The 65560-nt window shown below is 38.7% G+C and overlaps 1 protein-coding gene across 1 annotated transcript; it reads right to left on the reverse strand.

Annotated features, from left to right (window-relative positions):
- Positions 1 to 13946: 13946 nt before the first annotated feature.
- Positions 13947 to 60370, reverse strand: RMDN2 (regulator of microtubule dynamics 2). The gene is made up of 11 exons (XM_005141012.3): positions 60168 to 60370; positions 59173 to 59639; positions 52365 to 52557; positions 51392 to 51494; positions 49342 to 49402; positions 37591 to 37666; positions 35845 to 35922; positions 26852 to 26950; positions 25111 to 25164; positions 24936 to 25016; positions 13947 to 14650 (listed from the first exon to the last, which is right to left on the reverse strand). Exons 2-11 carry the CDS (start codon positions 59625 to 59627, stop codon positions 14597 to 14599), a joined length of 1254 nt encoding a protein of 417 aa, XP_005141069.2. The 5' UTR covers positions 59628 to 59639; positions 60168 to 60370; the 3' UTR covers positions 13947 to 14596.
- Positions 60371 to 65560: the final 5190 nt, after the last annotated feature.

Genomic DNA, 65560 nt, shown 5'->3' on the forward strand with positions numbered 1-65560 from the left:
TAAAAAGGGATCTCTGATGTCATCTGGTCCAGCCCCTGATCAAGCAGGGCCTCCTTGAGCCCATCTAGTCATTCTATCTTCAAAATAATAACTATCCACCAAACTATAGGCTTTTTTCTTTAGATATTTCACAGTGAATACATAGCAAATATGCTCACCACTAGTTCACTTTATTTCCTCTTGACATTAAACCTAATATGGGCATCACCCTGGGAAACAGTGTTGTCCTAGGAAGTGCTTTTCCTCAGCAGCACATTCCACCCCCACTGGATGAGAAAAGCCTTCTATTCACCTTCCCTTAGGAAGCTTTCACAGAGGCAGGAACAGGGAAAGGCCATACAAAACAGCCATTACTCTCCATCTCTTGCTGTTCTGACCTGGATTTTTTGTGATTTTTATGTGCATTTGCTCTCTGCTTCAGCACATAATGGAGAGGATCTATCTGCCCAGAACAATCTGTGACAGGCTTTCCTGCTGCTGAACTGAGCCAGTAAGTCATTCACGTCTTCCCAGATGTTTCTGTTTTCTGAACTAACAGGAACTGCATGTGCTGCTGTTTCTCCCCAAAGACCTGGGCCAGCACAAACAGGGAGGGAGGGAATTCTCCACTTCAGGATCCAGGTGCTTGCTTGCCTGCAGGAACTGAGTTGGGCCAGGATGTTTCACAAGGGAAGGCTCTAACAAAGAACCACTCCTGAGCCACTGGGACCAGTATATACAGGTATGACCCACTGGGGAAAACCCCCCATCGCTCTAAAAAGTTTTAAACCTTTTAAAGTTCTAAATAGCACCACAGTGTCTTTGCTACTTGCAGTAATATTTAAGCACTATCTGCAGCAATCTTACCTATAGCAGTAAGTGAAGCAGCCATGCAATTTAAGCGATGTAATTTAAGGTAATAAACTCATTTTGCTCAATGAGTTTCAGCGCAGAAATCGATGTTTATTGTGATGATGATGAATCAAGGAATCTAAGCTTTCCCTGAAGTATTTTAAACCCAAATTCCTTGCAAAGTACTGTCAGCTATTCTCATATGTTTCCAAATATCAAGACAACGATGATATGTGTATGGCATGTCTTCAGTCATACTCTGAACTCAAGATTTAAAAGAGGAAATCCTATAGAGCAACACATTTGCAAACACTTAAGTCCCTAATCTGGCCACTACATTTTATTGCCTATTTTTAAAATTTATCCAATACAGAAAACTAAATTTTAAAGATAGGAAACAAATTATAATTTATGTCAGTGCAAATCTGGATTTCAGGCCACGGAATTAAAAAAGTAACTAGAAATTGGAACTCTACCTTTTTCTTTCCCATGTTTGGTTTGTATTGCTTGTTTTTGTTCTTTCTTTGCTCTCTCATCCTTGCTCAGATATTGATCAAAATAATTTGCAGAAGGCTTGCTTTCCCAGTCTCTAGAAACATTCTGCTGAGTTAGCAAAAGAGGTATCAAAACTGTACTTCAGATTTTTAGGGGCTTTTTTCTTGCCCTATACACAAACCCATTTGTTTACAGATGTTTAATAAAACTGTGCCACAGAAATTGTCCCCAAATTTATGAGGAGGTATAACATGTTTTCAGCTTAAATGCATGTGGTTTATTGCTGTTTTAGTTTTGACTGCTAAATAGCAGTGCTATCTGAAAAGGCTTCAGTGAAATAAGACTTTTGGGGAAAAGGATTTCAGTAGTAGCATAGGCTTACATAGTAAATATTAAAAAAAAAGCAGATGTGTTCTTTTAGAATATTTCTTTTCATTTGTCTAGCTCTGGCCAGGCTAGAGTTTTCATAATGCTCCTTTCAAGGGACTGGCTCTCACCCTGTGCTCAGTAACCAGCTTGCACTCCTGCAGAGGTCCAATGGATTTCTCTACTGAAACTTTAATTCCCAAGTCCATTTGAGCCCATTCTTCATGAAGGCACTCAGACATGATTAAATAACAAATTAGAGAGAATCACCATACCCCTATGCCGGTCTAAAACACTAGACCACCCTCATTGTAATCCTGAGCTTGCAGTTGTCAACTTTTGACATACAACCCCAGGATCCTTTCATACACACTACCAGAAGACTTCTCTGGCAGTAGCCTGCAAAGCACAACAAAGCCACTTATTTTGTCCAGGGGCTAATTAAAACATGGGGTTAAAGTTCATTATTAACAAACTCCAGTGATCTCGATGAATATCAGTACATTTCAAAGACTGTCAGGTTACTTTGCACTCCCAGACAAGCAAACAGGCTTCCAGGAGACAAAAAAGAGCTTGATCTCTGCCTCCGTGCCCCTGAGAATTATTATTATTTTTAATGAAACACATTAAGGGTCCACATTGCTGTCAGCTGTTTGCAACTTGGTTTATTTTTAGCTTGTAATACAGTTAATAAAAAACAGGTACAGTCCTCATCCTGCTTCAGAAGCACATCTTGGAAATTGGACAGCTCTGCTAAAGTCATCATAGAACAAGATTTTAAGATGCATCTAAAGAACCATAAATCAAACTGTTCGCAGTATGCCATAAAGGCATTGTTTATCCATGTGCATGCATTGAAACATCTGATGTTGCACTTTCCCATTTGTAGGGAAAGCCAACCCTGTTCAGTGAGACCACACACTATGTCACATTTAGTACCTGTTAGGAAAGTTTCAGCATGATTTTAATTATTTCCAATCCTGGTAAATCCCCTTCTACCTCCTTGCTGGAAGGGTTTACATCAATTAAAATGGTGTATCATGTAAACTGTTTAAGCCCCTAAAAAGCTTCAGTTCGCATCCTAGTTAGCGAATTCCTCTTCACTCTCCAACTGAAGCCTTGGTCACAACAGAATATAAAATGTAGTTTCATAGGCAGCATGGTACTTAGAATTTAATCCAAAAGTCCCTGTATTGCTGTTAACACCTATTGCTGTTTGTATTGCTGTATCGTATTGCTGTTAACACCTATGAATTTCTTGGGCTATCTGCAGAACTGTCCTGCACTGGCAGAGAAACCACATGAGAACAGATGGGCAACTTGACTGTAGTGATACCAGACTCTAGGATATTTCAGCATTTGTGTCTGAAGAGTAAAAGTCTAGAAAATCTGGGAACATGAACGTGGTAACTATATCTATGGCTGCAAATCTGCTGAAAAACTTGCATATCCAAAACCAAACAGCTTTAGTTATTGATAACAGCATTCCAATGAGTAGTAGAGTTTGTTCATATAAGCTGGCAAGGAGAAAAACCTTAAAGAATATTCTTGCATGTCATACTTCACAGCTGGGAAGGCCACCTTTTCTGACAGAGCTTGTTCTGGTGGTGGCACAAGATATTTCAACTACAGGTAATGTAGGTGAGTTTCATATTTTTGCAGGAGGAAGAAGAATGAATTTGGATATAGCCCTGACAATAATTATTCAATAATAAGGAGTTATCCCAGAAAAAAACATTATATTGCCAAGTATCTTCCCCACAAATACATATTTGGATTGTTCCTCCCTTGCATTTCATGAAATAGTAAATAATGCTATGGCAAATATCCAAACACAAGGTGATTTTAGCAGACCACCTTGTTTCAGACCAACTCACAGTTACCAACAGTTAAATATAATCCCTTAAATTGCAGACTACTAGTAGTAACATCCAACAAAATGCAAACATGGGAAACAGCTCAGGGTAGGGCCTGCACACCTAAGCCAAGGGCAAGAATTGGATTTAAGGGCTGACAAGTCTCTTCATTGCCTCATGGTAGACCCTTTGGTTTCTGCAGTAAATGGGGCCATTGCCAGGGTTGGAGCGTCAACTGAGAAAACAGTCTCACAGGATGCAGACATACATGCTGTTAGGTGTTTTAACAGGGAAGGCTGCAGCCCCCAAGGAAAACCACACCTCACTGCTATGCTGTGAGACACCTCTCCCTGCTCATTGCAGGGCTGGGATCCCAAGCAAGCTCACAGTTTTCACTCCCAGCCTAGAAAAAGAAGAGCTAAATGTAACAGCAGCACATCAATGCAGTCAAGCCCCTTGCCAAATCTCTTGCTGGGGATTTCTGTAACCATGAAACCTATATGCACATTTCAAGCCATAGCCTTACAGAAAGCCCACCCTTTCCCTAGGGAAAGAGACGGGTGTTAAGGAGGAGATCCTAGGAAAGTGCTTTGATAATCCAACTCTCAGCTCCAGGAAAGTGTTCATGTCCCAGGGCAATCTTTTCATCAAAATTAGGTCTGCATGCCAAAAATGAAGGAAATGAAAAATGAGTAAATAGCAAATTAAAATCCCATAGCATTTAATTGCGGAATCAACAAAACATGGTGTTCCTGGAACAAATGCTGTGCCCCAGGCACCTCAGAAACTGCTGCCCAGCACCACAGAGAGTCCTCAGCACCCCTCTATGCCAGTGGAACAGCAGCTGGGAACCGCTGGGAGTCAAAGCAGGAATCCTGGCACATGGCAGGGTTTCTTGTTGCTTTCTTTTTTAATGTTTGTACTGCTTCCTCCAGTATGACTAATGAGAACTCCAATGACTGTTGGAGCCCCCAGTGGATGGGGCTTCCACAAAGCAGCACATTGTCAGAGAGGGAACCACATTGGTGGCAACTCAGCAGTAGCCCAGCATTACTGCTACTCCCACATGTCCTCACAGCATTGCATGCCTATTAGGATAGAACTACGGGCTGCCATGAGGTCTCTCCTTAAGGGAAGTCTAGTGATGATGCATTTATATATTTTTTTAAAAGTTCAGTTGCTGGACATGCCCCTTTGCAAATCAAGATCAGTGAAATGTTAAAGCTATGTTCTTGAGAAAAGGAAAAAAAGAAAAAGGGTTAACTCATCAGAAAAATACAGTTCAAAGTTAACATGTTCAATCTGATTTTAATATGATTTTTGTAACTTTTTTACTCAGCTGTCGATCTGGTAACATTGTGGTAGATGCATACTGTTTTCTTTCCTACACTACAAAACCTGCTGGCTTTTCCCATCCCTTAAGTTTACAGTCAGCTTAGAAACTGTCACTTTCATGATGTGCAAACAGTGTTCTCTGAACATTTTCACTGGCTGGCTTTATTTCACAGGGCATTAGTCTGTTGTCAGTTTGCACCCCTTCAAGCAGTGACAGAAACCCAGAATAATGACAGTTATTTTCATGGCACCCTACTCAGTATGACACGTGAGTATCACACCAAAAGGTTTCTAAACTATTCTGCAAAACGTAGTGGAGAATTTCATCTGTGCTGAAAGATCATGCATCTCCCCAATGCATCAGCTGCTCCGATGTCTACATTATCAAAAACTGGGTCCCCGTGGCCAGAAAAGGCCAGAAGGTCAGACTTGATCTGTCTCTGAATATGAGATATCCTTTTGAAATCTGTCACGAACAATTGGGAAATCTATTATATCAGTGGAGAAAAGCAAATGTGGACTTGGGCAATTGTGCTGCTTCTTACCCAAGTTCCCACATCAGCTGTATTTTATCAGAATTATATTGAGTGAAATACTACCTGACTGCAAAGTTTCACAGGTATCCAGTGTGAGAAATATTTTTTGTAGCCTTTAGGAGACTGGAGAAAAAAAAAAAGAAAAAAAAAGAGATGCTCCATTCAACTGCAAAAGCTTATGTTAGAAATGAGAAGGGATCCTGACTGATAAAATAGGTAAGTAATTAGAAGTAGTTCAGTCAGATGGTGACTGAAGTAACTCAGTTACCTCCCCTCAGTTGTACATACTGTATGCATCAAGTATTAAATATATTGGAGACTGTACATAGTAATGAAGACACCAAGGCAGAAAGCAAATGCTGAACCAAGGTTCCAAATTTGTTCATTTCTGACTGCCATGTGTCAGAAAGCTCAGAATAAAAACCAAAGCAAACTCTAGAGTGAAAGAATCACACAAGATCAACACTGAAAAACAGAGTTTGCCAAAACCCTTGGAAACTGAAGCCCTGGAGATGTACACAGCCCTGCTGAGGACTTAATTTTTATTGACACTTGCTCTTCTGGCCATGGGGCCCCAGTTGTCTCAGGTGAAAGTTACTGCCAGGCCTGTGATTCCTGCTGAATGCCCTGCCTGACTGCTTGGCAGAAAAAGCACTTCACAGCCCTTGTAATACTGCTTCTAAAGCTCACTGGTTTAAGGTTACATTTTAACTTCTCCTTACTTGGAGTAGGACTGAAAACCCCACTTGTTTTGGCAAGAAAACTAGAAGAGATCCAGTGTAATAGAGGTGAGTAGACCAGGAGCTGTTCAGAGATGGGCTTCAGTCTCCTCAGATTTAATAGCTAAGACTGTTTCAATCTTGCCTGAAATTCTCCCTTTCCTACTCCCACAGGAGTTACTTTAACTTTCAGTGAAGGAGTACTGAGTTCAGGAAACCAGAGAAAGTTAAACATAACACAAATGGGTATTAAGCAAACCTCCTTGAGTATTTCTCTGCAAACCATAATGCTTGTTTACAAAAAAGCACTATCAAAACAAAGCCCTACCTCCAGACACATAAAGCTCTCCCCCCCTGCTTCAGCCACAGGCTCCCTAGAAGGGATGGTTTAGGTATACCAGTTACAACCATTTCTCTTTGAGATGAGGATAACGAACTATGAGTTGATTCCTATTGCATCCATAAACCCTTTATACAGTTCAAAAGCTCCCAGTTTGAGAAGACAAGGCAAATATAGCTCATAGATGAATTTACAGCATCTCACCTTTACCTAGCAATACCTTGTATTCAACAGTGTTTTTCCTGTCTATCCTCTCAGAGGGAGGTCAAATTATGTGCTGAACTGTGGCAATTCCTTTCATGAAGCAGTTTTAATGCTGTGCTTGGAAGTTAGGCTATAGAAAGACGTGCAGGAAGAATCTCAAGTATTCACACATTGACAGAAATTTCAAAAGATTCACAAAATAATCAGGTTGCTTATTGTAGCCACAAAACACAGCAAGTCATATCTATTTTAGTTCCTCTCTTAAACTTATGTATGTGTATAGACACACACAAATATTTTCGTATGCATCCAGACACACAAAAACAGAAACTGTAGTCCCCATACAATTTCTGTATATGCAATTACAATTTGACATTTAAAATAAGACAGGATCCCTTGCATTCCTATCAGAGTAAAGCCAGTGGAACACAGAAATCAGGTTGTTGCAGTGCAGGTGAACTTAATCAGCCTGTGTGCTTTTTACCTTATACCATTGTAGATGTAAGTACATTTGTTTCTGTTCTGCTGCTCAATTTGATAAAAACTTCATTCAAGTTCCTTCTCTCACTTAAATTTAAGGATTAAACAAGCCCGTAACAATTTAAGGAAAACACAACACCTCCTCAGCTTGCCTTTAATGCTGCCAATTAATGAAGCAGATCTCAGCTGCGGCAAATCTTTGGTAATTCCCTAGCAAAATGCTGCTGATGGAGCCGTGCTTATTTGCAGCAGCTGCCTCATACCCACCACACAACCTCTATGCAGGTCTGCCAGGGAGGATTTTAATTAAGTTCTGTAAGCAGTTATTGAGAAAACTGAGTGAAATATTGCTAGCTAAAATACATCTCATAAAAATCAAGCTACAGCAATACTTTCACACTCATGTTCTTGAGTTTAGTACTCATTTGCTTAACAGTAACTAGCTCCTGCCACAGGAAAATGGCAGGCCACAGGCACTGCACTTGAAATGTCTTTTATACCTTGTATTTTTCCATTAAAAAATTAAGTTATTGAACATTTTTTTTGAAGGAAAATATTAAAAGCATTTTCATTTCACTACCCAGGTCTTGGTGCAAGCCCTGAGGGGAATCAAAGCTCTGCACAAGGGAACTCTTGCATGTAGGTAGTTGCAGGCCAAAGGCTTAACAGGCCTTCTCCTCAGGAGTTAACAGATCCTGTGTAACTTTGGTCAGCTTTCCCAGGGACAGGTTCCAGTTTTTCTCTTTTAACTGACAGCTAGCAGGTGCCACAAGCAGACACACAGGCCTGTGAAACACCCACCATTACAGTACCCATTGCATGTGTCACACAGACACAGCAGTGTAAAGCTAGATACCCCCCAGAATATGTACTCACGCCTCCTTTGCCCCCAGCAGCAGCCACGAGCTCAATCTGTCTTCCAGCAAACTCCTGCAGTAACACTGCTCCAGAATGACCAGCGCATACACCTAAAGCCACCTTCCACAAGCTCTGAGGCTCTCTTTAGTCCGATCATACACGCCAAAGTCCTGCTTCTCTGCTGTCAGGGCCCACCTGAGTCGCAGCTCCAGGCTCCCTGGGCAACTGTCCCCACTGCCCAGTCCAGTGTGCCTACCTCTCCCCCGCTTTGCCAGGCTACTGGCCCACACCTGTGAGGAGACTGGGCTGCTGCCACCCACAGCCAGGGCAGCTGCTCCCAGCCATGCTGGCAGATAGGCTTCTGAGGTACAGCTGTGTGTCTGTCCACGTGTCTGCAACGGCCTTCTGTGCCTTCCAAACCAGCCTCGAAATGCAGCATAAATGCTTCCCAAGGCTTCGTCTTCCCTGACAGCTCTTCAGATGCTGACAGAAAGAGCAAAAGAGGCCTAAAACGTGAAGCCTATTTTACTGCTTACTGGTCTGTGTTCTCCAGTCAGTTAATGCTTGGCCAAACCTTGAGTGTTCAGTAGGCTAGACTGAACATAAGCATCCCCCTCTAGAGAATAAACTAATGTCCTTTACAGAAATCACATCTGGTGGGCAACTAATTAAAAGTATTGATTTAAGATTTAATATTTGATTTTATTGGGCACTCTGTAATCTGGCCTAGCATCTGCAAACCAGTGGTCCTTAACCCAGAGCCACAGTTAGAAGTTTTATAAATGACCTTTTGAGGGAAGCACAGGGGTGGCCATGAGGGGTGAGGGAAGATCATGAGGGGAGAGCAGGGGCATCCATGAGGGGAGATTGTGAGGGTACAGGAGAATTGGCCATGAGGGAAAATCATGAAGCAGGTGGTGGGGTGGTTGTGAGGGGAAATTGTGAGGTGAGAGCAGGGGTGGCCATGAGGGGAGATGAGGATGGCCATGAGGGGTAGGGGCAGTAGTTATATAGTGTGGGCTACTATGAGGGCAAATGAGGGGTGGCTGTGTCTGGAAACCATGAGGGGCAGCCATGAGGGGAGATCAGTTTGCCCTTAGTGACATGGTTTAGTGGTGGGTTTGACAGCCCTGGGGTAAAGGTTGGGATCGATGATCTTAGAGGTCTTTTCCAACCTAGTTGATTCTATGAGTCTATGATTATCCTAAGATTAGGAAAACACAAGTATACTGCTGAATCCACTTTGCTGACTTGCTACATTTTTCTGAACGACTAACAAGAACACTTTCTCACCTGGAGGATGACATTTCATCAGCCATGTTGATTACCTTTATCCATGAATTAGAAACCTGAACTCAGTTTTGTAGGTTGAAAAGTACATCCACATTCATGCCCCATATTCTTAAGGCATGTTTAGGTTACAATATTCCCAGTCAGTATTGTGTGGCTATTTTTTTAACCCATATAGATAGTGAATTCAAACCAGCTTATAATTAATCTTAATAAAGATGACACAAAGAGCAGATAGACAGTGTTTGCATCGTGTAACTTGGGTACATAGCTAAGTAGCTAACCCCCCAGTCACAGGTCAGCAGCACTACCAAGCACAGAGCTCAGATTGTTCAAGTTCATGCTGGACACTGCTCCCACAGATACTTCTAGAATGACTGCTTGTTTATTTTAATGAAATAAGTAAAATATTTCCTCAGGAAAAAAAAAAATTATTAATGTTTAACATTTTTAGTTTGAGTGCTTCATTTACCAGTGTCACACACGGGTTACACAAACATAGATGGGGCCAGAAAAGCTTATTTCTTTTTGTATTGTCAAGGCACTTTGATTTGTTTCTTCTCCAAGGAACTTGCGAGTCTGTAAGAAGGGAAAGTGGTGGAAAGTAAGAATATAACTTTATGTCAGAAGGAAAAAAAAAGGTAACAATAATGTTTGCCTTTCAGGCAAAGTTACTCCTTGAGTTCACATGCATGATTCCTGCAATACAATTTTAACTGTCACATTACTGCAGGATTTTTTGATTTGGCATAGGGGTAATGTATCCATCAGGACCATTGTGTCCACTGAAAACAAACACCACAGGGCTACCCCCCAGGGTGTGCAGAAAAAATACAGCAAACCCACAGACCTTGCTAGAATCCACAGTACCTGCCTACAGTTGAGGTGGAAGGTGTTCAGGTAGTGAGGGCTGAAGATAAGTAGATTCAGATAAGCGGATATGTTTGGGTAGATCTCTGGTAGCCACTTTATTTTTCTTTATGGTCGGTTGGTTTGTTTTAGTTCAGGCTTTTACTACTATAATTAACAGGGTTTCAGGTGTGGAATTAGGGTTGGGGTTTTTTTTAATTAATTGGACAGAGGAATTTTCACTTTCCTTTCTGATTTGTCAGCTACTCTCCACTGTTGGGCAGCTTCCTAATTTGTTCCACAAGTTAGTATATTGATATTACTACATAAAAATGAGTAAATCACCCTAAAATTCTACAAAAGGAAAGACAATCATTTAAACAAAGTAATGTGAGAGTGTATAATTTTAAACATTTCCACAATATAACTTATGTTTGTGATTACCTGCTGTTGCAGGGGGACAATCCCACAGGGACCAGCATCCAATGACAGAGCCCTTAGCTTCACCACAAGAAATCAAAGGTATCTCAGTTATCCAAGGAAGGCAGAACTAGTAATTTTAAATGTAATGAAACACAAGTACCAGATAAAGGCCCCCTGAACCCACCTTTTACAAATGTGTAGAGACAAATTCCCTAGGAGAATATACAGCATATGTATCGGAGCAAAGACCAAGCAAGAGATGCCACAGGGAGAGAGCTGAAAGAAATACTGTGCAACATAGCCAAGGCACTGTGGCTTCAGGCAGCCTGCAGCCCCATCTGCTCCATACAGCTTCAACGCCCGCAGGGGTTAATACAGCTAACTTCTAGCTCCTCCACGGAGACAAAACTACGGAAGTGAATGTCTGCTTGTGGATATTTTAAACAAAAAAGAACACATATGTCCCTCTGGAACTACGCTTGCTGTTTCTCCAACAGATATGACACAGAGAACAGATAGCCTAGGCCTAGAACTAAACGCAAAAGCTTTAATTCCAATGTGCAATTAGAGAACACACTCCAAATATAAAGGTTCTCAGATTAGCAAAGTAAAACCACAGAAAAGTTGAATGTTTATGTACACTAACTAGTAAAAATTTAAAACCCACAAAATATCTTGATTGTGTAAACCAGCAGTTCCTTACCTATGTGAGGAATATTTCTACAAACTATGAAAGACAATTTAGAATTAAAATTAAATACAGCCTTTTCTTTCCCAGATGTTATTTTGTGATTCTACACATAACTAGTAATGAGCAAAAATTTTTACATGAGAGTGGACTTAATTAAAAAAGCTGAAAAGAAAAATTGGAAATTTCATTTATAAAAATAGAAATTTACTTTCAAAATTTAAACATGTGGATTAAAACCACAAGTGCGATAAATAAATAGTTGAGGCCAGTATGATGCCTATCTTTAAATTCAAGTCTTGAAACATGATGGTAGATGTTTCACAGTACAAATTCATTAGGTAGTTTGGACCCAAATGCAGAGCCAGTGCGTGCAGACACAATCCCACTGACAGCAGAAACTCAGCAGGAGTGCCTATGGCTCGTAGGGGGCTGGAGCTGTGCACTCCCCAGGAACAGAAGGCTAGGGGGGATCTTAAGAAGTCATCTGGTCCAACCTCTGCCAGAGGATGAACTGTGCCTTAAACACTGCCAATGTTTAAAGTTGTCTTTGTTTAAAAAGCTGTATAAATGATTTTATAATGTTCTCAGGAAATGTATTGCAGGGCCTTACAAAGCTACCATCAGGATTATTTCTCCAAATGCCTCATCTAAAGGTAGGCAATTACTTCTTGCCCTATGAGCAGGGGATTTGGGGAACAAGCTTTTGGTTCTGTATTTTTTACTATCTTCACTGTAACAGCTTTTTACAAATGTGAATATTCCTTTAGTCGTTGCTCCTGCAGACTAAACAAATCAAATTCTTCCAGTTTTACATACAAAATGATATTGCCTAGCACTCTCATCTTTCTTGTCTCTCTCCACTGGACCCTTTCCAATTAGCCCCCAAGCTCCTCAAAATGCGGTGCCTGAAACTTGATAAAGTATTCCAGCTCTGACCTCATTAGGCATAATCAGAGTAAAAGGTTATTTCGTGTGAATTTAATGAGGAATGCTTGTTTATTTAGCTTAGTAGGAAATATGCTTTTTCACAAAAACTTTACATTATTGACCCACAATTAGTTTGCCACTCAGTAGAACCTGCCTATCATTTTGCATAGAATAACCACAACTAGGCAGGTCCCTTCCTGAACTGTTACTTACTTCAGTTCAGTACTTTCTATTTGGCATAAATGAAGCAAATCTTACTTGTCACCTAATTTCAACAATTAATTTAAATACCTTCTTATTCTAATCTACTCATCTGATACACTTTTAGCCTTTATTGGCTATACATGATTGTAAATTAAATATCTATTGCAGAATCCAATCTGTTTTATAAAGTATATTGATTAGCATAAAGTTGATCTAAGGCATCCTTCTGACACTGTCCTAGGCGACAATGAATTGTTAACAACCCTAAGTACAAAGCACTCTTGTAGATCCATTTAAACCATGCTTCCTGCTTTGGCAATGAAAATGTCACAAGCAGTCTTTACCAAAAACCCCTTACCAAAATCAAGATGTGTCACCTCTGCAGCTTCTCTGTTCACAGGTCAATTTTCTGTCACAGACAAATTATTTGATATATCTCATATGATATTTTTCCTTTTCTTTGAAAAAGTGCATATATAAAAAAAATTATAAAAAAGGAGAAATCTGGAATTGAAAAATAGGTATAAGAACTATTTTCCCTCAGAATTAATATTAAAAATTACTACAATGCATATTTCAACTTGTGAAGATTGTCCGGATAACCATGAAGATAACATTGAGAATTCAGAACTAGTTCTGAACTTTCAGATTTTGTTCAGAGATATCTGAAAGTAATGCTTGCATGTCTGAAAACATACTTTTAAAGAATATGTTTGAAAGAAATGGACAGCCATGGTTTATGAAATCTCTGTATTTTATGAAGAGTCATGGAGTCAGGTTAAATTCAAATGTTACTCTACATATTTGTCTTCTTCCAGTCTACTGTATCTATTGCCTTCTGTTGTTAGTAGTGAAAATCACTCTTACTATGAGATGCTTCAGTCACAGGTATTCATACTCCTTCACACTGGTCCAATTTTTAGATTTTTGTTGAGGTGACTGTAGTTCCTACTTGCTAATTTCACTGTTCCACATCTGCTCAAAATTAATCCCCTAACTGCTAGTTCAATATATTGGTGCCATATGAGTCCTTCTTGTCTTAGCCATAAACTGGTCCATGCTATCTTACACATCAAATATGTCAAAGCAATGTGCAGTTATCCAATTGTATTTCTTTTACCAGAAATGCTTAGTTCTTCCAGATACACTCCCTGCATCTAGATTAAGATCCTGAAATAAAAGCCTTTATTCTTTATTTAGTAAAGACCTTTATTCTTCTACAGAGTTCTGTGAATTCTTTGTCAGTCTGTTGGTGAACTACATTAGTTCTCTACCTGTTAGATTTTATTGAAAACACTGCTGTCCTACATGTTCAGATGGGAGTAAGTCTTTGATCAGTCTAGTACAAGTTAAACTATATATATAGAGGATATAACGGTTAGTGATGGTCACATGATCAACTAGATTCTTCAGAGACACACTGATGCCACCATGCTAGCCAACTGTTCAAAGAGAAAAAGCCAGGATTCACAAACTGGATGGATGTCCAGTAACAAATCCACTAAACACCACAGCTGCAACAGATTAACCTAAAACACTTCATTTCAATTGGAATGATTTTTAATACTGTACTTCATATTACAAATAAAATAAATTTTAATATTTAATTTGTAAAGTTTTCACATTTCCATTTAAAACCAACATTAGGTTTAAAATAAAAAGAGCTTTGTGGAGGCGACAGCTTTAACTTCAACAAGATTCTAATTTTATAATAGTAGAGAAAAATGTGTAAACATAGGCATTCGTGATTTTCTTCTGTACACATCTACGTAAATTAGTTGATACAAATATAATTTACTATAGAAACATTTGTTTGTTTTTGCTACAGACAGTTCTATGCTGGCATCACATACTAGTCAATTAATCTTACAAAGAGTGAGATCTATGCATTTTGCTTTCTAACCCCCAGTATGTCCATTGCCAGCAGTGGACTTCATGTTCAGAGAATCAGACTGACAGTGTCAGCAATCTAAAATTAACTTCAGTATGAGATTATAAATAATAATAAATGAATCCACCATTTTTGTATCATAATCACCAGATGCTTAAATGCCATGATCCAAGCCAACCAAAATCAATGACAGTTTTCCCATTCACTTAGCTGGAATTTACCCACAGTTCCCAGTCACTACAGATTCTCATTTTAGTTTTGCAATTCTATCACAGCATGAAGAGTTAAAAAGCATGTAGTGTCACAGCCTCAGTGTGAGAAGTAAAGCTTCTAAGTCCTTCTGGGCCTCTTTATCCTGAAAGAAACAGACAATCATATATGAACTTAGATGGGATAAATCTCTTCATTTGTACAATATGCACCTATCCACATTTCTTTACTAACAACAGACATAACACACAACTGCAATTGCCACAGAATGTAAAGACTGCATAGTAAGGTAATTTCTAAGTGAATGCAAAAGTGAAGTTTGAAGTGAAAACAAGAGCCAGATGGCAGCCTTCCCTTTACAGCTCTGTTAAAGCACTTATAATGTTAGCCACAAATAGCCTTCTTAGCAGACCAGTAAGTCTTTTAGCTTAGGCCGTAACTTTTACTGGTGTACTTTGTAGGAAGTACTGCCTTGCCTTATGCTTCACAAAATCTTGCAATCCGACTGTGTGCAGGTTTATTAAAGATATTTCTATGATGTTTGCTAATGATTTATTATGCAATTGACAAGAAAACATTGGGAAATGTAATTAATGACATCAGTCAGATTGTGGTTTTGGTGCATACAGCCATACCTATTTGTAATAACCAGCATGGATTGACTACACTCTCAGTATCTTCCATACTGGTGTTAGTGATCCCTGCCTATGCTACTGGGCTCATAGCAGAGAGGACCCAGTGGTGGAGCAAGAGGCAAGTCTGCTGTGTTCAGAGCCAACACTATATTATACCTCCTAGGACAGAAGGGAAAGGCTCCTTTCAGGTTGATGCTTAAGTGCACATGTCTGCACAGGGCTTTCTGTAAACCAAACCCAGCTCACAGACTCTTGGTCACAGGTAACCAGTGACATATGTTTTAGCTATTCCATGTATAATCCATTCGAAAAGAGGTACATGCGTATGAACATGTAACCACAGTACAAAACTCCATTTTTCTACTGATTTTTTTAAATGCTGCCTGGATATAATCCATTTGCTTTACTTACCACTGCAAAACCTCTATTTGCAAAATGCACCTTGGTTTAAAACCACATTTCTAAAAAGTCAGCACCTCGTACCTGCAGGCTGGTAAGGGTCCAAACACCCAATAACATGCACTCATGTGTACTTAGCAGTGCAAGTGAAAAGCGCTTGCATGTCACAAATTTTGTGCAAGTATTTCTAATGACAGAGATGAGTTATTTATTTCCCAGATAACACCAGAGGCAATTCTGAAAGAAAATACTGTAGACAGACAGTGAAGTAATCACTGAATTTCAGGATCACTTCATCATCCAATCAACCAAAGAGCTGGAACAAAATACAGGACATTTTAAAATACATTTTATGGGTGAAGAAATTCCTGCTTCTCTTTATTTTGGTTAGTTGTCTATAATGTCATGGAGGAATAGAGAAGAATATTGAAATGATAGAAACCATATGCCAGACATGTCAAACTATATTATATTATTGGTCTGGATTAAGGCATTAATACATTAGCTGGACACTTCTCTTGGAGTTGCTGTCTTATTCCCACTGGCAACAACCGGCTAAACTATCTGCCTAATCATTTATCAGAGGCCTTAAAAGGCACATACTGCAAAGCCAGTAACCTCTTGCCAAAATACTCTAACAGAAGGAAATGTCACACTGAATTCGGCACCCCTTAAGCTCCACATCACCACAGGCTGCCTGGAGCATCAGGTTATGGCTTTCAACAAGAACTGGGAAATTCAAAATTTGTATCAATATACTGATTCATTCAGGAAAAATACATTCTCTGATTGTGGTCAACTTGTGAAAACTAACTCTGTTAAGCAAAACAGTAAAAAGACAGCTATTGTCCCTTGCTATTACGAAAATACACTGAACCAAGGTTTCAGTGTATCTGATCCTACTCTTCACACTTTTCTAACCCCAAAATTATTTTCTCATCTCTCAGTGGTGTTTAGCATTTCATGGGTTGATAGGATTCACACTTTGAAAGCTACAGCATTTAAAAAATATATCTCCAAACAATTTTGTATAATTGTCTCTCTTCTTAGAAGCAAAGGATTATACTGGGCAATGAACTTTAACGAGTTGCAAGGGTCCCAAAAATATTGGGCAATCTTCCCTGAATCTTCCACTGGCTTAGGAAAGAGAATGAAACAAATCCATGATTGTTCTAAGATCTAGCTGGAGAAGAAACTGCAAACGTGCAAGGCATCCAACCTCTGGACGCCAGAGTTGCTAGTTCCAAACAAGACTCTATCAGTATAAGCAAGAAGAATTATTGCTGCAAACCACTTAACAGGCTGCATTAATTGAGCCAGCAGCTTCCAGTCAGTAAGAACTCAGATGTCAAAAGCACTGAAAAAAAACCCAAAAAATCAGTAATGGCATTAAAAACAAAACTGAGAATGGCCAGTGAACTATTATGTCACCTTTGGACAGTCCTTCCACACCAAGCGGTATGTCATGCTAAAAGGAGAGAGAAGCCACAACTCTGTTCAGTGTACCGGTCTCTAGTTTAAAGAATGAAAATGTCATTAATGCCTGAAGTTTGACTGTTAATGGGAAGACAAAGCCATAAATCCTGTACTTTGCCAGCTTTCTTCTTCACCGATTTTTTGACCTGTGGTTTTCTGGGGGAGGAGGGTGTTCTGTTTGTGGGTTTTTTTTTTAAGATGGGCAGGCTTTGATCTCCCTTTAGAGCATGGCACGGAGAGGAAGAGGTGCAAATCACAGGAGGAATGAAATATATTTGTGTCAGACCCATTTGTTCACACTGAGGCTTAGCTCAGCACTGGCTGAACACACGGTCATTTTCCAAACTTGACTTTCTACTGTCAAGGCTTACATTTATTAAACACTTCTCATATAATTTTCAGAGTTGAATAGGAGTTCAAAATGTTCTGCAAACTGCTACACAAAAGGTATTCAAATTACAGGGTCAGTGACTCTATTTTCCCTTCTTTCTATTTAGTTGTTTTTTTTTTTATGTTCCATCATCCACAGGGAATATGCACAGGAAAAAAAGACCTGGGAGTCCAGGGACTGAAGAAGGGAAGAGAGGGAGTTGAGAAAAAGCAAGAGGGAAGAGAGAGCTGGTGGGAAACAGGGAATGTTGGCTTTAGCTGGAGGTATTCCATATTTTGACAGTTAATTTCTGCTGAAAAATTTACTGATAAATGTATACACAGACATACACATATAAATGTTCATGTAAAAATTAAATGGCAGTTAAAGCAGAGACAGAAAGATAATGATTTTACCTTCCATCTCTGCTAATTATTTCCTTATGCACTAAACACACTCAACCCAGGCACTGCACATATGTGCAGTCATTGACAAAGTCCCAACTGTCAACACAGAATGATAGACCCCCATGACCACAATCAAAATGGTTACACTGGCCAACTAAAACATAATTGTGTGCAAATGCTGCCAGATCCCAAGCTAACATGCAGCCCATAGGGTTTCACTGAAGTCAGCGGGGCTGCATGGTGTGTTAAATGAGCTGGGCTGCCAGGGTTGTCCAAAGCTGTACTCTGATATGTGGTAACTGCAATGAGGTGATGAGAGCCACTGCTGCTTTTGGGTACAGCTGTATCATTCTGTCGCAGCTCCAGGAGAAATCCTGGACTGCAACAGAAGAAACTCCAAAACATGCACAGTGACTGTTAATTAAAGAGTAATAGTTCTTGTGGACAATTTAAATTATACACAGTTATACGCTCTCCCTTCGCATCTTCATGACAGACTCTCACAGATGGTGTGACTGTAGTAGGCATTAAATTGCATATAATTGCAGAATACTATTTTTCCCATTAGATATTTCAATAAACCAATGCAACCTCCTATATGACAGCTGTATGTCACAAGTTAGGGCATTTCATGTTCTTTCATTATTTTTAGCATCTTCCTCTGAGGATGAACTGTGACTTCTCAAAGCTTTGAGGATCAAAGCAAGCACAACTTTAAAATGCATAGCTGATAGTAATTTCACATTTTCTGATTATCCTTCAAGGAGAGGGAAAAACACCATTTCGCACCAGAAGACTGTGAATAAAGTTTGAGGACTGTTGAAAAATTACAGAATGGCAGAATTGAATTTAGAATAATTAATAGCCATGTAAAATTTTTATCCACCTAGTTCTTTTCGACTTAAAAGACTAAGTTGCATGAGTAATCTGGTTTCCTTTTCCTGTTGTACACAATGTGGAACTTTTGGCGTTTAAGACATTTCCCTCTTTCTGTCCAGCTGCCAACCCCACCACGCTGGGACCTACAGCACTTTCTGTGCAGTCATCACTGAAACAGCTTGAACGTGATCAGCCCAGTTACAGCCCCTTCAGAAAGATGCCTGTTGAGGCTTTCCTTCACCCTGTATATTGACTGAGACAACATATTTCAAACTTCTGGAAACCTGACTTCCTCTGGCCACTCTACATAAAGAGGAAATCAGTTCTGAACGTCCTCGTACTGCAGTGCATCCCCACCTCTGTGAATACTTTACCCACTCTGCGCCTGCATTGCCAGCACACCAGCATAGAAGATACACTCCATGCTTTGAGGAATCGCCTCTTCATCAGCCTTGCTGTACTAAGATGTGTATGCTAAAACTGTGTTACCTTTGCTAGGATGTTGAAATGAGTACTTTGTGATACTAGTGGGTTAAATCATAAATATCATAAATATAATAAACTCAATATTTAGCAGGATAGACTTTATCCTTATCTATGAAACTATTACACTACAAAAAAATTTTTTTTAAATTATTTTTGGACGGGAAAAAGAATAAGCAGACAACACAAACAAACCTTTTGGCAAGAACTTCAAAAACATGCAGACGGCAAATCAGTCTGATCACCAAGAGAAAAACAGACTGTGTTCTCTGAAGTGCAAAATAATGGAAAATACAGGAGGTCTCAAATTCTTTCAGCAGCTCTTTTACAAATGTCTTATTTTTACCAGCATTTTAAAGTTTGAAATCTGATCTCTTTATAATGAGTTTTTAGAAGACCCAGTGCCTGAGCTTGCAGCACACAGATTCAGTGTAAAACCAATCACTGATTAAGGAATAGTTTTTAAAAATATATTCAAAAGACACTTTCATTTTGGTGGTAGCTATTAGGAAATTTTTGTTCAACTCCACAAACATTATTAAGCAGGAAAACAACAGCCTGGAATTCAAAATCAACACAAATCTGAATACTTCATTATTTTGTAATTGAAGCACCACCAACTTTTCCTTAGCATTTGGAGAACAAATGTTCATGAAATCTAAAGGAATAAATATCCTCTGAAAACACACTGAGCTGATGATATTAAGAAAGTAAAATGTTGCTTTTGATGAGAAAACAAAACCACTTTTGAGGCTAACTCAAATTATTCACATCGTTTCAATGAGTATTTTTTTTAACAAACAAGTCATAATTTGTACCCTTCACTTTAAAAGCAAAAGTACATTACATTTTTCTCCTTCAAATCTTATTTAGAAGGACAGATTACCACAGCAGTTTCAAATGAGATCTGTTGGAAATATCACAGCAAGGTCTGCTACATTCAACTAATCTATGGGAGCGGGAGCAGGGATTTCTTGAAAAATCTGCTATGGAAAATATACAGGTATACAAATGGTCTGTTGTAATAGGAACAACCGACGGGTGCTGAAGTTTGTATTCTGCCTTCTCTTCCATCCCTCTGTATCCCCACTCATTTCCTTATGGACAATATGAGAAATGGAAATTAATGACCGAGGAGATCAACTGTGGTGATGAAAAGAAAAAAAAAAAAGTAAGAAAATCTTATAGGCATGATTTCTCCTCAGCAGCTGCATTCTTGTACAAACGTTCAGCCATTGTTCCTGCCCATTATTATATTTACCTCCTCCTCCATGTGGCCTTTCCTAGAGTTTCAAATGTCACTGAGGCTAAAGGGGGAGTCTTTTTAACAAGTCTCTGCTTCCTGACATTCTATCACCTGTAAGAAGTGAATACCATAGTGGTCAATTTCTGTAATATCTAAATCTCTCCCACTTGCTAATGTCAACCTGAATTGCCTTAATTTGTAATTGCAGGGAAGGAGGGATTGTTTTTGAAATTATTATTGTTTTTTTTTAATCACCAATAAATTTGTAAAATTCATACTCAGCTTCAAGGAATTTTTTATCTGTAATTTAAGTTAGACTTTCAGCAGCTCTCAGTACAAATAGATTTGCTTTGCATTCCTCCTGCTTTGCTGTCTTCGGCTCTTCCAAGACTACAGTTTTTGTAATGTAACTGCTGCTTTTTATATTCGTTTTCAAAAAACATCATAGAGACCAGGACCTTGACATTTTAATCACCGTCTTTCTTAGCCTGTTAAATCCCTTTATGGTGAGCTTACTGGTCCTACAGGCACAGAGCTCACTCCCATGCAAGTGCTCATATCCAGATGAGCAAATACAAAATGATTTCTTTGCTATTATACTTTATAATCCTACATTCAGATCTTTTTTTCTACAAGTTCCAGCCTTGAAAATACCCAACAATCTTTATTATAAAAAAGAAATTAGTCTCTTATTCCACTTTCACACAAAGCTCCATGCATTTAAACAAGTACACGCCCCGCATTTTGCCTTTCTATATGCAAGACAAATGTTCATGTTTTCAAATTTTAAAAAGCCATTTTTTTCCATCTCAGTAGTCCACCACATCTGGTTTCGACAGCTCTTCATGTAGTCACACTCAGCAAGGCTTTGAGCGCACTACAAAGTAATGAGTCTCAGTAAGAGTAATGCAACATCCACTAGATAAACAGAGCAGCTGTTAGGCACTTTACAATAGCTCACAGCAGCCCTGAACACTGGGATCTGTTTTACTGAAGGGGTGAATGTTTTCCAGGACCCTGAGGTTATTCACCTGGACAGCAACCAGAGGAAAACAGAATAACTTAATGCCCTGTACACCTCCAACAGTGAAGTGAAGCACCACTCCACAGTATGACAGTATTTATGGCCAGGGAAAGACCATATAATTCATTGGAGGCTTTTCTTTAGAGAGGATAAAAAGTGCATTGTACTGCAACATTAGCTAAAATTAAAAAATGCAGAGACTGATTAAAAATGTGCCAAACTATTTTTAAACCAGGTATTAGGACTTAGAGGACTCGTTCAATCAGAACTTATCTGTTATGATTTCTTTGGTATCTTTTTTTCAGGTTCATAACAGGGTTGAAATTGTCCATCTGACTTTTTTTCTCTTTAACAAGAATTACCTCTGTTTGGAAGCCTCTCCACCCCTTGAATTAAAAACATATTCTCTAAGTGGTAGAACAGATGCATAGAAGGGATCCTGGATGCAATACAACATTCAAGACAAAAATCATACCACTTAACTTGAAATATTACATGAAATGAATCCTAGACAAAGTGTCAAAGAAGTGCCCTGAGTTAGACCATTTGAGAATTTGACCCAAGGTTTAAAATGAGCTATGGGCTACTTTACTGATGCCAAGCACCCTGGTTCCCACTGAAGTCACTGGAAAATGTGGATGCTCAGAAGTAATAAAAAGTAAACCATAGTCTACTATTATTTTTCATACTTATACTGTGGATGATTTGTATCATGAAATACTATACATTTCCTCAACATGGCACCTTTCCAGCAACTTTTGTTTCTCAGTCTGCTCCTGATTTTATGCCTTTATACATATACATGTTTCCCAGTAGAAGCCAACATTTAAAAACAATACAGAAATTCCCCTGCCTGAAGAAAGATAGAAAACTGACACAAGAAACTGTGATTACACATGGGAATGATGGTTTTTGCATGACTGTGACAACACACCATGGTGCTGACAACCTTGCAATCCTGTGCTGTGGCAAAAAAAGAAATCCTCATAATACTGTTGACCTGTGTTTTCTTTTTCAGACCATCTTTTACAGGGCTGTAATCAATTCAGGCACTTTATCAACATCTGTTTATTACTATCTCCCCAATGTATCTTTAATTTTATTACAGTCTCTTCCCTCAAAGTAACTGGACTGAATGTTATTCCTACATACAGTTCAAACCCTAAATGACTTCAGTTCCAACATGTTTCCCCCCCCCCAGATTAGTAATAGTCTTTCTCTAATACAATAACAAAAACAACACATAATATACTAATTCACATGGGACTTGAGGTAACAGTTCATATCAGCAGTTTGTATTCCAGATCTCCATTTTACAGTAATTCCTTCCCATGTGCACTCAGTTTTACCTTGTGCTGACTGCTTTTTTTTTGTTTGTTTTAATTGAATTACATACTACTGCCCTGGACTTTTTTTTTTCCCTGCACTTAACTCAAAACACAAGTAAATAAAACAAAGCTGACAAATCTATGATATTTATAGAATTAGCCAAAACAGAAGAGGACAAATAATCGTGCCCTCTTCAAGCAGACAAAAGATTTCTGGGGCCTGTTTGATACTCTTCTGTTCACAAACCAGTATCGTTCTCATCATCACCCAGCTTGAATGGGTGCATACACTCCCCCTTCATGTTGCTCCCAAATTCCTGTTCTCACCTCAGAGTCTTCCTTTCTCAGGCGTGATGGTACTTCAAGAATGTGATTCTAAGCCCCTCCAGGTGGCCTAGGACACACTGAACTCCAGCTTATGTTTAGACTGATGACAGTGGAATTTAGGGGCAGGATTCACATCTCATTAGCTGCACAGTCTAGGAGCCAGGTGTCTCAGGTACATATCTTACATCTGTCTCTACATCTAATCTCTCTCTGTCATCAGGGGACAGAGGGAGGCAGGATGGGGAATCTGACCCATCTCTCTCTCTCCACCGACTATAGCGGAAGCCTCAGCAACTACATTCAGTCACCAAAATTTTGTCCAGCTACTGTTAGCAAAGATGAGACCAAATCTAAGCTATGTCTAAGCTTTTTCAAGGAGTTTCTATGAATATGTTGAATGACTTGCAGTTTACTAAACACAGGCAGTCTTTTGCCCACCAGAAGTTTCTGTGATACATGTTTGTTTGCAATTTTACCAGGTAGCTTAAGAGCTCATTGCAAGATTACCAGGCTTGTAGTAAGCTGAATATGGAAAAAATAAAAAATTCACCAGCACAGTCAGTGCAGATATATACAAAACAGGCTGAGCACAGGCAATTTCAGTTGTATGCTCTTTCCCTGACACCACTGGTCCTACCTTTTATGCAAAGATGTAAGGTACTAAATGAAGGATAATGTATAGCAGTCTTTTCTGTGTTCTGCAATAGGCAAGCTGAAGGTACATTTCAACAGTAAGTAGAGAATAAATTAGAGGTAAGAGAATAATTGTATCTGTATCAATACATATTCAAAGAAACACTGAACTTAAGCAATGATTGCTTAATTTATGATTGGTACATACTATAACTTGGGCCAAAAATAAAGGCCACCCAGGAGCAGCTGCTGGTGAGGCATGCAGTGGTCTTTATTCCCAGCAGGAACACTTGACATAAACATGTCAGTGCTCCACACAGCATTTATTGTCAATCAAGTTACAGAGCTATTTAATGATCTTTTCCCTGAACTTCAAAGAATCAAACTGGATAGGGCCAATTCATCTCTGGAATCACCTTTCACTCTCCCTGCCACATCTGCTGTGCTCAAGGGGGGTCCCTTAGGCGGAAAAAGCTCAGGTTTGAACTTGTCATGCTCTAGGATGGTAAGACATTTCCAGTCACAGGTCAGTAATTATGGAACTTGCTTCTACATGAGATCAGAGTGAACCTTCTTGCCATGACTTGGTTTATATTTGAAAAGTTAAATCACTTAAAATTTCTCAAAGATCTGCAGAAATTTTGTGTCCACATACTAAAAATACTCTAAAGGGCCTAAAAAGGAATCTAATAATCTCTTAGAATAAGCTATGTTCCAGCAAATGTAACTGGAAGAACTGTGCCTCCTTAGCTTCACTGTGGGTGAAGACAAAGGCAATCTTAACTACCTCTGCTGCAGCTAACACACTGCCCTGGAGGCCTTGACAAGAATCACAAACCAGAGGCTTTAGCAGGAGATAGAGATTGTGTGACAAAATCTGGAATGCTTTCAACTAAGAAAAACTAGGTCTAGGGCAAAATTTCGATACAGCTAGAGTGACACACTCAACTGCTTATGCTTAAGATAGTCTAATGAAATGGGTTGAATTACAAAGAGTGCAATTCAATTGCTGACACAGAAAAGTCCTTGACAGTTCCCAAAAATTTTTTTTAAAGCTGTTGATACAGACAACTGTAAATGAGCCAAACAAGAGCGGAGGAAAAAGGAAGGTTCCGTGTTTAAAAGAAAAATTGAGATGTTATGTTATTACTGACAGTGCAATACTGGGCGCCAAAGACAAGACAGCAGTCACAAGAGAACAAGTTACCACTCTCTGTACTCACCTCATTAGTAACTGAAAGAATTGACAGTGCAGAATCACAGTACTTCAGTGCATTATTTTTCTGGCCAAGATCCTTACAGCACTGAGAAAAAAAACAACCCACATTTTGTTTCCAATCAGACCACTGTACAAATACCAGAGTCTACAAATCATAAGTTTTACAAGAACTTACTTACCTTTGCCAAATACACATAATTGCATTTGGAATATCCCGGATGCATTTCTTCCGCCTAAATAATAAAAAACAGGAAAGAAAATAGACATAAAACTAGTGTGATGAGATTTATGTGGTCTACATACCACAGACATCAGACTGCATCATCCCTACTGTGTGTACTGCTGTTCAGAGCTTTAAAAAATTCCAAGAAAACAAGAAAACTCCAAACTCAAACCCTAAACTAGGCACATGAGGTGCTGATATTGAACACAAAAAAAATCTGTTCCCCTTGTTCTCCACTGTCCCTAAGTGCTTTGTAAAGATCTCAGATCATTCTACAGAATATCTATTGGATGAACTCACACATTGGGTTGTAAGACACTGCTCTCTCTAGATATTTATTTCCTTATATAAACATAGCAATCAACTATAGAAATAAACAAGTAACAAACTATCCATGCTTTGTGTAATGGGCTATGAACTGCATTCATCAACTTTATAGTTATTTTTTTTCCAAGACCTGTAACTTCTAGCTCTAGGTTCACCTTCCTTTTTTACATTACCATCTTCTGAAAACTTCAGGTTGTTAAAAACCTTCAAGACTGTCTTCCTTTTAAAACACATCAAGGATGTAGAAGCTTGAATGATGAGAATCTTAATTATCTACTAACCAAGAAGTATCTTTAATCAACAAACAGCTTCTGAGAGAGGAAAAATTATATCTGTGAAACTTATAGTAGCCGTAATCCTTTGACCAAAGCAATGCTGCTTTCACCACAACTGTGTATTATCAAACAACTGAAAAAGAAACTCAAACAGCTGTTTTAGACATGAATTTATTTTTTGTTGCAGAAGATGACTTAAAACCACAGTTATTCTGCAGGCCACCACAAAATGCCCTGAAGCTAAAGGGAACATTTCCAATTATTTCTATCACCTCTGGAGTTTGACCTTAGAGATAAAAATCTCTTAAAACTGGGAAGATGGTAACATATTGTGTTGTCAAAAATTCAGGAGATCATTCCATCTTTAAATATCCTAAAAACACAGAGAGTAAGTACTTTTGACAGTGAGTAAAGTATGTTTGTTCAATTCCTTTGAGAAACTGTCTGAAAGCAATTGCAACAATGGAAGTTTATGCTTTGAATTCAGTTAAGTGAAAACCCTGTATTTTTCAGCTCCAGATTTAGAAATTATTCATATAAAAACCACTGAAAGATTTATTTTATTCATGTGGTGTTTTCGCATAACTGTGCATTGAAGTAGAATGCCCAGGAACACGGACATATATGACAAGAGTTTTCTAGTTCACTATAAAGGTAATTTCACCTCCCCAAATAAGAAAGGCTTCTACTGAAATTCAATGGTAAGAGCTTCAGTTCAGAAAAAGAGGAGTGTCACAATGTCAAAGTTTTCCTTGCTTATGTTAACCCTCCTACAGAAATGGGCAAATCATTGGTTATTGCTATGGTTAATTTGTTTCAACAGCATATGTAACTCAGCTACATTCATCTCACATTAAGTCCAACAAATATTAATCATGGCAAGTCACTGAATAATTCCTTAAAACTAAAGAAAGAGAAGAAAGGTGCTAGCCACTCATCTGCAAACTAATTTTAAAACAGAAAAGAAAAAAATACTTTACTAGTACAGAGCTCTGTGGTATTTAGGAGGTCTCAGGATTTATAACTACTGGATATACTCTGTTGAGCAGACATCTTGAGAACAGTCACACAGGAAAACCCTTGGCTAGGACTTACCTTAAGGAAATTCTGCAATGCTTCTTCTACTGTTGAAGTTGGTGGAGTCCCAAAGAGAGCAGCAGCTACTTTCTTTTCAATCCAAGACAACTGAGCTACCTACAATAATAACAATAATATGCATATATATATTTATATTCTTTTGAGATATATCTCAAAAGTCTTTAGGTTTCCTTCTCAGTTTTGGAATAAATATTGTCCTGTGCCACTGTACTACTTATACAATCTATTTTGCAAAAGAACCTGTAAAGGAATCTTCTATATTGGCAATTTGCCAAAGCACAGTCTTTTACATTTTTAGGTTCTGTTAACAGGAAAATGTACATATTAAGAAATACATGACAAAACATCAGCATCATTAATATGAGATTATTACAATGCATAAAGCTGAAAGTACAGTTTAGGTTTCATAAGACCTTGAAATTTTTTAAAACCTAAGGCCAGAAACAGTGCTTTAAACTTGCTAAGGTTTTCATGAGACATTCAGTTTAGCACAATAGTCCACGTACTTGACTGCTTTTCAACATTATGAAATGCTATTGCTACAGTCAAAATGTAAGTGCTTTTGACCCTTGTAAAACAAGTTCACTTATTACACGGAAGCTAGTGACAACCACTGTTAAGAAATAAGCTTCATATTTTCCTCTTCAAATCTGACAAACAACACTTGCCAAAGACCTCATTTCAGAAACATGAGCTGCTGTAAAAGAAGCGTAGGCAACTGTGATACTGCCACACAATATATATGACTTCTTCCCTTACATGTACTGACAACTAACAGAAACTGCTCTGGTTACTGCCAAAGGAATTTTGCTCCCTCACCAAACCTGGTGAAATATACTTCACATCCCTAATGAAGGATGGAGCTGGTAAGAAATGCAGTGTGAGACTGAAGCCTGTTTAAATGGGCAAATAAAGCCACCCACTTCAGGCACTTTACTACATCTGTAAAAGAAAGTCAGGACTTCATTCCTTCACATCAGTATTTGAACCACAGCACTGATGGCTCCTATCACAGAGTAGAGCGGAGTTTAAAAATAGTAAAAATCAAGGTTCCATAGCAATTTCTGGCCTAGTTTATGCAGAGGCAACACACAGAAGGGATACACACATACAAAGAAAGAGAGCCTCTCATCAGAGAGCTGGAGGTGAAATATGAGTCACAGAGACAGCTCTTTTTCAGAGGAAACTGCAATTCAAATAACAGAGTTGAGCCTTGAACTCAAATCTGTCCTACTGCTGTAAAAATTAAAGTGGCTTTGGATAGCTTTAGTTTATTTCTACCTCATTCCCTGGCTTCCCAATCTTGTCAGGGGTGTTGCTGCTCCCCCCACCTTCTCCAGCTAAATGCAGCAACTCAGTAGATGTCAGTTAGTTATGGTAAAATACAAGAATCCATCCACACATAACTACCCACAGCCATCAACCAGAATACTTCTCTTTTAAAGAGACAGCAAGGTCTATGCATTTTTTTGTTGCAAACTGCACCAAAAATATCATTGCAATGAGTACAAACGCAGGCCAGCATGCAACAGGAAAAGGCGTAGGACTGTTTTTCCATCTGCCCCAAATGACTAGCTACATAAGACCAATATTTTTTGGAGACAGAAGGGATCCTGGTCAAGTCTTGGTGGTTGTTCAGAAGAGTCCAACGCCTTATTTGTTAAATGTCAACAGTAAGTCTTTCCCACAAAACCACTAAAAATTCTACGCCAGAGAAACAATATTAAGGATGTTTCTCTCTCACACACATATCCCACTGTTGAATTCTCTTCTAGTGGGTAAAGTGTGGTTTACAAATGCTCTCCAACAATCCCACAGTTCTTATTCATTGAAGCAACAAGATGTTTCCCCTCTCTGCACTGCTTTCATACTGTGTTAAAAACTGCAGGACAGAACTCTGCATAGAAAGCATGCTGGTTAAAACTTCACATTGTAGGTATGTATTTAATTCCCTCACACGCTTAATTTCCCCAGATGTTCTACAGTTTGAGGCATATTCCACAGGAAATATAAAAAGGATTTTTGCAAAAGTATTGTTTTCTTCATGTGAATCTACTGCTGCAGGATTCTTTCGGAAGAGATACAACTACCACACATATGTCTGTTGTTACGCAATAGTGAGGAAACAAAATTGCAGTTTTTCCATGTGGAGTTACAATTACCTATTGAAAACACAAGTTCTTCCTGGCAGTTGTTTTCTTTTCTTACCAGATTTAATCAGAACTGATTTACAGAGGTTTTAGTCATTATTTTGTCTGGCTTAGGTGCTGCTTTGCATTATTCAAACTTTTAAAAGTGCAAACATACATGCACTTGGCCATTTTTATATTACAAATCCCACCAATCTAAAATGTTTAAACATTCATGTTTAAAAGTGAAATGCATCTATGCACAATAGTGAGCTTTCTGCAAGCTGCGCTGGCTACAGCATTATACTTTGTGACTATTACACAGAGAGTCTGGGTTCCTGAATGTTTTCAGCAGTCAGCCTCACATGCCACTGGCTTGAATTCATTGCAACTAACTCCAGCCATCCACAAATGTAGTGCCTCCTAATGTGAGTTGTCCAGGTTCCTTGCATGGTCAATACAGTGAAAGGCAATCTCCCTTCACCTATATTAGTCTGGGATGAACACTCATCTCTTTCTCTTCCCTTCAACTACAAAAGGAGCATAGACAATTATACCTTGTGGACAACTAAAGACAGATGAGGTGAATCCCATCACAACAGCTGAACCACACCCCACCTGAGTCAGTCTGCCCCCTCCTAAGATTGAGGTGGGACAAATGAAAAAGACCTAGTTTACGCAAGACACAAAATTGTGTCCTGGAGCAACAATGATGAACAGGAAATTACACCCTTTGCCTAAGCACACACAAGCACTGTCTGTAATTTGTAATAACTTTATTAGAGTATCTTAAGCCACATCCAGTGAAATGGAAACATCATTTCTACTATACCACCTAACTTTATTAAGCATTCTCTAGGTGGAAGCAAGCACAGGCAACAAAAACTTCAGTGTAACATGCTCTAGTGTACTGCAAATTTGACTTCTACAGTCAAGGCTGAAGTTAGCCTGCAGAAGAGAAGGCTGCGTTGAGACCTCATAGCAGCCTTCCAGCATCTGAAGGGCTCCTACAAGGATGCGGGGGAAGGACTCTTCATTAGGGACTGTGGTGATAGGACAAGGGGCAACGGGTTCAAACTTAAACAGAGGAAGTTTAGACTGGATATAAGGAGGAAGTTCTTTACTGTAAGGGTGGTGACACGCTGGAATGGATTGTCCAGGGAGGTTGTGAATGCTCCATCCCTGGCAGTGTTCAAGGCCAGGTTGGATGGAGTCGTGGGTGACATGGTTTAGTGTGAAGTGTCCCTGCCCATGGCAGGGGGGTTGGAACTTGATGATCTTAAGGTTCTTTCCAACCCTAACTAGTCTATGATTCTAGGATTCTAAGGTTATTCCAAATAGTGCAGAGCATACCTGGAGCTCCATACACAATCAAGAACCAGAAGACTGTAACTCTCATCAGAATCATCAGAACCATAATTTCACTTAATGCAAGTTTCAAGAATGGTATAGGACAGCAGAAAATAATAAGAAAAGCAGCTTCTCCAGCAAGTAACAGCTACAACAACAACAAAATTAAAGAATGAAGATTGTCTTTGCCCTATAAATGATTTCCAAACCTAAAGTGAGTTTTGGTTTTTTAGGTCTCCCAAGTCCTGATGGCAGTCCTCCCAGCAGCCAGAAAATTCACAGAAGCACTACAAGGAACATTGTGTTTCCATAGAATACCGGGTTTTAATTTATTGGGTCGCAGGAGGAACATTGCTCCCCAGCTGCCATGAGGCGAGCTGGTCCCACTCTCTCAAGAGCAGGAAACAATGGCGTGAGGGACCTGCAACCAAGTCCTGAACTTCCCTAGGGCTGGAGGGGAGGGAGTGACCATGACAGCCTGGCCTCTGCGAAGGAAACGAGGCCACTTTCAGTATCCCAAAGCTAACACAGACGTTTGCCTCAAAGTTTCTCAAATACATCTGTCAAATAGCAAGCTCTCATCCATTTATTCTACTCAAATCTCTACTAGTACCAAAGATGGAAGAAAGTCACCCACAGAGTTGGCCTGCAGCTGACCATAAAGTTAATATCCAGCAAGCTCCTATCAGGCTTCTTGTTCCTCTGAAGACCAAGACAGAAAATATTGTTCTCCCCTAAGTACTGGGAAAAGGGATTTCCTAAAATCCCTTTCACTTCCTTAGCCTAGGATCAGAAAAAAAAAATCACATATGAACCAAAACACTAGTTGGAGTTTGCTTTTCTGTCTCCTCATCTTTTGATGAGATGCAAACTGCTCATTGACAGTCCTTTTAAAATCCCAGATTTCACTTGGATTGAAAATTCAGCCAATTCACTGACTTACAATCCTAAAGGAATTCCTCCTCCGATGTTTCCTTGCTAATAGCTCACTGAAGACAGGTCACACAGTTGTCTTTCATAAAGGAAAATCATCTCATTGATCCAGCTTTAGTAAAATATTAATGACATCTACTTAAATATCCCCAGAAAGTTTCAATTTCTTTTTCATTACAATAAATTAATGTAAAATTATATTAAATAATTAGGCAATGTCTTGATTTCTGGAACAGATTATGTAACTGGACAGCAGTTTTCAAACACTGGCTTCCAACACAAATATTCTCTTTCTTGCCAGCTAAGGAACCAGGACAGTCTGCACAGGCATTTAGGCATTTATACAACTTGAATCCCCTGGGCTTTTCACTTTCCAGTAAGGGGAGCAGACTTACAGAGCACACAGACAAAGGAACTGAGTCAATTTGTTCCCTGATGTATCGATATTGGATGAACCAGTGATGCATCCAACACATGGCATGTAACAATCAAAAAGAAAATCCCAAGAAATTTAATTTTTAACATCCCGCTAGCCTTTCCCAGTGGCTCTGATCCAGATCCAGAAGTACACGCTGTTCTGTGCCAGTCCTGTAGCAGCAAGTAGCCATAAGCCTTAACTAGATACATACTCCATTTTAAAAGTATTCTAAGCATTAAAACACTATAAAAGCCCACAAGCACACAATTGTAAAGGATTATTAGATAATAGCACTCTAAGGAAAGAAAACTCACTCCTATAGACCATGCACCACACATCAATTCACTTCCAATAAATATTTCTTGCTGCTCTGAAGAACAAAGTAGTTTTTACTTTCCCTTAATAAAGCTGAAACTGGAAAAGCCCTAAATACTGCACTTATTTTACATTGCATGAACCAACCCAAGCATATATTTAAAATGCCTTCTCTAAAAGATATGTAATTAACAAAGCCTGGTTTTGTCACAGAAGGCCAAGCAGACAAAATTTCATCCACTACCAAAGACATCTTAAATGAAAAGTATTTTGCTGCCGTTGCTTTTCTTGGGAATAGTAACATTCATTTTACATACTAAACACTGGTTTACTTTACTTACTAGATAAAGTATCTTCATTGCACTTATATGGTAATCTTCCTAAAATTCTCACTAAAGCTACCCTGGAAAAAATCAACACTGAGCAGAAGTTCATATCAGCTCTGGAAAAAGGAATATTTAAACAACAGTTGTTAGAGTTATCCATTATGAGTGGTGTTCAGTTATGTTTGCTCAATGCATAAATAAATCAAGGTTTTTTTCTCCCTTGTCACTTTGCAAAACAAACCAAAAAAAACATTAGAATTGTATGTGGCTTCTTGCATACACAGCAAGTCTCACAGGCAAAATTCTGCCCATTGTGACATCTATGAAATGATTAATGAAAATCTTGCCTACCTGATTGTCATAGCAGAAGTAATTTTTAACAAAGCTGAGGTGATACATACATAAGAACAGAATCTTCCTCTTTTGTGTATCTCCTGGCTTTATAATGGTAACAGAAATAAGAAACAGCAAACATTGTGTTTTGGGCAAGGTGAGACATAATTCCGGCTGTGCATTAAAGGCAAAGCTCCACTGATGCAAGGCAGTGAAAATGCAGCTCATCCTTCCTCCTGGAAGGTGCTAGGACACTTGGCATCAGCTTCAGATCTGGCCCAGCAAGAAAAACTGCTAAGAAAGAAACTTGGTGTTGCCATACCATTGCTCTTTGCAAAGGACTGTGTTACACTGGGGGAAAGTGAGAAATGGCAGTCTCTGGCAAAATTTGTGGCAAAAAATCTGGCAAAACTCCACAAATCAAAAGTTTTTACTAGTACAGCACACAGTCTCTGGATATAGGTTTCAGCCTTCAATAAATCTTCTCCATTTGTCCCCAGTATACTTTTAACTTTTAACCTAAAAGTCTGTTCAACTTCATTTGTGAAAATGAACTGGAACCTTGAGTTACAACACTTGAAGCATCCCCTTTTACACTCTTTTATGCTATACCTATTTTTTTCTTTCAGTTTGTGAGCCCAAAAGGCAGCACTAGAAGGTAGTAATAATATCCCCCAACATTAAATGGGGAATAAATAGGAAATATCTGACTCTACTAGGAAGACTTAAGTACATTAGCTTTCCCCAAAATGTTATCAAAGCCTGTAAAAATCAAATACTAGGTATTTTTTTTTAATTAAGCTGTTTCAGTAAAAGAATATGCGACTAAAATTAGACAATAACACCCCTGGAAGCAATACCTATGAAAGAACAAATATTGTGGCCAATTTTAACTTGACCCCACAGTCAGCTAGACTAAATGTAAAAACTAACCTTCTTTCCTCAGTCATCCCTTTTTCTTCTTTAATTTCCTCACATTGGACAACACAGCCTTCCCAGCCTCAACCGCAGCCAGACTAAACAGAAAAAACAGAGGGTCTAAGAGGAGCATCATCACTCCATCTACAGGTACCACTACAGAGGAGTGATAAATGAAGTTTTCAAGCACCCTATCATAACCCCATATAATGTATTTGGAACCAATGCCACAGCTAAGAGTCTACTTTTGGGGTAGTTACCACAGCATGAAACACCACACTGCAGAACAGGACCAAGGAATCTGCCACATCTCCACAAGTTCCTACATGTACCTATATCACATGCACAGCCAAAACCTGTGTTAGAGGATCAGCACAGAAACCTACTCATGCAGTCTGCTAAAACAAATGAGGATATGATTCTATGATCACCAGCTTCACCAGGCTAGGATTAAGATCTAGCTTCCATAGTAGAGCCTCAAAACTAGCATTGCCAGGTGATGGCCTCATCCTGCTGCTGAAAGTGTGCAAAACACAGAAGTTATAACCAAATGTACTCAATCCTATACTTTTATTTATTTGTACTATGAAAACTTGTTTTAAGTGCTTCAAGTTACATTTTGTCATGGCAGTCATAGAAGGCAATCAGAAACAAGTATTTCAGTGGCTACATCTGTTCAGGTGGATTGTTTCACTTAATAAAATGCAGGTCAGGTCATACCCTACAGCAAATGCTAACCTATGACTTTAATGTTCAGTAAGGAAGCCCTGCATAGATGTTACAAGTGTGAAATATGAGTTTGTAATGATACAGTGCAACAAACTAAATGCATTACTCAGTCAGGAAGTGGTGATTGTCACTGAAATGAAAGAGAAGTTAAAAGACAGTGCAACAAGAACAAAGCAAGGTATACCGAGACTACATGTTAAGTTTCCAAAAGTTATAGCTCAAGTGAGAAATAAGCCATGAAAAACATCTGGGAGTATTTGACACATATGGAAGCTGCATTCAGCTGTTGGACACAACACGGAATCAAACTGACTAAGGAATCACTATTTAGAGAGATGCTCTTCAGAGGCACAGCTAGCATATTCTAGGACAATCTTCAGCAACTCACTTTTGCATACCTAATGCTGATATTAAAAAATACAATGTGATGAAAAGCAAAATCAAAAGCTCTTTGAAAAAGTTGGTGTCATTCCTAATTCAAATCAACTGAGAAAAAATGTAGTTGTCAAAAGTTCTTTGAAAGCTAAATGTGTGATCCGAAAAAACTGCTGAAAGGTTACTTTGTGTTAAGTCTTATTGCAGATAAAGACAATGTCTACAATTTATCACAGCAACTCCTTCCTAGTTTGCAGGCACTTTGTAGTGAATGGCAATGAAAGCAGCTATAGGAAAAAGGCAGGGTTGGAAGTCACTACACATTAGCAGTTATTGTGCTGAGAAACCTCCCAGTGATCTTTTACAGCATAGGCTATGCAAGAACATTTTATTCTGATGAAAGATTCCTCACAGTGCTAGAGATGGATCAATAAAGATAACCACCTGAACCATCAAAGATGTGAGCTTAGAATAATACAACTCATATTACAAGCACTATTTTTCTAAAAATAATAATTAGTCCACAGCTAAATTTGTAAACCAATTACTTCAGTTTTTAATATATAAACGCTTTTCACTAAATCATTAATACAATTTTTAAGGCACCTGTTGTGTTGGCATAGTAAAAACTGTATATCTTGCAAAACATTTGGACAAATTAGAGAGATTTTTATGCCTGCATCTTTGTTGTGATATTCTCTGGGAATTTACCAAGCCAATACAGTATCCTTGCTGCCACAGACATAATCCCTGGGTTATGCAAATGCCTTTAACTTCAGTTATGGATGAGGGAAAAAGTTACTAAAAGGCTATGTTAGAAGAAAGTTTGTGGCAGACCAAAGAACTGAAATGAAGAAGTCACCCTTCCTCTGTTCCAAATGTCAATTACTTTTCATTCATACATTCAGATAAGAATTGAATACAACAATGAGGGACACAACAATGAGGGATACACAAGCACAGCTTACTTAATGTAAGGAATGGTCAGCAGTTAACATCAGACATGTGGAAGTTAATTCAGGAAATGTTAATGTAGTGCTTCATTTAGCTCAAAATATCTACTTCAGTAAATACCTGCATTGTCTTAAGTCCCACAATTTCATTTCAAATGAATCATCACTTTTCAGTATACTCAATTCATATGTCAGATAAAATCCAACTTACTGAATAGCACCATCTTCCATTTAGGTAATATAAAAAAGGATCTTGAGGCTTAAGTTCAATTGCTTTGTCTAGATGCTCCTATTAGAAAGAAAATTAGAGTCACTTTTGATGTTTGTTTATGAGTGTGTTTACATTCTTCAAATCTGAAGTTTGCTGCAGATTATATACAAATAAAAAAATTCTCTTTGCTGAGATTCTTTTCTAACAACGTAAAAAATGTTTCAACTGGCAAACCCCTTCCTCATGGAGGGAAACCACAAACAACATTATTTAGCAACTTTGCACACAATGCAAAAAGGCATGCTGTATTTACAACATTACTACACAGCTCTAAAGGTCAATCAAAGTACTCAAGAACTTTTGTCTTTAAAAGGCAACAACTTCCATTAAATTCACTTTATTTACAGTTAGTATTAGGAAACTGTCACACACCAAATCAGTGAGAAAGCAATCACTCTCTTTGACAGATCTTACATGCCAGCACCCATCACTGAAACATAGTCTCTTCCTCGGAATGTGACTGCCTCAGTTAAATGGTACATGACACAGAAAATTGTTACTATAATGTGAAATTCAGAAAATAAAATGATTCTGTTCAGGCTGAAACCATAATACACAGAAAGTATCTAATGAGGTGCTTCTTCCGAAACCATTTTCATTAGATATCATGAGTACCTTTTGCTAATTTACTAAAGAAAGCTCTTATTGCTCACCTTGAGTTAGAATAAAAAATAGGTTACTTCACCCCTAACTAGCATCTGCCTCATAAGATAAATTTTACTTCTAAAGCTTCATTCCCTGCCCCCAGTATCTGTTTTCCTAATTAAGCCAGTCACTAAAATATGAGTAATACAGACCTAAAAGCCTATTTTGTCATTTTGTCCACAAAATATCCAGATAGGAGCTGTTTTCATGCCCCAGATCCTGAATATTTCCCAATTATTCACACGGATTTCAGTACTTACTTGTGAAGAGGAAAACCTCCCTGAAAAGGCTACTGCTAACACTGCAGGCTGTTTTAAAATTCCTTCCTTAAACAACTGCAGCACTTGTGTTATTTGTCATTTTCCCTTCGTTGTTCCCAGCTCGTCCCAGCTCAGGCTTAGCTCTCTTAGCACAGTTCATGTATAATTAATGCTTTCTTGTAGGAAAGCTCCGTGGCACTCCAAGCCCTAACACGGACATGATGTGACAGGGACACATCCCTGGCATTCCTTGGGAAGTGGAATACATCTGCTGCCTTTCACTGACACCCAGAAAGGGGGGATGCTGGCTGGGAGGGAAGGGATGGAAAGTGCCTAAGCAACACCGAGGACAAGGAGTGGAGGGAGTAACACATGTAACACAAACTGCTAAGTCTAAAAAACACTATTACCTTTGAAAAGACGGTGTTAAATATTACTTCTTAAGGGTAGCATGAATGATGATTGCAGAACTGTGTTAGCTCATCACTTAATACTTCATGGGTTTATTTTCTAACCAGAACTGTTACTCCCTTTTCCTCCCCCCGTTTTGACTACAAAATTAAACAAAAATCTTAATGCTGTTCCCAGAATCCTACCTGAATTCTTATATTTTGTAAGCATATATTTGCATACATAAAGATATCTTTTTCATTTTAACATTGACACCAAAATAGACCTGTGGTGCTGAATTACTGTGTTGGAAAAATCTGTCTTTGACTATATGAGGAAATAATTTAAAGGAATAGCTTAAAAAAAACCAGAAAACCCTACAAAAACATACCTTAAAGAGATAACCATTCCTGATTTTGTTTTGTACACTTTCAAACTGAGACATATAGCCACACATAATTGCAAACCTGAGAGGGGAAAAGAAAAACATACACACATACTTTTCATGATTTAAATAAAGCTTTGAATCAAATTACAAAATATTTCAATACCTAATTCAAAGATTAACACCTTTCTTCTGTCTTGATGGCTTGACAGAAGTTTGGCATGAATGGTACATAGTCAGGAGCAGACAAAAACCAAAACAAAACAATAATGGAAACAAGAAAAAATTTAAATGACACTATTTGGGCTGTCAGCAAACAGGGATTACTCCTCCGAAATTTCTACCATTTAGTTCAGAGTGCAATACTTGCAGCCTGGCTCCGCACTGACAGCAGTTTAACTGTACAGGCTGTGCTCTGCAGTGCTATGCACTGGGAATGTGAACACCATCAGTGTGGTACCTCACCCGGGAAGACAAATCCTTGGGACATGCTCAGCAGGAAGCTGTGCATAGTCATCTTCTACTCTTCTCAAGCACATTGGTGCATTCCTGCACCTTTAGCATTCTTTTAATATCCTTAAAATCATACATGCATGTTCTGCTCTAACAGGATTGCTACTGCTATTATTAGCCACCTATTGCTAAAATTATTAACATAATTACTATTGCTACAAATTTGGGACACTGATGGGACACTGACAGTGATAAAAGAAATGAGATAATTTCTATTATAAATTTGTATTTTTAAACAAGTATAATTGAAAATATTTTCAGAGGTGCCTATCTACAAAGATTCAGATTTCTAAACAAAATAATTGTCTTACTATTTTTTCCCTTAGCTTTTTCCTAATTACTTCAACCACTATAGTACCTAAGACGTATAAGGAATCTCCTGCAGACATCAGTTGTACTATCGTTTGACCTATTTCTGTAAGTTTTTTAGAATTTCGCTTTTGTATTAAAAACATTTACAATGCAATATCAAGTGAATTGAAAAATTAATCCTAAAAGAGGGAAAATGAGTAGAATTCCAGAGGAAAAACTGAGTTGTACAAGAAACTTATCGAGATAATTATGGTAACAGAACCTCAATCTGTATAGCACACATGGTTTTTAAGCATTACTAAACCTCATCTTTTCTGAATTTCTTTATGTAATGTAATTATTCAGGCTCCAGTGAATCCTCATTAAGATGTCACTGCTAATAAAGCTAAAGAAACCATTTTATTGCTTACAGTTATAGCTGATGGTTTTAAGATAGAAATACTCGTGCTCCAGGTTGTTGTAAGTCAGTAAGTGTTCCCAGGTAATGCATGCAAGTCAGCATAACAACAGCAGTTGAATCTGTAAAAACTCCAGACAGACTGTCAAACACTGTAGAACAGGATGCATGTTGTGACCAATGTGCACTGAACAAAATCTGGCTAATGGCACCACTACTTCTGACAGCTAAAGCTGCGGGGGAAGCGCCTTTTGTGTGGGAATAAGCTGCAGCTGAGGGGAAAAGCAAGGGGTGGGGGTCAGGAAAGTTCAGGTATTTAGAAAGAGGGGGAAGGTACTGAAAACTTTATTAGGCTTAAGTAACTCATGCAACATTTCCCTTATTCCCTTCACTCATTAAGTGCTAATCAGATAAACTCAGCATACCATAGCTAAATGGATTGCTGCTACAAAAGAAAACAATGAAAAGCGAACAAGCTAATCCAGCATCTTGCAGTATTTCCCTGTCTGTGCGTGACAAGAAAGAAGGCCTTAGTTTAAACTAGTTCAAAGAGAAACTTCTACTTACAGCTAAAATCTCTGGGGAGGGAAATCCCAATAAAACTTCCAATGAATGAAAAATAAGCTAACCTACACATTTTAATTTTTTTTTTCAAGGAAAAAGTAGGAATGTCTTTCATGTCTTAGCATTTTTTTTGTTGTTGGGGTGGAGGTTGTTGGGTTTTTTTGTGTGTGTTTTGTTTGGTTTGTTGGGGTTTTTTATTTCATACTTTTGAACTGAGCTAGGCAGGCAAGTAGCATAAATCAACTATTTAATTTTTGGAGTTCTATGGCACTTCAGTGATTCATTCCATTTTTTTAGAAAGGGTGGGTTAGCTTCTGGTTTGGTTTTGGGTTGTTTTTTTGGTAGGTTGTTTTCTTCATTGTTGCTGGGGTTTTTTTGTTTGTTTAATTCCACACACATACACCCCTCCCCCCCAAGTAATTTTGAAAGACCTTAAAAACAAAGCAAATTTTATTTTCACTAATGCAAAGGGGTGCATTAGTCTTAGAATGATTTGGATTGGAAGGGGCCTTAAAGCTCACCCAGTTCCAACCCCTCTGCCACAGGCAGGACACCTTCCACTAGACCAGGTTGTGCCAAGCCCCGTCCAACCTGGCCTTGAACACTGCCAGGGATGGGGCAGCCACAGCTTCTCTGGGCAACCTGTGCCAGCGCCTCAGCACCCTCACTGAGAAACAAACGCTCAGAGAAAACCAGGAAGGCGCTAACTGCAAACACTAACTGCTGTCTGGTTCAACCCCGACGCCCGTTCCGAGGCTCGGGGCGCAGGTCTCCGCGAGCGCCGCCGCTGCGCTGTGCCGTGCCGGGCATCCTCATGCTCCCCGCTCCGTTGTCACCTGCCCCACCTGGTGGTGACACAGGAACACGGCAGGCAGCCACAGCACACGGCCCTCTCGCAGCTCGGCTGCATCCTCACCTTGCGCCCTACTGTAAAAAACTAAAAATGGGGGGGGGGGGTTTGTGAATGGGAAGAGTTTGTGATATTTACTAGGACAAAATAATTTAATTAATGTATTTCATACCTCTTTCACTCCCTCCTCTTCACCCAAGACACATCTGACATACAAAACAGTCTGAGTAAAGGCTAATGTGCAGGTAGCACACAAGAGGTTCAGTGAAAAAAAGTTCATTCCCGTTCCAGTTCTAAATGTGCTCCTTCGTCTCCCCGTCTCTGCACAGCTCAGAGTCCTGTGCATCCCACCTTATTTCTTAGCCAATGACTCTCTCCCTTACCAGTTTTGCACACTTACGAATTCTGACAGTCTGTAATGGAGCCAGACCCTTAGGCTTTCTTTTTAACCTGACTTCATGTGGTATCAATTGCCACATAACCAGATTTTGCAACTTCTGTGACAATTTATGAACCCTGTTGCATTATCCCTTGAGAGATCACAGTTTTCAAATTGCATCATTTTTCTACCATGGCCTTTAATCTATAAAAATGCATCTGATACTAAATTTCTATGGGAAAAAAAAAAAGTATTCATTTGATATAATTTTCTTCATGGTGGTGAGGGTATGGAAGCAGTGGCTAAGAATGTGAAAGACTGCCAACATACAAAGTAAAATGTGCCTAGGTGCAAAGTGAAGTCTTTAGGTGGGGTTTTTTTCTTGATATTTTGGAAATTTTTGTTTGGACTTTATTTTCTTTCCTTTTTCTTCTTCTTGGAATACAACCGAGTCCACTTTGTAGAAACTGGCAGAAATACAGTTTTTATATTAAAAATTCACCAAAGCACTGAAGCTGCCCTCCAGACAAACATCAGATGTAGCACACACTTGTACAGGTGATGCTTGCAAAAATATGGAAACAATTCCATACATTAGTTTTCAAAAAGACATCTAAGAATTGTCTCAATAACTTATTACAACATATACAATATACTAGATGAAGGAAAAATGCTGCTGTTAATGTATATCCACAGCTCACCAGTAGAATACATGGATGCCACGTTCTGCAGTTCTGTGGAACCTGCAACTGTGTTAAATTTCTGAGTCCCAGAAATTTAACTTTTATTTTTATAATGGACATATTTAGTGCAAATACAATCTTGAAGAAATTAGCAAAACATAGTCTTCACAAATGCAGAAACAGAGTCAAACAACAGCTTTCAGGGACAGTAACACAACAGTTGCTGTTGTTGAAAAAGCAACAGGGGTCTCTAAATTGCCAGCATCATTTCCTCTGTGACCATTCTGGCAAAAAGCTTGCAGCAAATAGATCTTTCCACATATCAAACCCACCCCCTTTTGAATGCTGCAGCATTTCAACGATGTACTGCTATTTAAAGAACCTTTTCCTAGAGGATGCATCATACTCTTCCTCACAGGCTGGACTACAGACCTAAACTCAGTCCCTGGAGAAGGACCACTACCATGCGAGAGTCTGCTACCTCCCTTCAGTGGGGAGGAAGACACACACCAAGAAGAAAGATCAGCAGATGGAGAACTTGATTAAGGGACCGCAAATACCCTGAGGCACTGCAACAACATTTCTGAACTGAAATATTCCACTGACCTGCTCCATGGAAAACACCACAAAAACAAAACAGAACAATCCAAACCCCTACTAGATTGTGATTAAGTGACTTTTAACAGATATAATGGTTAACGCCAGCAACTGCACAGCCCTAATGCATGACCTTCCACCATTCTGTCATTTAAATGGCCTAACCGGAAATACACAGAAGCTATGCATCCCTCTGATCCACTTACTACAGAACAAGTTACAGCTTTTCAGAAATGGCTTCTCAATTTGCCCTTCTGTATTAAAATTTTTGAATTATTCTTGTAAGAAATTTAAAACTTATTAAGATCAAGCATAATTAACAACACATTGTTGTAAACTTTTTTGGTCTCCCCATGAATCAAATACAGAGCGAGTAACTACTAACCTGAAATTTTGTTATATCAAGTTTTGATTGAAAGTATTTTTGCACAAGGTATCAACTCCTGAAAATATAAGACTGTATGATAGAAACAGATGCTTGTGGCTTGTAAATTGTCACTTTTCTAAATCTAAATAAGGGATAATAAGAGCAGAATGTTACAAGTATTTAGTTAGAAAACTGGATTTAAAAGTTGTCAGCAGTATGATAATATCCTACAACATAATCTACAATTTTAAAGAGTTTTATTTCACTAAAGACTTACTCTTATGCCATTGCACTCTACAAATCTGACAAATTATGTATTCTAATTTTATCACTGAGATTACGTGATGTTCACTTTTTTGTGGGAAGTTTGTAAAATCCCTTTGAACGTACATGCCACCTAATAGGAAAGTTCTCCGATAAGAACTATGTTTTTTCTGTTTCCGCAAAATAACCAACTTACATGGATTTAGGAACTTGACTTTATGATGCACGGTAGTAATCTCTTAATTTTAAAATTACTCCATTGATTGAATTCTAGGAGAATCTTAATCCCAGTTGGGTCAAAACAGTAGTAGACTTTCTTAGGAACCATCTTCTGAGCAATTCTTTATCCTATTATGAGTGAGTTTACAATCTTTTGCTCACAAAAAGTTTGACATTTCTGAATACTTTCTATGTGTAGAAACACAATTTCTACACTTCTGTATACTTTGTATCTCCCAAGTAATATAAAACACCTTCTGGTTGGGTACTCCACTGTTACAGATGAGCCTCTCAGTATCTTTGCAAGCTCTAGACTTTCTCACTGAAATATATTCTACCTGGGACTATCACTTTTTTCATTTTTTTTTTGTATACAGATTACAGCAAGTCCACTCAGAAGTTTAAGTCATATTAGCAAATCAAAGATTCCCTAAGCATCAGTTCTAGCCCAGGCACAAGCTCAGCACAAAACTATATGTGAATGTAAGGGTCAACATTTTGAATCAGACCTGGAACTGACTAATAAATCTCTACAACAATAGCTCATATGATTTCTATCATTATATCCTTCTCCATTTTTTGGCTTAGTAATACAGGTCAGCCAAAACACCCAAATAAGTGGTAATTATTCAATGAACCCAATCCATTCTCTTCTAATCTGTTCCCTCTCAGTAAGAGGCTTGTCAGCTCTGTAACTCACTTGCATGGACAACCCTCAGCATGTGAAACTTGTTTCTGCACTTCTGTGTAACCCACATACACACAACAGAGAAGAGTCTTGGAGCAGCTGTGGTTCAGGGGGGTCTTCACTTAAAATTAGTAGGGTTTCACTTGGTAACTTCACTCCAATCTAAAAAAGACACATTGTTCAAGGCCAGGTTGGATGGAACTTTGAGCAACCTGGTCTAGCGGAAGGTGTTCTGCCTGTGGCAGAGGGGTTGGAACTGGATGATCTCCAAGGTCCCTTCCAACCCAAACCATTCTGTAATTCTATACAAATCTTATCAGCAGATAAATTCTATAGAGTAACCCAAATTTAATGGCAGCACTAAATTTGATTTTGGCAAACAAACCAAAGCTCAGTGTAAATGTTATGAACACTGGCCACATCTAGTAACCTTTCTATTCTTTGCAAATCTGAAAAAATAATTTAGATGTGATTGCTTAGTTTTAAATAAAAGTACTGTTAACATAGCTCTACATTTTGTGCTTTCTGTAATTGTAAAGTGGTGCCTTCCAAAGCAACTATAGCACCGAATTCTTCATATAGAACTTCCAATTAAAATTTGGGTGACAAAGATGTGGGGATTCACAGCTGTCATTTGGGAATCACTGACCCACAGAATGATTTTCTCTGAGGCTGAGGAAAAACAAGACAACCTGCAGCTGGCTGGCACCAAGTTTTGCAAGAGAGCTCCTTCACAACTTGAATAATTAACACCAGCTGAACAAAGGAACAAGCCACTTCGAATACCTATTCTGCCTCTCTTCAGGGTGGTCATAGAAATAATAAAAGGTTACAGGTATGTTTTTCTTTTCTAGTGTTTCCAATTTCTTCAGTTTTTGAGAGGTCACCATTCAAAAAAGCTGAAGGTTTTTCGATCTCATTGGCAACTACATATTAAGTATGAGTGCATCTTCATAAATCTGGATTCAGATAAAATTATTCACAGCTGCACAAGTTTATTACCAAACCAGACTGACTACTCCAAGATATTTCGCTCTGTTCTTTCTGCATGAATATAGGTTACTTGTCAGTATTGAGACTGGTAAGCTGGCCAGCTTTGTCATTGATATATTTTATAATACAGGTTTACAAAAAAACATCAGCAATCTACTAAAAAGTTTCATAAATCAGGAAGAACACTGCTCTGGAAAAGGGATGTTTTTGCCAATATAACTCATCCACACTAAGGCTTTACTGGAACAGTTATGTCAGTCAGGGTGTGTGAAAAAAAGAACTTTCAAGCAGCAGGGATAAGCTTCCAAAAGAAACTTTCAGAGGTCTATAGCCTTAAATCCTTGCTTGACACGCATGGCGTGCATTTATAATGAAGAAAACAAAACCATTAAAAAGGGCCATGTTCTAAAATGTTCTCTAGAAGAATTATTAAGAGATAATATGAAAAAACACAGCAACAAATGACCCTTTTTGATGCAGAGGAAAGGCAGGAAGTAATTTTAAAGACCAAATCAGGTCAGTGAGGTGTTCTCTACTGACATAAAAATTTAAAAGTAATTGAGCCTAAAAGTGAAAATAAGAGCATATGGCTAAGCTGTGAATATTGGATGGGTGTTAAAGATGTATCCATATATCTATAGATATCTATCTCAGAACTGGATGGCATATTTAAAGGTATGTATATCAAGAATGCTAAATACAAATTAAATGCAACTTTCAAGAGACATATGAAGCAGTAAGAAAAGGCTGTATAAATAAAGCAGAAGGAAAAGAAACATAAATGAAAGTACAGAGCAATTGGCAGTGAGCAAATCATGACAAAAGTTGAAAGCAACAAGACTGAATTCAATTTCTTCTTTGTTTATATTGCCTCTACCCCCCAAGGGTTAACTCTAAGTAGAGAGCAAGGAACAGGACCAGGAAAAGAACAGGCCTATCATTTAATCCTCACTCATTCAGCAAGCTCTAATGTATTTAACAGCTTAAGAGAACATTAGAAGTAATGTATTAGTGGACAATATAGATAGCAACTATACCAAACATGAGTTAAAACCTCAGTTGTGCTGTTAGAAAATATCAAAACCCCTCAGAAATAAGAAAGTGAAAGTTAGAAAGAAATCAACCAAAGCTTTCCTTAGTCAAGGTTAGAAAGCCAGTTTCCTCACCAGTATCTTGACAGACAATGAGATAGCCTTATATGAAAAAAGGGAAAACTGTCTAAAAGACCAAATGGGTTTATCTCAGGCTAAGATCATTCACCTCATACAGCTTAAAAAAAAAAGTTATGTTAGCAGTGAGATGAAGAGGAGGGATGTTGATCTGAGACAGGATTGCTTTCATACTGAGCCTGAATTCATGCTGAGCTTCTCATCTATGTATCTGACCTCCTATTACAGCCTGTGGAGACCTTGTTCAATTCACAGTATCCCTGCCTGCACACTGATGCCTACTGGCATTGGAGATATGCTAGGGCTTTCCACTACTTCCAGTTGCTGGCCTAGAAGGGTACAAACACCAAAGGTCCTGTGTGATATCTGCCATGCCACACAAATATCCTGGCACTTCAAATGATGCATACTGCCTATCTACTCTCCACTCCCTGAAAGAGGAGGACAAGTCCCTCACTCACACATACAATGGAGACACTACATTTAGGTGTCAATCTGCAACTGGGTACTGCCCTTCATCTCTGATCTTGGGTAAAACTGGTATTTCATTCTTCTGTAAGTGACTGCCTGCTCATGATCCTAGTATTCTTGTATAAATATTTATTATGTTTTCCTTTTAAGTTTTGTTTTCTCTCTTATTGTCCTTGCACACTATGTATTTCATATTATTTTCACATATTATTTCTTCATGCCTTAATTGTATTGCACTGTTTGCTGTTCACAAACAGACATATTGTGCAATATCTACTTATGAGGTTTGGCAAAAGTCTGTTCGTACACAACTTAGCACAGGCTCTAGAGGGAACATTCACTGAAATTTTCTTTCCTGTTCCTGGGGATTAACATGTAAAATAGCGTTCAGGAGGATAAATTTGCATTAGCCAGGTTCAAACAATCCAGATCTGACATACAGCTGACTACCAAGATGTAGAAAATTGGTAATGCAGAAAGGCTCAGCAGAAACAAAAAAGGCAAACATGACTGCTATCTACAAGAACAGGAAAGGACAGGGGTTACAGATGAACCAAGCTACCCATTCCAGGGTAAATTATTCTGTTAAGTGCAGAAGCATACAGAAGAGTTAACATAAGTTTGTGGAAACAAACAGCAAAAAACAAAAATATTTTTCTTCTCTGACAACACAATGGCTTGACCTTTATGTGGCCTCTAACTCTGTTCTACCCAATGTGCTTCAAAATCTAACCGTGGAAATACTGTTTAGATTAAATCACCTGTAGAAATGGTTGCAGAACCAGGCTCCTGTGAATCTGAGCATCATTATATGTGTTCCACAAAGTTTTGTGCTAGGTCTGTTAGCTTCTAGTAATTACATTAATGAAGTAAATGATGTTAAAATCCCACCTAACAACAAAACACTTCTAAAATGAAACTGCCATGTGGGAGATGATGCAAGCATTTATAAACCTAGACAACCTCAGTAAATGTTAAAAATAGTCTGCAATCCACATGAAATCAATGAAATGTGTATAAAGTACTCTACACCAAGGAAAAAAATAGAAATGCACAGTTATAAAGCAAGTCAATCTGGTTAACCAGCAGCACAGCAGAAAAAGATCCACTGGGACCACAAACTGAGCAACAGGCGGTGGGCTAGACAAAAAACATACAAATGTCTGGATCTTGGAAGTCCATTGTGCCCAGTATTCACAGCCTCAGAGCAGCATAAACAGTATGGGGCATTACACCCGACAAATCATGAATCAAGTAAGAAAGACTTCAGAAAAGACAGACATGCAGATAAAATATTCAGAAAAAAATATTATACCAAGCTATTCAAATCTGTGGAGTCCATCTACAGTTCGAAACCCACCAGTGGTAAAACCCTCGCATTCACTTGTAGACCCAGACACAGTTTTCATCCCAGAAAAAGGATGAAAACTGTAAACCACACACAAATCCATTGCTTGTTATAAAAAGCAGTAGCTTACAAAACATAAGATTTTCCTCTTTAACCTCTCAAACAGGCTTTCCTGGAACACATCTCCTTACACTCGTAATTCTTCCTTTGCTAGATGTGCCTGCCAGTACAGGATCTTGCATCTGAAGTCCAGAAGACCACCTACATCTCCCTGAACAACACGTAATGTTTTATCACTGTAGTTTCTGCCAGTGAAATATTTATGCTAGGAGATTTTGTCAGTCTCGTGGGCTGGAAAGGAGGGACATGATTTGTGCTTGCATATGCTTTTGGAGTTGTTTATACATAGCTCTAGCTGAGAGGGGTACACCAGCATTACCCTGAAGAAGTGACCTTGGTTGTGGTCAGTCAAACAGCAGACATGTCTGTAAACCGCTTTCAGTAGGTGTTCAAGCTATGGGGTTCATATCACCTTACACTCAGTAATGACACTCAGGTGATCCTCTTCTTTGGTTCTGCTGGCAGAGGGCAACCCCCAGCAGAGAGGAATTAACAAACAGCTGAGGAAGGGCAAAAGAAAATTCTCCTATCTTAAACTGCCAGACTATAGCCACATGGGGCCTAAGCTTCACCTCCAGGCAGACATCATCATTACTTCCAAGCCATGGGAAAGAGCAAAAGGAAATACATCTGTGGCAGTGAAGCTTAGCCAAGATTCCCACAGCACTCCACTTCTAGCATGTCACTGTTACAAAGCAGGTGTTTAGATCACTAGTTGTTAGAAGGATAAAAAAGAATCAGAAATATGGCAATGCTCACAGGAACACAGTGTGGAACAATAACACAGCCATTCTTGAAGTTTAGGAAAGAGAGACCAAGTCAGAGAGTCACCTAATGAAATTAAAACATCTGTGTCTAATAAACTATTTAAATCTGAGATAGCTGACATGTGCTCCCTTTATTGGCAATGGAGATGTTGTCAACTGAATCTCAGGAGATACTCATCCTAATGCAGATGGCCAAAATGGACTCATGTGAACTGCACTCCAGAAAAGGCTACTTCTTCTTAGATTGTGAAGAGAGCTTGGGATAAAAGGATTTGGTTTAGATATGTAAAAGTTTAGTGAAATCCTACTCCACATGTGTAATGAAAAAATTAATGAAGAACATGGAAATCAAAATGGGAAAACTAGCAATATTAGAAATCAGGATTTCAATAAACTTGATTAATAGAATAAAATAGAGAAACTATCTAATAGAACTCAGCAGAATTATCTTTTACCTGATGATGTTGATTCAATAAAAAAATATGTACATTTGCGAAGAGTCTGTTTTATTCCTGGCAAGGTCTACAAAATTAATCCAATTGCCAAGCTTGAAGAAAAACGATATAGTAAAACAAAAATTGAGAAGTTAATTCAAACTTCCATAGCCCTCTCACTGCATATTTTTAATCTAAAATCTAAATTAGAATTTAGCTTATTATAAAGAAAAGACAAAACAAGGTCAAATGTCATTATTTTGTGAAGTGTTGAAAGAGAAGGTAAATGAAAGCTTACAGCTTCTCTGAGTAATTAATATATTGGTTTAAGCAAATACTCCTTCCTACTTTCCATGGTACATACTGAAGTATGGTGATTGAATTTTCATACGCCATAGTAAACGCTTCACAAATACTTCAATGAAATTTTTAGCTGCAACTGATAATTGAGTGCCATAAAACTATGAAAACTATTAGTGAATCATTTATGAAATTTATGTCAAACTGCAGTATGATAAATGTAATGTGCCATGAGCACTGTTTAGAGCCAGACAGCTGGGACTTTTTGTTGGATCTGAAATATACATACAAGTTGGCAGAAGGCACACTTTCTCAAACTTACCACTGGTGACTCTCAGCACTCCTGTCATCCAGCTGAACAGCCTTTTCAGCTATAATCTTTCCTGTAAATGGAATACAATATATTAAAGGATCTATTGCACTTTTCTGTGGTTTATGCAACTCCCAATAATGAAGCAACCTCAGGTACTCTAGCTGCAAAGAAGAAATTGCTTCCCATTCTTGTAAACATTTAACTGGATGATGTAACATCCTGGCTTTACATCATTCATAGCCATATGTAAATCTGTGTGCACATATATGGGTGTGATTTTAGTTTTTTCTCTTAAAATCCAATTTAGATGCAGCTAAATCAGGAAAGATTGGACTAGATTGTCAAAGGAGGCCATGCTGTGAGTAAGACTGAAGACCCCTTAAAAACAGGTTAAAGAAGCACCTGTCAGAAAAGCAGGCAAAGCTGTTTCCTATCTTGGGTACTGGAATGAACTAGTTGCAGTTCCTTTCTATCACAAAGGCTTCCATTTAGCTCCACTTTTAACTGAATAAAGATGACAGTCGGTGATTTGATCAAACCCACACTCCCAGCAGTAAGTTCAGATGTGATGCTTTGCTGTTTGCAGTCTCAGCTGCAACCAATTACACCACACTGACATTTCTGTATTGCAAGTTAACTTCATCAAAACAAAGAATGGCATACACAGGCCCCCAGCTCCCTGGAATGAGAAAACTCACAAAACTACTGCCAGCTCCCCCGCAGTCTCAATCCCTCTACACCACTTCCAAAAGCTGAGATGAAAAAGGCTGCTGCCACCCACCACTTCATGAGAAAGAGCCAAACTAGGCTGATTACTCAACACCTAAGACCAATTTCATTCCACCATTCTTTATCTCTGTCTTTTGCCATGCCATTATCTTTCATCAACTGAAGCTACATGAAGTCACTGGTAAAAGCAAAGGATCCAACAACAGAGTTTACTGTTGTAATTTAGTCCATGTCATAATCCCCACTGCACTTCATGATTTCCATACAAATAAGCCAAATTGCTACTAAAGCAAAGCCAGTATCAATTAAATAGCTAAGACAGTGCAAGTCTTCATGAGTATTCAGATGACAGGATTATAGGGACAAGGACCTTGGACAAGCTGCGGCTGTCTATGGCTTTGAGGTTAACAAAGAGCAGCCAAAAGTGCTTTGTCAGTGATGTCACTGCTAATAGAACAAAAAGTAAAAAACACGAAAAGAGTCACAAAATAAGAACTAAAACTTGGAATACACTTGGAAAACCTGAATTTGATGCAACAAAAAAAAGAGAGGCAATGGAGAAACAAAGGAGACAGAAGTATTCCCAGATACAGGCAAAAGGGAAAGTGACACACGTAGAAAAGACATAGGTTTTACTGTAATAAAGAAAAAGCCCAAAACAGAAAGGGAAACAAACTATTCCTCTAGCTAATATGCATCCAGAGAGTGAAAGAAAGAGCACTGTTTTTAGAAGCAGCAAAGGGCTGCAAAGAACAAAATCATGATCTTGTTGAGGTTAAGCTGTCAAGCAGGACACATAGGGAGAAATGCCTAGAAGCAACATCAACTGTCACACATGACTTCTGTTTCTGGGCAACAGTTTTTCCAGATTCCCAAAGTATTATCACCACCATCACCACAAGAAAAGGCTGCTGATATGCAGGAGTGCTCTTTTAACCACAGAAAAACAAAACCCGAGTTTTCCGTGGAATTTAGTTATTCCTCTTGCTCTCCCGAAGATGCAATTAAGAAATTATGCTGACAGCATCTGTCTTTTTTTCCACATACAGTATCTATCCAATTCTCAACACAATATAGGATTTTAAGGCATCATCCAGAGCCAAAGTATGTGATTAGGATCCACAATACTTCTCCTTCACTGAGTTTGGATCTCTCCAAAGGACTGAAATTATATCCTGTGGCAGTTGATTACCCAAAACATCATTATTATGGTATAAATGCTCCCATTTATCGGACTGGAAATGTCTTGGATTGGAAAACGTAACTGAAGCTCAAACATCTTTCACTACATTCAGATGACATTCTAGATGTATATTTTTCCTCTGCTTACCATCAGCAACATATTTCCTCTTCTCATTAGCATCAGTAGTCATCTCAAACAGATCTCCATAAGCACGTGCAAGTCTCCAAAGAAAGTCTACACAGTTTTCATACTGAAAATAGAGGACACCTGGGTAACTAAACTGACCAGAATTAAAAGTTTCCTTTCATAATCCTTAAAGCAGATTATCAGAACAAGGCATAAATATTTGGTTATTTTGTTTATTAAATTATTTTGGTTATTAAATACCCTGGACCATCTAAAGAGGTTTACTTCACAAATCAAATTTAAAGTTCTTTCAATATAAAAAATAAAAAGGTAATCCAGTGAGGCACAACAGATTCCTGAATGATGTGATGTTTATCTTTTTTAGGGGTGCCATAAACACCACACTCACTCATAATTAGTATCTCATCTACCTTCCATGGCATTTCAATGTGTAAATGAAAATACAATCAGAACTAATGTTTGCCAAATCAGAAGAAACTGATACAGCGAAGTAAGCAGTGAATATCAAGACACTTTGAAATTTTATCTGGAGTTACCTCTGAGCACAGTACAGTCAAGGGAAAAGTTTACATGAAGTAAATTTTAAGGTATAAGCAGACTACAGGCTCGTGGTCTGATTTCTTGAGAACATTAGGTCAGGTTAGTACTTAATTCCACAGGACTTTCTCACACAGACTCTTTTAAAACCAGCTGAAATAAATATCATTACTTTGTCACATCCAAGTACACATACATAAAAAAAAGCCTCAAAATTATTGAGCCTGGATGGGATATAAAACAAAAATTCTCTGCCCACCCAACATGAATATTTACACCACCTTGAAATATTTCTTTTTTACCACATTTTAAAAATAATCATGAAATTTCATGATACATTCCTGTGTTCATTTTAATGCTTGTATAAAGGAAGTTCTCAAAAGCAGTACAAAGCATAAGTTAACAGCAATGTAATATTAAGTTTAGCCATTAATACCTTGTAATCTTTCTCAAGCAGCAGTCTGAAGCCCTCCTTTTTGTCATCCTCTGAACCCTTATGCAAATTGTCAACCTGCTGTAAAAAATTAAACAACTCTTCGTCTTCTGATTTCGCAATGGCATCAGGTGATTTCTTACATCCCTTTTCTTCCTCAGAGTCTCCTTCAGTATCAGTATGAGCTGTAAGATAACTAAAATCACAGAAAATAACCATCTAAACTAAAATAACCATCTAAACTAACCGTCTAACTAAAAATATCTGTAAGGCATTTTTCAATTCAAATACAAAGATTTCAGAGCACAATTTCTTCCACTTGGCCAACCTTAAAGTTGTTCTTATTAATGGTATCAAGCTTATTAGTATTATTACTAAACCTTTACCTTCAAAGGGACAGCACAATCGTATTCCTAACTTAACAGGCAAGTTATGTTTAACACTGTCCTGCTGCCTAATAATGAATTTAAAAAAATGCAGATGCATATTAGAAACACATGTATCCTTGTGTTTCAAACACAGAATGCTTTAAATCATTAATGTGTATTAAGACATGGTCTGTAGCCCTGATTAGGTCTTTTGAACTCTTTACCTCAATTTCCCTATTTTTTGAAATAGGAATGGGCTTACTCCAAACGAAACCATAAGTGCTATAATAATCATTTACACAATGTTTTGTTACACACTTTTAAGATCTAAGTAGAAGCAATAACATCACTGTTCTCTCTTCCTTTATTTCTTTTGAACTTGGAAGGTCAGAATATCTGAAACTGTGAAAGAGCTTATATTAATTCATTATGCTTAGTGCACAATTACTCAGCACAAGGCAGTCAAGGTCAAAGAAATATTTACAAAAGCCATAAATATCATGCAGAGATAAGCAGGTGGCCTTACTGTCCAAAGTGCTGAGCATACCTTAAGGTCCTCTAATTTCATAGAGAAGCAGCTGAATGGCATTATATTTTTAAAAGTAGCTTTTTTTGCTTGTGCTCTAAAAATGAACAGAAAAGTCTAATCTTATCCAAGTCCTCTTTTGAAAATACTGTTCTGATGAGAAATAATAATGTAAAAGTATTAGCTGCCAAGTTCAGAGATTTTTAAAATGATGGCTATGAGCAGAAAAAACATGAGCTAGTCACATGAAGCAATTGAGTAACTGAACCAAGCCATGACAGTCAAAATATATAAAATCTTTTCTTTTTCTTTCCCAGAAAAATAACCAGTTCAGAATGTTTGCAATATAAATGGAGGTTAATACGCATATGGCTTTTAAATATTCTGGTTTTAATACATTGCATTTGAAAGTGACCAGAACTAAACCACAAGCAGATACACATACAGCCTGTAAATGAAGAGCTCATCAAGCCACAGAAATGCTAGAGATGGCATGACAGATTTGCTGCAAAATTAACCCAGTAGTATGGGAAAGGAGTCAAAAATACATTTGGATAAAACAACACATACATAAACCATATGTACGTGTTCAAACTGAGAAACAACATGGAGCAGAGATGGAGAGCTTCAGAGATTCACACAGATTTTATATAATCTTGATGATACTGAAGTTGATTACACATCCTATCCTGCAGATCCTTTATTTGTAAATCACTAAACATTTATTTTGGTTTTCTGAAGCATCTTTAAAAACACGGCATCTTGTTCTTCCACAGTTACTTTGAAGTGGGTGCAGAGCAACATCATAGATAGGCTGCGTTTCTCAGAGCACTAACTTGACCAAAAGGTAGGGTCACCAAAAGGGATTTGGTGGGAGGGAGCAGACTTTTAGCTCCAACACATAATCCTATGATGTGAAATATGTTTTGAAAGCACCTTTCCTCACATGGTTTGGATGCTCCACCCCCTCAACCTCTGCAATTACTGACCTAAAATAAGGGCATTACATAATATAAAACAGCAATAACTAAGCAGCAAAGGCAATTTCAAATTCCCCACTGCAACTATAACACTCCTTTAGCCACAGGACTTTGGGCACTGCATCAACAAATGCTACCTACACAGGCAGACATGAAAGTAAGGAATCACTGTTTGGAAGTCAATGTTGATGTTGTTATCTTTATCTCTGCTGCATAATCATCTGCCAAAAATTTCTATGATCACTACTGTCCCAATGTTAGGAAGCAGACAAAACTGGTTTTTAGAAAACATTACTCTCCCAGCAAAAATATAAAGGCCAATATATATACTGGGCTGACAGCCAAGTCTTTCACTCTAAACAAGCCCAGCAGAGAGTTTCATCAGCAAACTGTCATGGCCAAACACTTTAATTCGTTACATCACATAAGCTATACAAGAATATTCACTGAGACACTCAAATGGAAAAAGTATGAAGTAGGCCACTATCTAACTGATGATAGAATTTAAGAGGAGCTAATGATAGAATACCATGGAAGAATAATCTTTTAAGACCAGGCCTTAGTGCATTAAACCTTTCCTCATTTCACCTCTCCTACAGAAACATGATCTTCAGGCCATGTCTGTGATACGAAAGAGCAGAGAGGACAGGTCATTTCTTTCCCACTTCCTCTCACCCCCACCATCCTGGAAAATTCTGTCCTACCTCATCTCTCTCTGCTTTATGAATCCTCAAAGAATTTTAATGTGGAGCACATCATCTTAAGCCCTAATGAGAATGCAATAACTTTCAATTTACTTATTGAGTGTGTGCTTTAAAGAAGGCAAAACAATACCTATAAAACAATCTGTGGGCAGTGAATACACAAGAGTGAATAATTTCTTTTCATTTTAAGGCAATGCCAGTTATTCCTGGGGTCTCACACAAACCATACAACCCTTGTGCCTGCTGACATGCATGAGTTACACCAAGTGGCAGAAGTTTCTAAACAACCAAGAAAGAATGCCATTCTCAAACAAAGGGAAGAAAATTATTAAAATCTTCTCCACGTCTGGTTTGCAGTGAATATCCAGATAACATCCAAGGGAGCACAAATAATTGCTAGTGCTCAAGATAGCACATGCTAGTTACCCCTGGGATGCATCAGCATTCCTTTATGCTTTTCCTTTCTCTCCTCAGAAAAATCACTTTATAGTGCCTTCAGGGGGTCCTCTCTTCCTTGTCTCTTCTTCTTTGGCTCCAGAGCTGACATTGCTGCCTCCCAGCATTTCCCACAGGAAAAGCACCAAGATGTCAGCCAAGAGCTTCAGGACTGACTTGTGATGAGTTCCTACTACCTCACTAGTTACGCATCACACACCCCAGGCAAACTCCTACATTGCTCAGGGGTCATGGAAGTAAAGGGACACTAAGGTAATTTAATTAAGTATAAAACATTAAATATCACTTCAACCATTTTGGCAAATCAGGCATAAAGAATGTATTTCTGCTTTGTTTCTGGTGACATTCGTTTTCTTACTAGCTTTCTGTTTGATCCTTATCATAGCTGAAGTGTTTTAAGCATGAAAACAACATGTTAAGAATGCAATACAGACTTTAAAAAAATAACAGCTAGGATTTGTCCTAACAACTTGGGTGAGCTGCTCTTTACCAACTTGAACTGAAGTCAGTTTTATTAGAAGATAGGAAGTCCCTCCAACTACTTAAGGACAAAATAAGAGTGCAATAAGAGTGTAACAGATATTTTAATATAAAGCTACAATAAGAAGAGCTTGATAATCGGCTTCAACAAAACAGCTAGCAGGCTTACACTTCTCATTCTAGAAAAGCATGTTATGAAAAACAATTCTATATTAAAAATATTATAAATAAACAAAACCAGAGCTAACACAAACAGAAGTGGGGATTCTTTTTAATAAAGTTTAGAAACTCCAAGAATCTAAGGGCTGATGATAGTAATCTAAAAAGAGAAATTCATAGAAAACAAGGAGAGTCATTACTGTTTGGTTTACAAATATTTCATATAACACTGACATCTGCAATTTTACCTTGTATTTTCCTGCAAGAGGTTTTATCGGATGATAAGCAGAAAAAATAAGTATTTGCATGTGATAAACACACTGACCAATACTTGAGAAAATGGAAGAACCTAAAAAAATGTCTAGTCAGTGCCAACTCACTTTCACCTTTATTAATAATAGATTTTCTTTAAAAAAGAAAAACAGTGGTGAGAATGTGAGGAGTAATGACCAACCATCAACACTCTGTTGGATCACAAAGGACTGCTCAAAGTTCAAAGAACAAATGGAAACTGTGCTGGAGACTCTCCACTCTGTGGTTAAGCAGTTAGGTAAATCCAGGCACCTAGTACTCGACTAAAAAACCTTTGAGCTACATGGTATAAATTTGCTCTGCTGGTTCAAAAACCATGTTACATTGCCTGTAAATTGGCAGACACTGGGCCTAGTCAGGTATCATCTGTTCACAACACTTGAGCTTTTAGACAGACCAAACACCATCTGTTGTTTCCCTGACAACTTTACAAAAGTTTACACAAACACCATCTCATCCACTCCTGCTAATTCGGTAAAAAGACGATTATATGCCTCAGACTGATCTGGACCAGATTTGCACTGTATGATCCAGCAGAGTGTGTATCCATCAGCAATGATAAGTAGCCTTCGAAGAAAAGTCTGTCAAACCAGACCTGGGGGGATGGGGGAAATAGCACATAGCATTAAAAGCTTTTCTGGAAGAATTTACAAATTAGAAACCAATGTAATCTTGCAGCACAAGTCTACACAACTCTAAAGATCACTCTATCTGTCAATTCTCAGCATGTACCCACTTGTCAGTTAAAACCAAAAGTGCTTAACACAAGCAAAAACTTATTTGTGTTGTGCACAGACAACTAAATGCATTATTGTGTGTGGAACTCACCACAGAACATTATAAAACAATGCATATGATGTAATGCCTACAGCACATGAAGCAGTGGTGCACATTAACTGGAAAAAAAACATGTGTTGTTATTGCGTCTCACAGCAAACTCTCACAGAACTTGTACCACTGTCATTAAAGTTACAGAAGACCTCAGAAAAAGCTGTATATATTGCAACTGTACACACACTGGGATCAGCAACCTATTTCCATTTGCAAGGAAAACACTAAAACAAACCAACCCCCCCCAAAAAAACCACCACAAAATTACTTAAATGAAATTATATTTAAAGAAGTTATGCAAAATAAGCACAAGTACAAGGTGTTTGTAGGAAAAACACCTCTTTTGAAAAGGGATTAAAAAACAGCATTGGAAAAAGCACGTACTTAAATTACTAACACTATCTATAACCTTGAATTATCTTTCTTTCCTCTGACTGTACACAAATACTTGTTAGTGGAGGCCTTGCTTAAGGACACACTTGCACACTATAATCATTTGTATTGGATCATCCCATCAGCTGCTTCATCATACAGAAAAACCTGAACAGACAAGTTCCCTTGGCTAGCTCCCAAACAGCAAAGCATCTCTCCTGACCAGAAAACAGGATCTGCTCACCTGCTAGGTGTGGAATAGACCCTCTATTGAGTCAGTGAGCCTGATTATTCATAAACTGGTCCTTGTCTACATCCCCAAATCTCTTATGTATAAGATAAAGGCCTCTGCAAACCAACCAACGGATAAAGCAGTCTGAGAAAATAGAACGGAAATGCTTCTACACCATATGAAGGAGGAATGCCTTTTAATTCTCCTGCCAATACTCTATGCCTAAAATACAGAACTAGTTCATAATAGAACTGACAGGTCTCAAAATATGCTATCAAAATATAAGACTTGTGAAGCATGTGGGCTGGGATGTAACACAAGAAGTTCTGCCCACAGGAACTGAAAATAAATTTGGAGAAGCTCTTAAAGAATAAAATTCCATTAACTATATGGAGCATGTTACTAACTTCAGAATATTACAGTTAATTAATGTATCTTTAAAGAAAAAAGTGGCTTAAGATAGACAATTTATAGACATAATGCTGCCTACACAGGCATGTTAATACACTGAGGAGATGGCTCAAAAAACTAAGCTGCTATAAACATACCCTTATTAAATTGCATGTAAGTAGCTACTCTGATTATACCAAAACAAAGTTGCAATTACAGGAGAGTAATGTCATCACCATTTTTACATTACTAGTAGTCAGTATATTATGTAACAAATGAAAAGACAGAAATGTAGTCCCCCTCCTGGACTCCAAGTACATCTGATCCTTCAGCATGTTCCTCAACTCACATCAGGACACAAGATGCAATCAAAACTAGGAATTTCCCACTTTATTGAATCAGTACCTTAAATACCTCATGAATTCTTTTTAAGCTAGCAGAAAGTGTAATTCAACAGCAAATACATAAACATTCTGCCCTTTATACACATGTTGCATTTGGACATAGCTTTCACAGCATATAATAATTTCAGGCAGAACACTGTCATAACTCATCTGTAAGGCCCACAGAAGACAATTACTGCAAAAAGCACACAAGTGTTTGTATGATGTGAGCACACACGATCAGAGACAAGACTACTTTATTATTAGAATCACTTTTAAAATTACACCATTATTTTGAACTTTGCCTTCATTGCAGACCTATGTAGCAATACTGCAATATTGCACCCTTAAAAATCTGTATTAGGCCTGGCATTAAGCCAGCTTCAACCACAGTGCAGATTCAGAGGTGGTCACCCACAGTTTTTTCTGATCTAAAAATAACTAATCTGAACTTGTATTTCTCTAATCGGGGAAAAAAACAAAACAAAACAAAAAATGACAAAAAGTATATGTAAAACTTTCAAAGCACTCCTATTTACAATACAAATTTTCACACAGGTAATGATGCAATCTGCGCTGCACGTGTACTGTAGTGTGTACAAAATATTATTGACTCACCCTCCTTCACTTTCCGCCTCCTCAGAGCTGGTAGTTTCTGCTGCACCAGAAGCTGTCTCAGTTTTTCTTCGCTTTGTTGCTCTGTGCGATGGGCTTACTCTCTGAGCATCTCCCCTCCCCTGAAGCTCCTTACGAACAAGCTCTTCAAGCTTTGGAATAGCTTCTTTCAGAAATTTTACCTCTCTCTTCAGTTCGTCCACATTCACTAGCAAGTCATTCAATTTTTCTAGTATCTGCAGTTGCCTTCCATATAAAACCATTACCGCTCCTTGCTCATTCGGAGCTTCATTCTGCAAGCTGACAGAACTAAGCCTGTTACTTGCATTTAGGAGCGCAGGCATACACACAGCTGCACGGGGTTTTCGGATCTTACGGTACCAAATCACCATCAGGCTTATGCCAGCAGTCCCTGCCATTATGCCCAGCATTAGTCCTTTATTTTCGAAGTGAGACATTTCTGCACTCTCCTAAAATTGTGAGACAACAACAATAGGAGTTAAAGGTGTTTCTCCTACTCTACCCATCACCAAAGTGCAAGGCTGGAGCAACTGGCGCGCAATGCAGACACAAAGTTACACTACAACTCCAGCAGATTCCGCAGTAGAGAGGTGCAATGTGCTGCCACAGCAAACCGAGCTCGGTTACAGGTTTAGGGAGTTCGGGGGAGGGAGGAGCAGACTCTCCTGCACCAGCAAGTGCTGAGGACAGCAGCCTTCACTTTGAACCTTCCCGCATATCGGGGTTCTGTCGTTTAAACGTCAAAAACTCTTAGGACCGGATTTCCCGCAGCTGCACAGCGGCGGAAGCCCGGCTGCCAGGCCGTAGGGCTGTCAGGGCCCTCACCGCCCTTCCGAGGGGTGACCCACCGCCGCCCCAGCCCCACAGTGCCAAAGGGTCACCTCCCCGAGGGGACCGCCCTCCCCGCAGACCGCCGCGGCGCGGGTCCCGGTCGGCGGCAGCGCCGGCTCCGGGCCCAGCGCCGCCCCGTTACGTACCAGCGGGCAGGTCCGTGAGCAGCAGCGAGTCCAGCCGAAGCGCGGCGCCGCTCGGCCCCACAGCTCTCCCGCCGCGGCACAGGGGGCGGTGGCGGAGGGGCCGCCCCGCTGCGGTGGTACCCGGATCAAGGGGGACGGGACGGGCCGCGGCCGCAGCAGCCACAACCGGGCTAGCGGGCTGAGGAGACACTGAGCCGGGCAGGCCCTCCTAGCCCCAAGTGGGCGGGTCTGCGAGCTATGAGCCGGGGCGGGTCGCAGCTCTGGGAATCCCGCCAGGCGGTGCTTCAGACATGACTCGGACATTCTGCTCAGGTGTATGTGTTCCTGCTCATGTGTCTCCAGTCTGTCGACACTTGTTTCACTGATTTAAGCTTTGCTCCTTCTGGGCTTTAGAGAAATAGTATTTCCACAGCATTAGAGGAGAACTGAAGCTGCAAAATTAGGGAGAATCTCTGCCCGTTGTCAGGAAGAGCAGCAGTCTTCAGAGGTTCACTGCCCTAGCCATCTAAGGGCCCAAAGCTGATTTCACTAAAGTGCATTATAGACTGCCCAAAACCACGGAAGAACTTGGGTTAAACAGGGTGCAGGGAGTTGTTGCTCTTGCATCTCATCAGGAACATCACTTGTATCAGTGATGCTCACAAGACCTTCTTTCTCTTTTAGGACAGTATTTCTGAATCTGCCTCCAGTGCCTCCTGTTTCTAGTCTTCAGTGGAAGAAGGACCATCACAGACACACCCCTGTGTCCATTCATCTTCCTGAAGTCTTCTGGAAGGGTACCAGGATGCACAACATCCTTCCAGAATTTGGAAGCATTAAAACGCATGTTCTTTTGCATGAGGAGATCTCAAAGAAACCATGACAGAAACCACTGTATCTGTGCAATGAAAGAAACTGTTCAATAGTTGTAGTTTTCCTCAGCCGTATCACTTGGAAGCAAAGGAATACAATGTAGTTCTTAAAAAGCTACTTATTACCTTAACAAAGGGCACAAAGTGCTGTTAAAATAAAATAAGTACTTTAAACAGGTACCAGGAACTCAATAATTTTCAATCTTACTGCAGATTAGCAAATGTAATTCAGTCTAATGTTTATTTATCTTCAAACAAAGACTTAAAATAACTAAATCTGCTAACTAATTCTCCATTAAGAACCTCAGGATGAAACTAGCCTTACATGAGTCCAAACTATACCCTGACAGAAAGGCAGAGATTTGTTAAGATGGAAAAATTAATACTGTTTCAGTATTCAACAGTTTTTCTAGTTACAAAAATAAAGTACATGTTCATATGTTTGTAATTTGAGGATTTTAAACAGAAAGTGGAAATCTCTTCAAATTTATGGGAACTTAAATAAAATTATTTTAGAGAACAAATTTTGTCGTAAGTTGTCATAGTTTAAGCTCAGCCAGTAACTCAGAACAACACAGCTGTTAACTCACTCCCCCCTCGTCCTCCCCCCGCTCCTGGAGGGATGGGGAGGAGAATCAAAAGAAGGTAACTCCCACAGGTTGAGATAAGAGCAGTCCAGTAACTAAGGTATAACACAAACCACTACTGCTACCACCAGTAATAATAATGATAAGGGAAATAACAAGGGAAGAGAATACAACTGCTCACCACCCGCCGACTGATACCCAGCCTGACGGAGCAGTGATCTAACCCTTCCAGGTAACTGCCCCCAGTTCTACATCCTGGGCATGATGTGCTGTGGTATGGAATACCTCTTTGGCTAGTTTGAGCCAGGTGTCCTGTCTTTGCTTCCTCCTGGCTTCCCCTCCACCCTGGCAGAGCATGAGACTCAGAAAGGCCTTGGTCAGACTAAATATTACTAAGAAGCAATTAAAAACATTGGTGTTATCAACGCTGTTCCCAGACTGAAAGTCAAAACCACAGCACTGCACCACCTAAGGAGAAAAATTACTGCTACTGCTGAACCCAGAACATAAGTAATTGTTTTAATTTACTTAATCCATCAGTGGTTTAAAATGGAACAGGACTACATGAATCTCCATACTGATGGTATTTCAGATTTTCAGGAACAGTAATAAAAATCTGTTAGAGAATCTTTCTTTTTATTTTATCTTTTCAATACCATTTGCTAAAATCTTTCTATAAGCCAATTACAACAGGAAAGTATTTAAAAAAAGAATTAATCAGAGGGCAGACAGAGCACAAAGCTGAAACAAAAGATGACAGATGTAAAAACCTATGTGAGTTTTTTCCAAGATATTCCAAAATGGCTGTCTCAGTCTCCAGGCCTTAGACAAGTAGGCCTGTTTTCAAGAATAATGGCCCAGGAGAACTGCATCACAGCTGCCTGGATGCATAGCAACTGTGGAAATCATGTCACCTGTCTCATCCCAAACACCTTACTTGCTTTTCACCTGTGGCCATTTTATGCAGAGCAGTGTGGAAGTATAGAAGTTGTTATATGCATGTAGAAACTGGCCAGAACACAGCAGCTTTCCAAGCTGCAGAACTAAACATGAACTTACCTAGGTTTAACACAATTAAGTTGGTCTATGATTGACAAATGTTCTAAAAAACTGCAAGGAACTGTTTTTAGAAAAGTGCTGCTTTTCTGCATGTGGATGTTTTCTTAGTTCAAGAGACTTTGTGTACCTGAAGTCCTAAACAACATATAAGTCCAGACCACCACCTGTTATAAAATGGTTAGCCCTGTGTATTTTTAGTATTCTTAGTGTATTTTTAGCCTTACTTCTCAAGAAGACAAAGCTTACATTCCCAGTATGACCATGTGCTGTCCTTCTGTTAGGCAATACCACAACACTTTCTCCACCCAGTAGTTCCTGAACCTGTAGCTTAATTTTATGCAATTTTAACAGAAGAAAGATATCAAGGTACCAAAGTTCTGACAAGTTTTGTGAAGGTCAGCAGCTCCACGGTGGTAAGATCCTGTGAACATCCTGCCTCCCTCCACCCCTGGCCCCAGGCAGATGTTCAGGGGTGAGCTCAGCACAGCAAAGCTGCAACACTGGCACACCTGAAGGCACCAGCCTTCTTACAGCACTATTTGTGTGAAACCAGGCCACACCATTTAACTGGTCTTTTGGGAAATTTTGAAATTGGTCAGTAATTTTTGTATCATATTAGAAAAGTTAGATTATTGAGCAGCTCTGCTCAACGGATGTGAGAACCTTTACACTGTAAGTAACTGATGTGTGCTCTTTCCAGCCAAGAAGTGGCTTAATTTTCTGGTGGTTTTGTTTCTGTATGGAAGGGGTTCCATACAAAATTCTTTAGCTGTAAATTTTCTTTTCTAATATGCTGCTCTTTCTAAATTGCCCCTTCCCCCTCCTCCCCTTCTGCCCCTGGAGATTAATCTACTGCTTGCAGTGAATACAGAAACTTTTAATGTGTTAGTAACACTTCCTGCTTATTACTTCAGCAGTTGTGAATGTAAAATCAAATCTTGTTAATAAATCACCAGATATTGTGAAAGCTTAAATACCTTTGACCAGACTTGCAACCACCTGACAGAAAGCCTACTTTTCTGTAAAGTTGTATTGAATTATCCTGAATCATTTGCTATAAAATTAAACAAAATTATACTTTACCTGAAAGGGACAGGAAGCATTCACTGTCAAACTTACCAGTATTCTCTGCTGCTCTTGCCCTGAACAATCATCCAGCCCTTAATGAAAAAATAATAAATTGGAGTTAAAAGGAGATGGGTAATGCCATACTGATCTTTTCTGTTTTCTTCAAATGAAGATATACTGCTTAGCATAGCTCCCAGAGGAGATGTTATTGGAACTGCCACTGACTTTATGTCTGTGTGTGCAAGTGTAACTGTACTTCTGCATTCTCTCCAATATTTTTCAACATCTGGCCAACCTCAGTCAAACTCAACAGAAAAACTAACTTCCATCAAGTTTCTTTGAATTAGTTGATCTTTTTAAAGGAGAAAGCCCTGAATTATTGCCTCCACTACGGGGAATATTGCTCACCCCTTGTTTCACAGCTGAGAATCCACACAGGAGAAAAGCATTTTGTCAGAACAGGGAAAGCTAAAACAGAGCTTACATTTTATTGGATGAGAGGGAATTGAACTACAAGATATAAACTGATGGGAAAGCTGGCTTCATTAGTTCAACTGCACACACAATCATCTGTTTATTTATTTATTGTATTGATAGGATCCTGTGCTGCAATTTCAGCTAAGTACAAATGGTCACTGCTGACAGGGCATTTAAAAATCAAAACTAAAAAAATCATGTACATGCGGTTCCTACTTCTCTGGGTTTGTCTTCTTCTCACCGGGAAGCTCAAGGACATTATTAAGATATATTTATGCAAGCTATGTTAATTTTTTAGGCCTTGGTATATGAGTCAATTTCCTTGATGTAAGAGATGAGAGTTGGCAGCCCAAAAGAGTTTGTGTATGTTGTGTTGACAACTCAAGGCTACCTTAGACGCAATCCCACAGCATCTAAGGAGAAATCTGGCTGATTCCTTCACAAACACTGGGAGTGCCTGGGTATAGTTCAAAGGGGAAAAATATATTGATAGTCAGAAAAAAAACATAAGAGTGTGTTAATAAATGTAGCTTTTACATATTTTACATACATATGTGCATATCCCTTGGGAGTCTAAACTTAAAAAGTCAAACTTTTTATGAATCTGTGTGTGTACACATGCATTCCACACCACCCAATGTATTTTCTTCTATTTAATGATTTATTATATAATTATATAATAATAATTATTATACTTTTTTTCAGTTTCTGTATCAATATGCTATTTCAGAGCATATTAAAGTCTTTTAAAGATTTTCACCATTTCCATCTGCAAATGGCAGAGTGCCCCTTTCTGAGCTCCACAGATGTTCCCAAAGTACAAATTGTGCCCCAAGCCTGGCCCAGGTGGTGAAGCAAAGCGTGCCAAGCTAGGATGATTGGGAGATTTGCCTCTGAAATATGCACCTAGCCCAACCCAACCATTACTCTATACACATATATTTACACTAGAAGGTTTTGATGTAAGTTACACAATTATTCAGATAGGACAGGGCAGGAGGTCACCTCCACCTGGCAGTTACTGTGCATTTGCAAAGGGACTCCTTCTTCACGGTAGGGTTATTTTTGGACAATGACCTTTGATAAATGCAGGAAAAAGCATGAGGAAAGTTGGTGAAAATAGGAGAGTAAAGGGGAAGCAAAAAGAAACTCCTGATCAGTTACAGGATTTTTTGTATATAAAATAACAAGGCAGGATTTCTACTGCTTTGTTATTTTATACAGCAAAATGTTGGTACAGGGGTATTCAGGGGGACATACACCCATACACACGCCCACAAGTATATTTATACACACAGGATTTTAGCTTTGCAGATTGTTTCACATCCCCCGGTGTGCTTTTTCAGCAGGT

The sequence above is a fragment of the Melopsittacus undulatus genome, chromosome 3, assembly GCF_012275295.1.
Source record: "Melopsittacus undulatus isolate bMelUnd1 chromosome 3, bMelUnd1.mat.Z, whole genome shotgun sequence".
In the NCBI taxonomy this organism is placed as follows: Eukaryota; Metazoa; Chordata; class Aves; order Psittaciformes; family Psittaculidae; genus Melopsittacus; species Melopsittacus undulatus.

Excerpts from the sequence above, each read along its gene's own strand:
- RMDN2 (XM_005141012.3), bottom strand. The coding sequence starts at position 59,627 with ATGTCTCACTTCGAAAATAAAGGACTAATGCTGGGCATAATGGCAGGG. Across the intron at positions 26,951-35,844 it reads ATGGAAGATGGTGCTATTCA|GTAGCTCAGTTGTCTTGGAT; the intron begins GTAAGTTGGATT and ends TTATTATTGTAG. Across the intron at positions 25,017-25,110 it reads ATTATGTGTATTTGGCAAAG|TGCTGTAAGGATCTTGGCCA; the intron begins GTAAGTAAGTTC and ends TTTTTTTCTCAG.